We start from the raw sequence: 63,120 nt of genomic DNA on the forward strand, positions 1-63,120 counted from the left end.
TCCAACAAATCTGTTGCTCTCTCCATAGTACCGGAGAACGGTGTTTTGGTCATCTTGCCCATAAGGCACGGTTCGCAAGTACCAAGTGATTCAAAATCAAGTGATTCCAAAATTCCATCAGTATGGAGTTTCTTCATGCGCTTTACACCGATATGACCCAAACGGCAGTGCCACAAATAAGTTGCACTGTCATTATTAACTCTGCATCTTTTGGCTTCAACATTATGAATATGTGTATCACTACTATCGCGATTCATTAAAAATAGACCACTCTTCAAGGGTGCATGACCATAAAAGATATTATTCATATAAATAGAACAACCATTATTCTCTGATTTAAATGAATAACCGTCTCGCATTAAAAAAGATCCAGATATAATGTTCATGCTCAATGCTGTCACCAAATAACAATTATTTAGGTCTAATATTAATCCCGAAGGTAAATGTAGAGGTAGTGTGCCGACGGCGATCACATCGACTTTGGAACCATTTCCCACGCGCATCATCACCTCGTCCTTAGCCAATCTTCGCTCAATCCGTAGCCCCTGTTTCGAGTTGCAAATATTAGTAACAGAACCAGTATCAAATACCCAGGTGCTACTACGAGCATTGGTAAGGTACACATTAATAACATGTATATCAGATATACCTTTGTTAACCTTGCCATCCTTCTTTTCCGCCAAATACTTGGGGCAGTTCCGCTTCCAGTGACCAGGTTGCTTGCAGTAGAAGCACTCAGTTTCAGGCTTAGGTCCAGACTTGGGTTTCTTCTCCTGAACAACAACTTGCTTGCTATTCTTCTTGAAGTTCCCTTTCTTCTTCCCTTTGCCCTTTTTCTTGAAACTAGTGGTTTTACTGACCATCAACACTTGATGCTCCTTTTTGATTTCTACCTCCGCTGCCTTTAGCATTGCGAAGAGCTCGGGAATAGTCTTATTCATCCCTTGCATGTTATAGTTCATCACGAAGCTCTTGTAGCTTGGTGGCAGTGATTGAAGAATTCTGTCAATGACGCAATCATCCGGAAGTTGAACTCCCAGTTGAATCAAGTGATTATTATACCCAGACATTCTGAGTATATGCTCACTGACAGAACTATTCTCTTCCATCTTGCAGCTATAGAACTTATTGGAGACTTCATATCTCTCAATCCGGGCATTTGCTTGAAATATTAACTTCAACTCCTGGAACATCTCATATGCTCCATGACGTTCAAAACGTCATTGAAGTCCCGGTTCTAAGCCGTAAAGCATGGCACACTGAACTATTGAGTAGTCATCAGCTTTGCTTTGCCAGACGTTCATAACTTCTGGCGTAGCTCTTGCAGGAGGCCTGGCACCTAGCGGTGCTTCCAGGACGTAATTCTTCTGTGCAGCAATGAGGATAATCCTCAAGTTACGGACCCAGTCTGTGTAATTGCTACCATCATCTTTCAACTTAGCTTTCTCAAGGAACGCATTAAAATTCAACGGAACAACAGCACGGGCCATTTATCTACAATTAACATAGACAAGCAAGATACTACCAGGTACTAAGTTCATGATAAATTTAAGTTCAATTAATCATATTACTTAAGAACTCCCACTTAGATAGACATCTCTCTAATCATCTAAGTGATTACGTGATCCAAAGCAACTAAACCATGTCCGATCATCACGTGAGATGGAGTAGTTTCAATGGTGAACATCACTATGTTGATCATATCTACTATATGATTCACGCTCGACCTTTCGGTCTCTGTGTTCCGAGGCCATATCTGTACATATGCTAGGCTCGTCAAGTTTAACCTGAGTATTCCGTGTGTGCAACTGTTTTGCACCCGTTGTATTTGAACGTAGAGCTTATCACACCCGATCATCACGTGGTGTCTCAGCACGAAGAACTTTTGCAACGGTGCATACTCAGGGAGACCACTTTTATCTTGAAATTTTAGTGAGAGATCATCTTATAATGCTACCGTCAATCAAAGCAAGATAAGATGCATAAAGGATTAACATCACATGCAATCAATATAAGTGATATGATATGGCCATCATCATCTTGTGCTTATGATCTCCATCCCCGAAGCACCGTGCTCGTGATCTCCATCTCCGAAGCACCGTCATGATCACCATCGTCACCGGCGCGACACCTTGATCTCCATCGTAGTATCGTTGTCGTCTCGCCAAATAATTGCTTTTACGACTATCGCTACCGCTTAGTGATAAAGTAAAACTATTACATGGTGATAGCATCTCATACAATAAAGCGACAACCATATGGCTCCTGCCAGTTGCCGATAACTCGGTTACAAAACATGATCATCTCATACAACAAATTATATCACATCATGTCTTGACCATATCACATCACAACATGCCCTGCAAAAACAAGTTAGACGTCCTCTACTTTGTTGTTGCAAGTTTTACGTGGCTGCTACGGGCTTAGCAAGAACCATTCTTACCTACGCATCAAAACCACAACGATAGTTTGTCAAGTTGGTGCTGTTTTAACCTTCGCAAGGACCGGGCGTAGCCACACTCGGTTCAACTAAAGTGAGAGAGACAGACACCCGCCAGTCACCTTTAAGCAACGAGTGCTCCGAACGGTGAAACCAGTATCGCGTAAGCGTACGCGTAATGTCGGTCCGGGCCGCTTCATCTCACAATACCGCTGAACCAAAGTATGACATGCTGGTAAGCAGTATGACTTATATCGCCCACAACTCACTTGTGTTCTACTCGTGCATAGCATCAACGCATAAAACCAGGCTCTGATACCACTGTTGGGGAACGTAGTAATTTCAAAAAATTTCCTACGCACACGCAAGATCATGGTGATGCATAGCAACGAGTGGGGAGAGTGTTGTCCACGTACCCTCGTAGACCGACAGCGGAAGCATTATCACAACGCGGTTGATGTAGTCGTACGTCTTCACGATCCGACCGATCAAGTACCGAACGCACGGCACCTCCGAAGTTCTACACACGTTCAGCTCGATGACGTCCCTCGAACTCCGATCCAGCCGAGTGTTGAGGGAGAGTTTCGTCAGCACGACGGCGTGGTGACGACGATGATGTTCCACCGACGCAGGGCTTCGCCTAAGCTCCGTGACGGTATTATCGAGGTGTAATCTGGTGAAGGGGGGCACCGCACACGGCTAAAATATCGTATATCAAGTGTGTTCTTAGGTGCCCCCCTGCCCCCGTATATAAAGGAGCAAGGGGGAGGCCGGCTGCCCTAGGCGCGCCAACGAGAGAGGGGGAGTCCTCCTCCTAGTAGGAGTAGGACTCCCCTTTCCTAGTCCTACTAGGAAAGAAGGGGGGGAAGGAAAGAGAGGGAGAGGGAGAGGGAAAGGGGGCTGCGCCCCCCTCTCCTAGTCCAACTAGGATTCCCCTTGGGAGGGGGCGTGCCACCTCATGGCTACTGCCCTCTTTCTCCCCTCAAGGCCCACCAAGGCCCAATACTTCCCTGGGGGGTTCCGGTAACCCTCCGGCACTCCGGTTTAATCCGAAACTTCTCCGGAACACTTCCGGTGTCCGAATATAGTCGTCCAATATATCAATCTTTACGTCTCGACCATTTCGAGACTCTTCGTCATGTCCGTGATCACATCCGGGACTCCGAACAACCTTCAGTACATCAAATCACATAAACTCATAATATAACTGTCATCGTAACTTTAAGCGTGCGGACCCTTTGGGTTCGAGAACTATGTAGACATGACCGAGACACCTCTCCGGTCAATAACCAATACAGGGAACTGGATGCCCATATTGGCTCCCACATATTCTACGAAGATCTTTATCGGTCAGACCGCATAACAACATACGTTGTTCCCTTTGTCATCGGTATGTTACTTGCCCAAGATTCGATCGTCGGTATCTCGATACCTAGTTCAATCTCGTTACCGGCAAGTCTCTTTACTCGTTCCGTAATACATCATCTCGCAACTAACTCATTAGTCACAATGCTTGCAAGGCTTATAGTGATGTGCATTACTGAGTGGGCCCAGAGATACCTCTCCGACAATCGGAGTGACAAATCCTAATCTCGAAAAACGCCAACCCAACAAGTACCTTTGGAGACACCTGTAGAGCACCTTTATAATCACCCAGTTACGTTGTGACGGTTGGTAGCACACAAAGTGTTCCTCCGGTAAATGGGAGTTGCATAATCTCATAGTCATAGGAACATGTATAAGTCATGAAGAAAGCAATAGCAACATACTAAACGATCGGGTGCTAAGCTAACGTAATGGGTCATGTCAATCACGTCATTCTCCTAATGAGGTGATCCCGTTTAATCAAATGACAACTCATGTCTATGGCTAGGAAACATAAACATCTTTGATTAACGAGCTAGTCTAGTAGAGGCATACTAGTGACACTCTGTTTGTCTATGTATTCACACATGTATTATGTTTCCGGTTAATACAATTCTAGCATGAATAATAAACATTTATCATGATATAAGGAAATATATAATACTTTATTATTGCCTCTAGGGCATATTTCCTTCACAACCCTCGTCGACCCGTAAACCGAAAATCCCCGATAAGCGAAATTAACAGCGATTCCGACAATTGAGTTCAAATTCGAACAATAAAACATAGTTCGCGCGCTTGGTGTCCACTTCATCTTCACCACCGTGATCATCCATGCCACCCTCCATTTCATTGTAATCGAAATCAGCGAACGGGGCTTGATTGATGTCGACGGCGTTGGTGTTCAACAAGTTGACGAACTCGGCAATGCCATTGCTCGAACCACCGCTACAGTGAGTGACATCAAGTCACGAGCTACCACAATGGCGAAAAGCGAAGCAAGTAGAAGGGATCGAAGATGCATACCTTCCGGCCATTTCATCGAACACCTCACCTGCGGTGGAAGCAACGGCGTTGAACGACATCGTCGGGGAACCTCTTTGCCGGGGCGGAGGGAGTGAATGAAGGCGCCGGCCTTTTCGTAGGAACCTTCTTGCGCTTCACGCCCGAAACCTTGCCCACCTTCTCCGCCGGCGGCCGGGCAGATCGCGCAGTGGCGGCGGCCCCCGGCGCGCGTGCCTTCCCTGCGAGGCCATCCGAATTTCCGCCCTGCACGACCACGTTGCCCTGCCGCTTGCGGGCAGGCGCGGTGGTGCCTTGAGCGACGGCGGGGGCGACATGACGGGCGACGAGACCCGCCGGAGGGGATTGCGCGTGCGTGACCTCCACGGTGACGGGGACGGCTGGGAGGCTTCCATGGCGGCGAAGAATGGCCGGGGAAGATGGACCGGAGCGAGCGGTGGCGGGGCAATGGCAGCCGAGGTGGGGAGGGGGGGGGAGCGGGAACGGCCGCGCGGAAATTCCCCTCGCGCCAAATCTCGCTGCGGATAGGGGCGAGCTCGGATCGGCCTCCCACCCCGTGAATCTAAAGGTTGAGGGCGAACTTTTGCCGCGCCCCGCAAATTTTTTTACTGGTCGGACACGTTTGCGGGGTCTGATCGAGCAACATTTTCCGCGTGGACCCGTATTTTGGCGGTTATTTTGCGGGTCGCGGCATTATAAGGGATCTGCTAGAGATGCTCTTAGCTCCTCCGACAAGATAGAGCTCCGCCCTCAGCTAGGGTTCCATAGCCTTAGCCGCCACGAATTTCACCAGTTGCCCTCATCTACAGCCGTCATGTTGCGAGGTGAGGTGTACCTTACGACTGAAGTTATATGGATTAACTCCTTACTTAAGGGGTCGAGGGTTTCACAACTGCGGCCACCTATCCTTTGTTGCGATAATTTGGGGGCTACACATCTCACAACTAATCTATTTTTTCATGCTCGTACAAAAACATATTGAAGTTGATTTCCACTTTACACATGAGAAGGTTGCACTTGATGGCAGGTTTGTCTACTCCGTAGATCTAATGGCGGGTGCATTCACAAAGCCGTCGACTAAGGTGATGCAAGAACGCCTAAGGCACAATCTCAACCTAGTTTTACCCGATTAAGCTTGATGGGGAGTATTATTTATAAATACACTATTGATTGTAATTGATTTCATTAGATCACATTGATTGTAGTTGATTGTATACATGATGTACAAGATAAGAATGATACAAAGAGAGGAGAGACCGTAGGGGCTATTCATGGCAAATTACATCTTGAATGGTTGTTATCCTACATTTCCCTCATATTGCAATCCGAGAGAACATTTTGGCCCTTGTAGAGATTGTAAGTCCATCCCTGGTAGTCCACTCTTCATCGATCAACAGTAGTTCTGGACCTAAAATTGTTCAGATAGGTAGATATTTTCATCAAATCTACAGGTATGAACAACCTAGTGTGCTTACTATCCTTGTCATAGTTCCGGTTTCTTGGGTGTAGTTCTACACCTTAATTACTAGCAACTATTGTCGGTACCTGGCAACTATTGTAGGTACCTCCAGTGCGACCGCCTCACAGTCACGTCCGCCCTCGTTGCGAGGCCTCCCCAGCCGCGCCCCCTTCCTGCCACGTCCGCCCTCGTCGTCGGGCCTCCTCCACTGCCGCCCCCTAGTAGCCATGGCTTCCTCCGCCAACAGCGGGGCCATGACACCGCCGCCGCGAGCCGACTCCTCCTCCTCCGAGGCCGCTGCCGCTCCCTCCTCCACCTCGCGCTCAAGCAGTGTACAGGTAAGTAATGTTTATAAATTGTAGTTGAATATTAGTACTAGATTCACAGATGTATAGATTATAGTTGAATATTATTGTTAATATATTTGTAGATTCACATATTTATAAATTGTAGTTGATGCCTAATATATTTACAACAACAACGACAACAAAGCCTTTAGTCTCAAACAGGTTAGGGTCCCATCCAGAACCCATCATAGTTACATCATACTAGTAGAGCGAAGGAAGAATGACAGTTCAATAACCAGACCAAAAGTGGAACATGGAGACTAAATAAGCACATAATAACATCACTGGAACATGGAGTACTCATCCTTATGTACCGTTTTCACCAGTTGGTGTACTACATACAGGATGAGAAAATGTTTCTGTACCAGTGTAAGTCATAATAGCATCGTTGTCATCGAAAATCCTAAAGGTTCCACAACCAACATGCAGGTCTTGTACGACCAATAGCCCGAGGACAGACATCAAGCGATCTCACTTGTACTTTATTATTCTTGAGATCAACTTTCCTAAAGCCGGTAGATTGAGTGTATTTGGTTGATGTATAATATATTTACATATTGGTAGCCTTTTGTTCTATTCATGTCTTATCCGTATGAATATTCACATGCATATTTATTTGGAGTGCTCCAACAATACAGGGCTTCAAAAGAGTGTAGAAAATATCATGAAACGTTGATTAATTTCCATTTCACGAGATTTCATACACTCAATGTTTACTTTTTTAGCGCAAGTCATGCCCAATCTTTCTGCCCATTCATAGCCTTTACATAATTGACATCCTTCTAGTATATCTATGTCTTATCCGTATGAATATTCACCTAACTTGAACGTAGGTAATGAACGAAGGATGCCACTTCTGTGGCGACAGGAGGCTAGGTGCATGTTTCAAAGTTCACCTAACTTGCAATGAGATATGTGTCGATCTTCACGAGGACTTTATGGAGTGGGCGGTATGTTCCATTTAATTAGTGTTATAGCTTGTGGTTTGGTTAATTTCCATTTCGCCCACAGTTGTCTAATTTATGTTTTCTTTTTTATCATGCTTAGCGTATCCCTTGTTGGGGAAGGGAGGAGTTCATGCGTGTGGCCAACCTGGCCATCGATGAGGACTGGACAATTCAGTTCGACATGATGTTGTTCAAAAATGGCATTCCCTTGACCCTCACTCTCACACCAACAAGGGAGGAAGAACATATTTCCATGGTCAAAATTGGATTGACATTGCCACACAATTCGGGATGCAAGGTGGCAAGTCGTTCTTACTTTTTCTTCACGAATTTGAGGGTCATGCGGGCGGCAACAAAATCTATCTGTGGTACGATGTCCAACAATCACCGTAGTACGTACTTTCAGTGGTGATCAGGATGTCGTATATATATGTACTGCTTTCTGGGACTAGATATAGCACTTTATTGAACATATATGTTGTATGCACTTATTTTTATTGGACTGCGTAAGTACTAAATATTATTACTTTATGTTTTAATAATATTATTGCTTGATAACAATTAGCTAGTGGTTTAACCTATGCTACAATATGTATCGTAATTTTTTATCGCAACATATTGCAAATTATGATCTTACATTCATGCAAAACACAGACGTGGCTGAATATTTAATTTGCCTAGCAAAGCTTTCAGTGGCAGGCACTGGAACAGGCCCACCACTGCTTCAAAGTAAAGCACTGGCGGGCAAGTCTGTCCGCCCACCAATGCACACTATCTACCAGTAGCGGGCGGGCGCCAGCCACTGATGCAGTTATGGAAGTGGCGGGAGGTTGGTGGTGGGCGGCCCTGGGAGCCTGACCCGCCACTACTGGCATTTTTGCGCCCGCTACTGCTAGGCATTCCTGCAGTAGTGTTGAAGGAAATATGCCCTAGAGGCAATAATAAAGTTATTATTTATTTCCTTATATCATAATAAATGTTTATTATTCATGCTAGAATTGTATTAACCGGAAACATAATACATGTGTGAATACATAGACAAACAGAGTGTCACTAGTATGCCTCTACTTGACTAGCTCGTTAATTAAAGATGGTTATGTTTCCTAACCATAGACATGAGTTGTCATTTGATTAACGGGATCACATAATTAGGAGAATGATGTGACTGACTTGACCCATTCTGTTAGCTTAGCACTTGATCGTTTAGTATGTTGCTATTGCTTTCTTCATGACTTATACATGTTCCTATGACTATGAGATTATGCAACTCCCGTTTACCGGAGGAACACTTTGTGTGCTATCAAACGTCACAACGTAACTGGGTGATTATAAAGGTGCTCTACAGGTGTCTCTGAAGGTACTTGTTGGGTTGGCGTATTTCGAGATTAGGATTTGTCACTCCGATTGTCGGAGAGGTATCTCTGGGCCCACTCAGTAATGCACATCACTATAAGCCTTGCAAGCATTATAACTAATGAGTTAGTTGCGGGATGATGTATTACGGAACAAGTAAAGAGACTTGCCGGTAACGAGATTGAACTAGGTATTGAGATACCGACGATCGAATCTCGGGCAAGTAACATACCGATGACAAAGGGAACAACGTATGTTGTTATGCGGTCTGACCTATAAAGATCTTCGTAGAATATGTGGGAGCCAATATCAGCATCCAGGTTCCGCTATTGGTTATTGACCGGAGACGTGTCTCGGTCATGTCTACATAGTTCTCGAACCCGTAGGGTCCGCACGCTTAAAGTTTCGATGACAGTTATATTATGAGTTTATATGTTTTGATGTACCGAAGGTTGTTCGGAGTCCCGGATGTGATCACGGACATGACGAGGAGTCTCAAAATGGTCGAGACATGAAGATTGATATATTGGAAGCCTATATTTGGATATCGGAAGTGTTCCGGGTGAAATCGGGATTTTACCGGAGTACCTGAGGGGTTACCGGAACCCCCCGGGGGTTAATGGGCCATAGTGGGCCTTAGTGGAGATGAGGAGAGGCGGCCAGGGCAAGGGCCATGCGCCCCTCCCCCCTAGTCCGAATAGGACAAGGAGAGGGGGGCGGCGCCCCCCCTTTCCTTCCTCTCCTCCACCTCTTTCCCCCTTCTCCTATTCCAACAAGGAAGGGAGGGAGTCCTACTCCCGGTGGGAGTAGGACTCCTCCTGGCGCGCCTCCTCCTTGGCCGGCCGCACCTCCCCCCTTGCTCCTTTATATATGGGGGCAGGGGGGCACCCCAAGGACAGAACAATTGATCGTTTGATCTTTTAGCCGTGTGCGGTGCCCCCCTCCACCATAGTCCACCTCGATAATACTGTGGCGGTGCTTAGGCGAAGCCCTGCGTCGGTAGAACATCATCATCGTCACCACACCGTCGTGCTGACAAAACTCTCCCTCAACACTCGGCTGGATCGGAGTTCGAGGGACGTCATCGGACTGAACGTGTGCTGAACTCGTGAAGACGTACGAATACATCAACCGCGTTGTGCTAACGCTTCCGCTTTCGGTCTACGAGGGTACGTGGACAACACTCTCCCCTCTCGTTGCTATGCATCACCATGATCCTATGTGTGCGTAGGAATTTTTTTGAAATTACTACGTTCCCCAACAAGTGTGATCTCAAGGGCTCGCAGGCACCCGTTTACATCGTCCCCATCTGGGCTTGGCACGTCCGCGGAGATGGGTTCAGTGGCGACGCATAGAGCCCGCACCACTCTTTCCATCTAGTTTTGAATCATTTTTGCCCCTTGCTTAGCTTCTACATGTGCTCCATCTTGCGGTACGACGTCGAGTTCCAGAAGAAGCTGGCGGTACTGGCTTGAAACTTTTGAGTTTGAGGATGAAGCGGCGCGTGCCTACAACATCGCGATCGTCCTGTCACGCTTGAAGCTCAACTTCCCGAAGGTGCAGTCCCGGGTCAAGGTGGAGTTCGTTGGGCCGCCGGTGACAATTGTGTCCCAACCGGCCAAGCCGGAGACCCGTATTATTTCCGACGAGCGAGTGAACAACTAGGAGACTAATGAGCAGAGGATGGTGAGGTCGTGGGGGAGCACCTCTAGTATGTCAAGTACAAGGCAGAGTGGTACTGGAAGAGGGACCAGGAGCTCGAGAAACATAAGAATGATGATGAGACAGGGCCTTCCTGACCAAGGTCGGGTCTGACGAGGGTTCCGACATTGACTAGACGAACTTGACCGTGAGGGTTCCGACAAAGAATAAGACGAAGTAGTTTAGTTTGTTTGGATGTTTGTAGTAGTTTGAATGTTTGTACTAATTTTAGTTAGAATGTTTGGATGTTCGTATGTTTAAACTTTGCCATGTTTAAGTTTGAATCGAAGTTTGTAGTTGCAAAAACAAAAAAGAAGTTTCAATGTTTCGGTGCCCTATTTTAGGGCAGTTGTTGGAGACGTCACTTTTTCATGCCAAAAAATGCAATTTTTTGTACCCTAAAGTTGGCTCCGGCTGTTTTTTGCTTCCCTAAAATAGGTTAGCTGTTGGAGATGCTGTCACAAAGTAAAATATGTAACCTTGATTAGGTTAAGGAGTATGACATATAACGTAGGATTCGTTAGTAGAAAGACCCTTATAGGTGTAGTAAGTTAGTGGTGTGGCTCACAATTTGAAGCTGCTCGTATTTTCAGAAAGGGAAACGATTCAATACGGCTGTCCGGCCGAAGCTTCAACCGGCCGAGCACGTGTCGTCGGATGCAGGCAGATCCTGCGGTGCCTGCCTGTTCTAGCGATTGTATAGGGAGCCACGTGGCCCCACACACTTCCACCCTAATCTGCTCAGCGGTAGTTGCCATCCATTTGTTTTTTCTCTTTTCTTACCCAAAACGCCATCTCTTCTTCCCCAACACTCCCGCAACCCACACCGCACACCATGGATTTGAGAGCTGCAACAGTGTCCAAGGAGGGGAATACAGCCATAAACGGCGAGCTTGGTGGCCACAGGTGGCGAGGACGGGGCAGGGTTTTCTCTGAACGCCCCATGTCATGGTTTTTGCTACATGCTACAACTAGCATCACAAAATGCTACAACCGGTTCCCACGCTGCTACAACCGGCACTGCATTTTGCTTCATTGCGCAAAAACGGTGTCGCGGTGTTTTGCTACAATCGAGTCTCGTTTTGCTTCCATTGCGCAACAGCATCGTGATTTTTACTACAACTAGCATCACGCCCTGCTACATCCAATGTCGTGCTTTGCTACATCCAGCAGCACGGCGAGCTGCAGCCGGCAATGCAGCTACATGTGATGGCTTAGCGGCGAGGAATATTTCGCTGGAACTGGGGCTCAAATTTGTGGAACCAGCGAGCCGAATTGCTGCGGCGGTGAGTGGTGGCGACAATGACAAGTTTATTTTGTTGCAACCATAGTCGGCGTTTGCTACGACCGGCGGGAGGTTTTGCTGCAACTAGCAACCTAGGGAGGTACACCGCGAGCTTGTCTATGGGCGCTGCGGCTGGCGACCGCCGCAGCAGGAGTTGCGCCCGTCGTTAATCGGAGTTGCGACCGTCACCATTTTTTTGCCCGCAACCAACGGGTGCACAGTGTTGCATCCGCGGAGCTGACGAGAAACACATGGGAGGCGGCGACCACCGGCGAGGGCGGCGACCGGCGTTGCGGACGGTGAACCGGCGGCGTGGGAGGTGGTGCTTCGAGGTTAGTCGTTCTCCCGTTCATGGCGAGTGCCGGCGGCGCCGCTGCTCCTTTTCTGGCTTCGTCAGATTTGTTTTTTTTAAGAAAAAAACAACATGAGAAGCCCCGATCCAACGACAATATGTGCACGCATCGAACGCCTGTGTGGTGATCAGCCCAAATTTAGGCGGTTAGCACTGGCCTTTCAGAAAATACCAGCGGCGTCTGAAAAAAAGGCATATGCCACTGTTAGCAGGCATTGTCTGGCGTTCAAGCTATGGGACATGCCACTGGTATTTAGCAAAATATCACTGGCATTCCAACGTATATTTTATACTGAGTACTAGAGTAAAAAACGCCGCGAGCATATCAAGCGCGAGATGCGGATCGTACGGCACAGGTCGTTCATCTTTGACGCTAAAAATATACGTTTCCCCACCTAACTTTCTCCTACAACTATTCAAGTACTAATGTCCATATACAGTTTACTAGTTATATACTTTCTCTGCAAAGAAATATAAGATCGTTTAGACCACTATTTTAGTGATCTAAATGGAAAGTACTATTATAAATCTCACATTAATCTGTTTGTTATGCTTTTGTACGTTGTGAAGCCTGAAAAGAGCCCATGCACCAAATTGCTTAGCCAATTAGCGGTCACTGTAACTTTGCTCAATTGTTTGACGAAACCAAGCATGCGCGCAGACGCGGAGCCGCGCCTTGTACCCAGCGGCGGCGCCAGAAATTAGGCAAGCCTTCGTTCACTGTACCTTACTGTAGCATTATACGTACAATAATCGCTACAATCAACGAAGCAAACAACCATCACGCCCCAGGCAACCACCCGGGCTTCCTGGGGCCTGTCTCCGCCACTGCCAGCGGCGGCGCCAGGAATTAGGCAAGCCCCAGGCAGCCTTCGTTCACTGTAGCTTACTGTAGCATTATACGTACAATAATCGCTACAGTCAACAAAGCAAACAACCATCACGCCCCAGGCAGCCGCCCGGGCTGTGTGGGGCCTGTCTCCGCCACTGCTTGTACCAACGACCCTGACTTATATATATTTTATGGCCTGATCGGTGTAAAACATAAGATTTGGCAACTGCTCGACACCTCAAGGGGGTGCGGCTATCTCATTATATGTAAGTATCAAAGGGTACAATATACAAGTCTACGTATAAACAAGTCTACGTATACAGATACAGTCTAGCACCCTCCCTCAATCTTAACTGTGGCATGAAGTACAAACTAAGTTAAGATTGCGCCTGCAGCCTACAAACTGTGGTTGTGGAAGAGGCTTTGTGAAGATGTCAGCAAGTTGATCCTTTGATGAGATGAACTTGATGCTAAGTAGCTTCTGTGCAACACGTTCTCGAACGAAGTGATAGTCAACCTCAATGTGTTTTGTCCGAGCATGAAACACCGGATTAGATGACAAATATGTAGCACCAATGTTATCACACCAAAGTACCGGAGGATGAGCTGAAGAGACTCTCAACCCTCTCAACAAGGACTGAATCCAAATGATCTCAGCAGTCGCATCAACCACTGCTTTGTACTCAGCTTCCGTACTGCTGCGAGACACCGTAGCCTGCTTGCAAGCATTCCAAGCAATCAAGTTAGAACCAAGAAACACTGCATACCCCCCCCCCCCCCCCCGTGGATCGCCGGTCATCAGGACTACCAACCCAGTCTGCATCTGAAAAGGCTGAGATCTCATAAGACGACGCAGGTTGGAGGAGCAAACCATAAGAAGCAGTGAGACAGATATAACGCAGGATACGCTTCACAGCTGACCAATGAGATGTCCTCGGTGCATGGAGAAACTGACAGACACGGTTGACTGCGTAAGAGACATCTGGTCTAGTGATAGTAAGATACTGCAGAACTCCAACAAGACTGCGGTATTCAGTAGCATCATTAGGTGAAAGAGGGTCTCCATCAAGAGTAGACAACCGATCAGTGGCAGACATCGGAGTACTGGCAGGTTTACACTTCAGCATGCCGGCACGACGCAACAAGTCCAGAGAATACTTCTTCTGAGTAAGAGTTAACCCAGCAGAAGAGCGTGAAACCTCCAGTCCAAGGAAGAAGCGCAGAGCACCTAGATCCTTGACAGCAAAATCACCACTCAAAGCAGCCATTAGACGATCTGCAGCAGCATCTGAGGAGCTGATGACTATGATATCGTCAACATAGACCAGTAAATACATCGTAACCTCAGGTCGCTGAAGAAGAAACAGCGATGTGTCAGCAGTGGAGGGAATAAACCCAAGCACGCGCAGAACATAGCCGAGACGTGCATGCCATGCACGGGGAGCCTGCTTGAGCCCATAGAGCACCTTAACAAGACGACAGAGATGGTGAGGATGTGCAGAATCCACAAACCCTGGCGGCTGACGCATATAAACCTCCTCCTCCAGGACGCCATGCAAGAAAGCATTCTGCACATCAAGTTGACGAAGAAACCATCCTCAAGTAACAACAAGAGACAGCAGCAAACGAATGGTAGTGGGCTTGATAACTGGACTGAATGTGTCTTCATAATCAAGACCATACCTCTGTTTGAAACCCTTAGCAACTAGCCTTGCTTTGTAGTTTTCAATGGAGCCATCAGCATGTCTCTTGACTTTAAACACCCATTTAGAATCAATGATGTTGATCCCAGATACTGGAGGAACAAGCTGCCAAGTGTCATTCTTCAGCAACGCCTGAAACTCCTATTCCATCGCGGCACGCCAGTGAGGAATGCTCAGTGCAGCCTGAAAGTGGCGAGGCTCAGCAGTAGGATCCTCAGCAGCATGAGCCATGCAAGTGGCGAGCCACGCGACAGTCCCATCGGTACGGATCTTTGGCTGGAAAACCCCTGTCTGGCTGCGTGTGCGAGGTCGAGGAGCAGCAGCAGGTGGTTGCAACGCCGGGCTCGACGCAGGCGACGACAGAGGCGATGCCGAGCCACCCGGACTCGCACCAGAGCCTGCTGGCACCGGAGAGACAGGCGGTGTTGGGCCCTGCGAGGCCGGCCCATCAGGAGCCGGAGCCGGCTCAGGCGAGGCAGTCCCTGGGCGAGGCGAGGAAGCGGCCGGCCCAGGAGAGGCCACCACCGAGGCAGGCGCGGGGGACGCCCGCGAGGCAGGCGCGTGGGACGCCCGCGAGGTAGGCGAGGGCGATGCCCGCGAGGCGGCTGCGGGTGCAGCTCCCGCGGGTTGATGGGTGCCGCCCGGTATGCATGCCCCATGCATGAGATCGACGTCCAGATCCGGGGCATCCGTCGATTCCTGTTCCTCAAGGAGCTCAAGACGAGCACCACGTCCAACACCTGCAACATGGTTAGGAAGCAACACAGGAGCATTTGCAACATCCACAAATTGATCAGGCGAAGGTGTAGTAGAATAAACGTCTGGCAGAGGGGTGATAGGGTTGTTCGGAAGAGCATGAAAGGGGAACACATTCTCATCAAATACAACGTCACGAGAAATGTAGACGCGATTGGTGGGAACATGTAGGCATTTGTACCCTTTGTGAAGGGAACTATACCCAAGGAAAACACACTTTTTTGACCGAAACTCTAGCTTATGTTTGTTATACGGACGCAAATGAGGCCAACATGCACACCCGAAGACTTTGAGAAAGGTGTAGTCTGGGATTTCATTGAGCAAGAGTTCAAGTGGAGTTTTCATATTCAGTAGTCGTGAGGGCAGCCTATTAATCAAAAAACAGGCAGTGGAGAAAGCATCACTCTGCAACCTAAAAGGAACGGAGGCATGAGCTAATAAAGTAATGCCAGTTTCTACAAGATGACGATGCTTACGTTCAGCTGTCCCATTCTGCTGATGTGTATGAGGACAAGACACACGATGTGTGATCCAAGTTTGTTAAAAAACGAGTTGAGGTTGTAATATTCACCCCCACAGTCGGTTTGAACATGAATAATTTTCTGGCTAAGGAGACGCTCGACATGTGCTTGAAACTGTATAAAAACATCAAACACATCAGACGTTTTCTTAATAAGATAAAGCCAAGTAAACCGACTATAAGCATCAATGAAACTGACATAATAATTGTGGCCACTGACAGACGTTTGGGCATGACCCCATACATCAGAAAACACAAGCTCAAGAGGATGTTTCACAACACGACTAGACTCTGAAAACGGAAGTTGATGACTCTTGCCCTGCTGACAGGCATCACAAATAGTTTCAGCAGTTTTATTTGACACAACTGGTAGTTCATGGCGATGCAACACATGACGAACTATAGGAGCAGCAGGATGACCAAGGCGCACATGCCAATGCGTAGATGACACACGAACACCGCTGAACGCCTGAGGAGAAAACTACATAGGAGGTGCGGTTGGCGCATCAAGTGCGTACAAGCCACCGCGAAGACGACCGCTAAGCAGAATGGCCCTCGTGTCCCAATCCTTGATAAAGAAACGAAAAGGGTGAAACTCAGCAAGGACATTATTATCATGAGTAAGTTGTGGAACAGACAACAAACTACGCGAAGCAGTGGGAATACGAAGAACATTAGAAAGATGCAGTTTTCCGGAATTGTGTGCAAGAAGTGATGCCTGACCAACATGGGAGATGCGCATACCTGCTCCATTGGCGGTGTGCACCTGATCATGGCCACGATATGGCTCCTGAGTGGAGAGCTTGCCCATGTCGTTGGTGAGATGGTTCGTAGCTCCCGTGTCCATGTACCATGTAGGGTCAATAGAGTAAGACGGAGTGCGGCCATGATCATGACTCGTCACCACGGCGGCGGCCTGCTTGTCGTTCCCTTTGCCATTGTTGCCGAGGCCCAGAAAGTCTTGCTTGTAGCGACGATGACAGCGTGAGGCAATGTGGCGCTCAATGCCACACAGCTGGCAGGCCTGCGGAGCACCGCAAGAAGAACAACACGCCACCGGCCGGTTACCGCCCGTGATGGTCGGAGCATTGCCCCGCGAGGCCGGTTGTGAAGACGGCGCCGGTCTGCCACCTGAAGATGATGACCGCGGGGGTTTGCCACGAGTCGCGACATTGGCGGAGGCGAAACCGGGGGAGACGCGGCTTGCCTTAAAGTGCTGTTCACGACCAAGGAGTCGTGCATAGAGCTCACGAGGTGGGAGCGGATCATCACGGCCATGCACATTCTCAACGAGATTTTCATAATCATCATTAAGCCCGTTAAGCACGAAGGTGGTGAACTCCTCATCCTGCAGCGACTGGCCAACTGAGGCCAACGTGTCGGCGAGACCCTACATCTTGTTGAAGTAGTCCGTGATGCTGAGGTCACCAAGCTTAGTCTCACCCAGCTCGGTGCGTATAGAGTGAGCACGCGCCTGAGACTGAGAGGCGAAGCTGGTGTGAAGCGCCGCCCACGCCTCCCGGAACGTAGCGGCGAAGATGACCAGCGACGAGACGCTCGGGGTGAGCGAGGACTGGATGGCGGAGAGGATGGCCTGATCCTGAGCCACCCATGTGTGATACGCCGGGTGATGAGGGGGCGGACACGGGATGGATCCGTCAACGAAGCCCTCCAGATAACGGCTCCGCAGAAGAGGCAGCACCTGGGCACGCCAGGACAAGTAGTTGTCCGACGCGAGCTTCACCGGCAGCAGATGCGAGAAGTAAAACGGCAACGGCACCGTGGCCGGATCAGCGTGAGCGTGCGGCGGTGCATACAGACCCATCGACGGGACCGCCCCGGGATGCGCAGCAGGCACCGAGTAGGGCGGGTAGGATCCAGGGGAACCAGCCACCAAGGGGCTGTAGGATGTCGCGACCAAAGCCCCATACTGCGAGGCAGCCGCAGCCTCTTGTGGCTGCTAAGATGGCGCCGGGTAGGGTTGGAGCGGCGTCGAGTAGGGGTTCGGCGGGGGCGCCGGGTAGGGTTGGGGCGGCGCCGGGTAGGGGTTCGTTGGCGGCGCACCGTAGTGGTGCGGCGGAGGCGCACCGTAGGGTGGCGGCGGGGCGCCGTAGGGTTGCTGTGGGGGCGGCGCACCGTAGTGCGGCGCCAGCCAGGACGACGATGGCGGCGGCCCAATCAGCGCAGAGACGCCGCCGGCAGGAAGATCAGCACTAGAGGGCACCGCAACCCTCGGCGAGGCAGCGTGATCGCCTTGAACACCCGATCCGATCGGGGACCTGGGCGACGGAGGAGCACCGTAGGCCATCGCAAGAGGCCGCGAGGCGAGGAACGGTGACACAGGAGCAAGGGCCGGCACCGCGGCGGCGGGAGCGGCGACAGAGGTCGGCGCGACGGCGGCGGTGGCGGCGGCGGCAGCGGAAGACATCGTAACCTAATCTGATACCATGTAAAACATAAGATTTGGCAACTGCTCGACACCTCAAGGGGGTGCGGCTATCTCATTATATATAAATATCAAAGGATACAATATACAAGGTGTATATACAAATCTACCTATAAACAAGTCTACCTATACAGATACAGTCTAACAATCGGAACGCCGGTGCCCTGCCTCAGTGGTGTCGCCGGGTTGAAGAGTGAGGAAGAAAGGGTGATTACCTGGAAGTGCAGGCGGCGTCAACGAGGCGGGGATCGATGGCGACGGCGGGTTGAGAGAGACTAGGATTGGAGCACATCCCACGTCCGAATTAGTACTTGGCCCTTGCCGACGGCACTGCAAATGCGAGATGCAAATCTAGCCACACGGCGATAGAGTAGATCCTAAAAAGCCATGGGCAAGCGGAAGTCGGCGAGGTCCAAGGCGGCGCCGCGGAAGAAGGTGGAGAAGCTGGAGACGGCCTTCTGCAGCCACGCCGCCGCCGTCGAGTGCACCATCGAGCTCGACATCAAGATCGCCACCGCGTCGTGCTACGTCTGCCTGGAGAGCTACTCCACCGTGCCGGACGCCCTCACCGAGCCCATCGACGTCTACAGCGAGTGGATCGACGAGTGCGAGCGCGTCAACGAGGGCGTACGACGTCGCGCCAGGATGATGCGTGGTCGCCATCCTGCGCTTTGTAAGCTTTTCCGCTGTACTTGCGCGGCCAATGTGCGGCGGCGGTTCAGATAGCTACGTACGAAAATCCATGGGTGCAACAATTAATTAATGATGATCGATCCATGACTTTGGTTGCACAGCTGAAATTTCGTGGCAAATGTATGGTTCGTACATGCAGGAGGCAGCGACCAGTACTAAGAAATGTCCGAGAAAGGGTTTTTCCCCGCTTTGTATTACAAAGCAACCACCACGATACAGCGAACGATAAGTGCTGGGGCGGAAACAGCACGGTCACGCCCAAAAGAAAAGGAAGAGAAAACAAAAAAAAGAAACAAATGCCAAGAGCGGCGGATCAACGAAAAAACAAAGAAGCCCCGCGACCACTGCGCCCACCGGAGAACTCCCACCAAGCTCCACGACTCCGGAATGCCGGCACCAAGCAACACCTCCAAGAAGGGATGCGACGACGATGACGTTGCTGCGAAGGGTTTCCCCTGGTACGCGGCGAGGGGATAGGAAGGGTCGCCCCGACGCCCTCCAGGAAGTGTAACATCCCCAGATCTTAACCCTGTCATTAAGCTAATTAAGTTGCCCTGTCATCATGATCACTAAGCTAATCTGCCACTTGTCCAAAATCAAAGTCAGTTTCCAATTCAAATTTCATGTCAACTAAATATTTCTTCAAATTGCAGAACTAAAATGTTCATAATATTTAGAATAATCCAGAAGCAAGTGTCAAAATATAATTAATATTAATTGAATTACTTAAATGACTCAAACATCCTGAAACCACCTCAAAACAGTAATAAAAAGTGCCAAGTCTTTTATTAAAATTTCTTATGGAACTACAAGTTGCCCAAACCACTTTCTAGTGTTAGCTAATATTGCATGTTAATATTTGAACCCAGTCCCACATTTTAAAAATGTCTTTTAGTAGCTTAAATAAATGCAAACAGTGGCTAAAAGAAATAACAGAAAAGAAAAACAAAAAGTAATGAAAGGACCTACTGTGCACTTACCTGTATAGGCCCAGAGACGGCCCAGCCCACCCCACCTACCTTTCTCCCTCCGTGTCGATGCCCCTGTGGCCGCCGCGCGCGCTCCGGCCAGACGACGACACCGCGACGCCGCGGCCAGCGAGGGGATAAGGACTCCCCCTCGTTCTTCCCCCCTGGCCTCTCTCCTCACTCTCCCCCTCGTCTCCCTCGCTCGGCTCCCTCTCCTTCCCCATTTCCCTAGCCCACCGCCGACGCGTCGTCGTCACCACTGCGGCCACCGGCGGCCCCGAACGCCGTGGCCGTGTCCAGGAGGTTCGCTGAGCTCCGCCACCTCGTCTGCGACTCCGAATCAGAGCCGGGAGCCGCTTCACCCTCGCCTACGTCGTCTTCTTGTTCCTCGGGCCGGCGAGATCGCCGCGAACGCCCCGTCAACTCCGGCGCCTCCCCGAGCACGCTGAGCTACTGCGCGACCTCGCTGTGAGCTCCTCTCCTTCTCCCCTCACTCCCCTGCTTATTTCCGTGCTCGCAGCCGCCGGCCTCGACATGGCCGTGCCCATTACCGAAAACGAGCTCGCCGCCGTGACCACCGTAGTCCGAGCTCGCGTCCGAGCTCGTGGTGGAGCTCATGGAGCTCGTAGGCGCCTAACGCCGCTCCCCGCGTCGCTTGTTATACCCCATTTCGCCGTAGCCGCCAGCACCCGAATTCCGGCGTCCGCCACGGTCGACACCGCCGCCGATTTAGGTCACCTCCGGCGAAACCTTTGCCACCCCACGACGCGCGCGAGCGCCAGCTTCCGAACGCAAGTGGAATCGTGCGATTTGGTGTGCTGTGGCGAAAATTCGAGCCTCTCCGGCGAGCCAGCCGCCGCGGAGCGCTCGCCGGCGCGTTCCGGCGACCTCTCCGACGTGGCAAGTGGTGGCGTCCACCCGTAGACGCTGACAGCGGGCCCCGCAGCGCGTTTGACTTTGTTGACCGGGTCAATGCGCAGCACTGTTCATCCCCTGTTACTGACCAGTGCGCCCGTGCGTTAATTAAACTAATTAAGTTTTAAAATTAATCTATTAATTAACATAGACACTGACATGTGGGGCCCACATCCTTAATTAGCTGCTGATAGTTTAATTGATTCTCTATTAAGCCCTGAGTCACTGACCAGTTGGTCCCACTGGGCCCACAGGTCAGATTTGACCAGTGAACGCCTCCTGTTGACCGCTGATGCCATGCCCACGGTTGACGTCATTTCCCTTTTCGGGTCAACTCTGTTAATATAAAAAAATCGAGAAAATGCTTTAATTTTTGAAAAATTATATAAAATAAACCGTAACTCCGATGGAAAAACTTTATACATGAAAGTTGCTCAGAACGATGAGACGAATCCAAATGCGCTCTCCGTTTATCTGTCTCATGCCTCTAACTACCTGAACATGCAACCATACCCCTCCATTTCATCTGTCCGGAAAGGCCAGACTTCGGGAAAACATTCCCGGATGTTCTCCTCCTTCACCGGTGTCATGTAGCACTACGATAGGCCACCTCTAGCATCGCGTATCGTATTGTCATGCATTTGTTGCTATGTATTTATTTGTTTCTTCCCCCTCTTCTCTCTCGGTAGACAACGACGTCGACGTAGCTCCCGAGGTCGACGCTGCTCAGGAGCCAGACGACGCAGTTGACGACCTTGCCCTTGCCGTCGAGCAGACAGGCAAGCACCCCCATTTTGAGCATTCCGGTATCGCCCATTCTCTTCTCTCTCATGCTTGCACTAGAATCGCTGCTGCTACTGCTTTACCTATTCTGATGCATAGCATGTTTATTGTAACCTGCTGTTACCTACTGCTTATCCTAAACTGCTTAGTTTAGGTTGGGTAGAGCCTGATGAGAGATCCACTTGTCCCAACTGACCCGCTGGACTCTCTGAAGACCCGTGCAACGGGATCGAAGATCAGACCCGGGCACCGCACGTCACTTCCCCCTAAGTTGCTCGACACTAATGGGTTACCGTCACGTGCCGAGGGTGACTCCTCTTCAGCACGTTTGATGTTAACCTTGTAGGTTATCTAGTCGGTCGTGGTAAGCGAGGGTGAATCCTCCTACACCACCCCCCGATAGCGACGCCATCTTGCAACTTCTCAAGTGTGGACTTCGAGGGTGAATCCTCTTCCGTTCACCTTGACGACAACATCAGGTGGAATTCCGTCGAGGGTGACTCCTCAGGGTTCCCCTTGGTGTCAGACACACAGTTACATTGGTTACTGAGACTTGACATTAAACCATGATACTAAAGACGGGTCGGCCCTGAGGGGTACCCGCGCGAGCTGATATGCGAAGTGATGTGGAGACGGGTTGACCTGAGAGGTGCCCGCGAGATAATGACGAGGCGTGGCCGGGCATTCTTAGCCCTTGCCACAAGTCCTCGAGACGGGGCGACGGGGTCACATCGATCGTGAGTCTCTGCTCGTTACCGCGCGCTCCTAATCCACGAGCGGTTTCGATATTTGATCCGAGGGGCCTCTGGCCCGATAGCACTAACCATCACGTGGGCATAGTATGGGCGTTCTGCGTCGTATACTTCAACCGGAGCTTAATTGACGTCAGCGAGGAGCGGCCCGTTTTGGATTGGACTGGGAACGCAACTGCACTTGTATAAGGGGTTGCTAGGTTTGCTTCCAAAACATCCTCGCGGCATATTGTTTGGCCGAGGGCGGGCATGACCCAGTAAAGTGTGTCCGGCCGGAGTTAAGCAAGCGTGGTGGGTAAGTTGGTGCACCCCTGCAGGGAAGAATCTTCTATCGATAGCCTGTCCTACGGTAACGGACACTCGGAGTTGTATCCCGTTCGGTACAACTAGAACTTGATGATGTGATGAGAAATGGATACTAGGGCTCTGGGATTGCTTTCTCGCAGGGAGTCGAGAAAGGATCTCAGGCCGAGGTTGATGATACTACCACTACTTTACATTATGTTACTCTACTCTCTTCTATGCTGCAAGACTGAAGATGCTGAAGATGCCGGTCTTCGATAGGACTAGGTTTTCCCCCTCTATTCTGGCATTTCTGCAGCTCAGTCCACATATACAGCCCTTCCTTGAAAATGTTGCATTTATAGTGTAGATCCTTGCTTGTTGAGTACTTCGGATGAGTACTCACGTTTGCTTTACTTTCTTTTTCCCCCATATTCTTTCGATGCCGACAGACGACGGAGCCCCTGAGACTGCCGCCCCAGTCGACGACTACGGCTACTACTACTACCCTCCCGACGAGTACTTCTACGAGGAGCCGACGGACGACCAGGAGTAGGATCGGAGGGTCCAGGGCAGGAGGCCTTCGCCTTTCGATCGTAGCTTTTATTTTACCCCGCCTTCTAAAGGCTTATCTCTCTCTCTATGTAATAGTCTGTACTCAGATTCTGATGCTTCCGCTGACGCTTGTATGCCATCGAGCTTATGTATTCGAGCCCTCGAGGCCCTGGCTTGTAATATAAAGCTTGTATGACTTTATTTATGTTTTAGAGTTGTGTTGTGATATCTTCAAGTGAGTCCTAGGCTTGATCGTGTGCATTTGCGTGTATGGTTAGTGCACGATTAAGCCGGGGTCGTCACAGGAAGGACTGACGACACCCGCAAGCGCCGCCACGCCGGTGTGGGCCAAGCCGACAGGGATTTCTCCCGATCCCAACCCACCCCTCAGGCGCTCCGGAGCGCGCCATCAAACCGACCACCACCCTGCGCCAACACGGACTTGAAGCTTCGACGCCGTCTCACCACGGCACCACGAAGTAGGGTCTGCACAACAATGAGGAGGAGCCGGGACTAGGGCAGCAGCACCGTCGGTACGCGGGAGGGCGCAATCTCCACCGTCAACGACGGTAACCGACCGGACGCAATAGCAGGGGCAAACCAAACCCGTGGGCACACAGGTCCGGCCGGGCGCTCAAATGCTCGTAAAGCCCCCGCCTTCGCGCTGCAGAAGACGTGCCAACGGCGCATCTGTCCGCCGTCCGAGCCGATCCACCTCATCACCGCGCAGAGAGCAGCGAGGCAACACCAAGACCGGCCCGCTAGGACCCAGATGGGGCCCATAGGGCCCAGATCTAGGTTGGGATCGCGCCGTCGGCCGACCTGCGCCATCCCGCCGCCCCGCCGCCAAAGGGCGTCGCCACCACCGCGACAGGTCGCCGCCAGCCGCCACCAGGCCGCTGGGCCGCCGTAGGCCAAGGAACACCGCCGCCGGAAACGCCGCCCGAGCCGAGAATCCGCGCCGGGGAAGAGCAGGGGGCCGCCACCGCCAGCCAGGCCACGGCGTCGAGCGGGCAGCGCCCGACCGCACCGGCCGGCGGCAGCGGCAGGAAGAGGAGATACGGGGCGGACTAAGGCGGCGCGGTAGGGGAGCTGCCTCGGTCGCCCCGCTCGGGGGGCGACGCGGGGGGGGGGGGGGTTACGGGGAGGAGGAGGGGAGGGGGAGTGGGGCGGGGGAGGCGCTGGGGCGCCCGCGCCGGCGGCCGGCGGCGGCGAGGGGAAACCCTAGCGGGAGGACGAGAGGAGCGGGACCAGTAGTACTACCTTACCGATCCGCTGTAATCCAGTACTAAGAAAGGTCCCAGCAACCTCGCAAGCTCCGCAGGCGAAGGGACTAAACCCAACTCTAACCGATCCCCTAAAAAGCTACTAGTTAGAGAAGTAAAAATCTAGTTTTTACTCCTCTAACCAAGACCTATCCGATCTTCTAAACCCATAGATAGAAGAGTATAAAATTTACTCCACCGCTTATCCGGCGAGTAAATTTACTCCACCGTTCGGCCTTGGAGTAAAACTCCCCACGCCTCCTCTGCCTCTTCTTCTCCCCAATCCCCGCCGTCGGCGAATCCCCTGCCGTTCCTGCACCCCCACCGTTGCCGCCATGACCGGATCCCGTGGCCGCCGGTCCTTGCCGTCCATCCGCAGCGCGGATCCGCGCCACCATGAGCACAGTGCATGCGCGTCCTCAAGCCGCCGCCGCCGCCGCGACGCTGTGGCCCCATCAGACCGGCTTCCCCGATCTCCCCGCGCCGTCACGGTCACATAGGAAGTACCTCGCGTCCGGCAGCGGGTGTGGGGGACGTGGGTGGCCGAAATCATCAATTGGAAAACCCACAAAAAGCGTTGGCTTGGATCGGCTAGAGTTGCTCTAATAGGTCGAAGGCTCGGCTATGCTTCAGCTGGTCCACTACAACTGAAGGCCGGGGCCGGGGGCGTGAGGAAATTCCTTGCGCGATGCTATCCTTACATAACACCTCTACAATCTTAGGCACTACATCTCAAAAAAAAAAAAAATCTTACGCACTAGTACAATCCAATGAGGGTTATTCCCATGTCTAGCTCGAGGTGGTTACTGTCCCTCTCTAAGTTTTTGTAAAAGTAGGGTTTCTGAAATTTCTTTACCCTTACCTATACTAATTTTGTATGAGCAAAGCTATTCCTATGTAAATATTCTACAAAAAGTTTTACGTAACAGTTCAAGTGGATGACGGTTAATTATTGAAACCAATGATGCAGTTACCAACTTAAGAGAACTAGTAATCGTGCATTTGCCACGCACGTCTAATTCAATAGCATATTGGGGAGCTTTAAAATATCGTCTTCCACTCCGATTACTCTTCCCTTTCACTAAACATATGTTGCCTAAGGTTTGTCCTTTCCAGAATACGAGTGAAGTCATGTGCATGTATGATGGTGGTCACTTTGCATCAAATGCAGACCTGCACCGGTGGCCTCATTTCATTAAGGGGTGGTTTACATGCTGATCGAGAGTTATGTCTGTCGAACTAACCTTATTACTTTGGTTACCAATTTTCCAACTTCTATAGAAGATATTTGGAGGGCATTAGAAATTAATATTGATTTGAGGGTGCACATCGCCTCTTCCTTCAGTTGATGTACAATAGCATTGTTCGTGGCTCATTTGGATTGTTAGGGAGGCCATGGATACGCTTATCTTAAGACTGCGCTAAACGAAATAGTTGAGCAGCGCCATGCATATGATAACATAGGGCAAATCAGGATAGTCAAAGTTGAGTTATTAATGAGTAGCAGTGTCAGGGTGTATCATAGGCCAATTTAGAAATAGATTGGGCAGTTCTGCCCATATCCAAGCCCCACGCTATGCAGCAAGAAGTCAATTTCAGATATTCTGACTAGCCTTGTGTTGATAGGTGCATGATATCGATCAACTATTCGGTTAGATTATCCTCAGCCTCCCTAGCTAGAAAGTCAAAATTGGCCAAACAGTGCTGATGTACATCAACCTCAAGTGATGTGCACCCTCCAGATTAATATTAATTTCTGAGGCCCTCCAAATATCTACCATAAATATTGTAGAAAAATGGCAATGAAAGTATAAGAGGCCAATTCAACTGGCATTGCTCTCCAGTAGCACGCAAACCACCCCATAATGAATGAATGGGCAGAGATAACAAACATTTGCTAACTGTTTTGGCACTCCTCCACCCCCTGAATAGCATCCAAACTCTCATATATGTATGCCATACTGGCCACACCATTGGCTCTTTGCTTTATTTTAGCAATGGTTGCTGCCACCATAAAGTTTGTTAGCATATTAGGGTGCCCATACCATCAGGAACACAATAGGAACATAACCATATGACGCGAAGGTTTAAAAAGTACACACCATGACGCCTTGCATTGCCACTAACACCACTTATTTTCAAATTTAATCTTACAAAAAGTGGTTTGATCAACATCTCCATAGAAATTTAGAGGCAGAGGAATCTAGGGCGTGTTCTCTGTTGCTGCCTCATATAGTAAAAAATGATCAACCCATTGCAAGGCCATCTCCCCCACCGTCACTATCAATCTTCCTCCGGCATATAGAGGAATATGCAAAAAAGAGTGCAGTTGCCACTTGATCTTGTAAGCAAAAATCGAGGACATATTCATCATAAACACGTCGTGATATTGGGATACCCATATAATCCTATAGGGTTAAAGGTGTAAAACCATCTCTCTCTCTGGCTTGTCACCAAGGTGTGGCTTTCTGAATTCCAGAAGGAGTCACCAAGGTGTGACCTTCTGAATTTTAGATTGATAAAAATGCCTGGATTAATGGACATTTTCGTGTGACTTCATACAATTCCAGGATGTCTTGTGTAATCCTAGCACATCCTAAAATGCTTCTGTCACACTTGGAGAACAAATGAACGTGCATATATTAGTAGATTATCACAACGAGATATCTCGGCCTTAAGCGGAGCTACACTATTGTGTAACCAAGCATTTAGGATATTTTACTCTTGTTTAATAAAGTTATAAAGCAGTTGGTCAATAAATGGATGAATGCTATGTGGATTGTATTGAGTACTAACTTCTTTACAACTTGCTTTAAAAAAGACAACTTACACAAGTTGATCATGAAAGGAAATAGTATAAAACCAAGAAATGTTTAAAAGAAAATACTAGCTCAAAATTAGTTCTCTTCATCTATAGTTCATGTGACATGAAGCTCATCAAGAAAGAAAATAACAAAGAAAAAAAATTAATAGCTCAAATGTTGTTGTGTTCATCTTCTGTTCGGATGCTGGTTGTGACCCAAATTGCCACATGAGTGTTTCATCATCGGTAGATTCAGTGTGTTAGATCATCTACAGCCGGACTTGGCAAATCCGACCCCTCAAACGCCTGCGGACGCGCCCGGACGCGTCCGCGGACTGTGACCAGCCAACCCTCAAAAAACGCGTTCCACATCCGGGTACCTCAAATTAGAAACCTCAAATCCATATTATTACATGCAACGTGAAACCTAATCTACGCGGAGCTCGTCCGGTTCCGCTCCCCGCTCGCCCGGCTCCGCCCTGGCCATGTCCGGCGGCCGGCTGCGCTCCTCAGAGTGTTGGGCCGGTCGCCGGCAAGGTAGGGTAGGGCATGGGACACAAGCTGGCTCACGGGACTCAAGGCCCCACCGTCTCCCATGCCCTACTCTTCCTCGTCGGAGACCGGAACCCGAACGGTGCCTATGGACGTCAGATCGATGATGGATCCATCCGGGGACGAGCCGCCGACGTCCACCACGATGCGGTTACGGCGCCCGGACTAATGCGTCATACGGGGGCGCCGGAGAATGCGACTCCGCCTCGCCGACGTCCGCCGCCACCTCCCGCGCCCAGTGCCTTGCACGGCGTGCACGCCGTACCATGGCCTCGTGGGACGATGGTGAGTCCCCAATATCGGCGTGCCACCGGAGGGGTTGCGTGTCCGCCAGCGCGTTCGGACGCCAGACGGACCGCATGGCCTCCGGCAAGGCAGCTACGGCCGGCCTAGCGCCGGATCCATGCCCCATTTGGGCAGATGCAATGGATTCCCGACGGATGGAGTCCGAGCACAGCCGTCCACGGGCCTCCTCCCGGGCGCGGCGGAGCGCAAGCCAGACGGCCATCTCCTCCTCAGGGCCGCGCGGGATGAGCTCGAGGTCGACTGATCTAGAGGTGAAGGACTCGGATCCGCTGCCCACCATGCCGGGGACGAGCTTGGACGGCGGAGGGGAGTGGAGGGGAGGGGAGTGGAGGGGAGGGGAGTGGAGGGGAGGGGAGGGGAGTGGCTAGGGTTTGGTCCGGCGAGCGGATGGGGGGGATTTTATGCGGGGTCGGGTGGGCCAGCGTGGGCCGGGTCTGACGTGGCGGGCGTGCCCGGGCGCGCCCACGCCGGTCAGCCCGGGCGTTTGAGGGCTGTTTGAGGGGCCCGTCTGGGTCAAAAAATCGTAACCGGACAATGACCGGGTGGCCTGCCCGAGCGTATGAAGCGGCTTTAAGGGGTCCGGCTGTAGATGCTCTTAGATTGGCTCGAACTCTTGAACTCCTAATAACTAGTAGAATGCCCGTGCGTTGCTACGGGCTACAATGCATATATATGAATCAGACAAATGATTAAGGTCGTCCGTAAGATCGAAACTCATTTCTCCCTCCTACGTCCAGGCGTGTTCGTCCAAACTCATTTCTCCCTCCTACGTCCAGGCGTGTTCGTCCAAACTCATTTCGCCCTCCTACGTCCAGGCATGCTCGGACATCAAACAGGCCTAACGGGTTCCCCACAATCCAACCGTCTGGGCAGGTCGGGCTCCTCCAAATCCATCCGATATGTTGGGGAGAAATGTGGTTGTCCGGACTATCCGCTATATTATCTCCAACACATGGCCCCATCTCAAAAACTCCACCCTACTATGTACCCTTCCCTTTTTCTGTCAGACCCTCCCCTTCCCGCTTGGTTTCCTGCCGTAGTGGGGCATTTCTCGCTGGAACACTCTTCTTTAAAACCGGATAACGCCCATCTCACCTTCGCTATAGCGCTTCTCTCCTCCTCGGACCATTGCTACTCTTCCTCCCCCTCTTCCTTAGACTTCAAGAATCCGTCGGGAAATAAGTAGAAGCAACCAAAGACGTCATTTGCCGATAAGCCACCGCCTGTTTACTTAGATCATCATATATAATTATGCATGCATTCCATTATCATGGGGCCAAGATATTTAGAAACCATCAAGTATCGAGTAGCTTAGCATGCGATTGCACGTCCATCATTTGTATAATATTGCCCTTTGCCGAAATGCTTTTTTGTCTCTTCCTCACTAAACGCCCGCTTCCTGGCTGATAATAAATGAAACAAAAGCTATGACTGAAACTGCCACCCCACATAAATGGAAGTGGGGGAACATGGGGGGCTTCACTGTTTCAAAAAGACGCCTTGGGAATCATGTTTTTTTTTTGCAAGTATTACATGCATTTCTCTGGCCTATTAAAAGACCAAGTTCTGGAGCAATTGGTATATAATTGTATACATACATCATGGTGATGACAAGTATTTTGAAATTTGGTATAATGGACAAAATTGAATATGAGCATGATAGACCGGAAATGCAATTCGCCTCCGGGGAGCACGTGCTCCTGCATGTGGAAAATGAATTTTGAAATGTCAAAAAAATCCCAACAAAATTTGTATGTGTTCTTTGTTAAATCCAAATGCTACCTGAAAATATAGGCAAAAATGTGAATCATTTTGGCCTGTGCAAAAAAAAAACAAATTGAACATCAATTGTTACCCCACAATGTCACACCCAAGTTTGTTCTTTTCACGGACGAAACGCTGCTGCTCTGTTTTGCATGAAAATTGTCAAGCATGTTTGCGACACTAACACGAACATCTATGAAAAATTTCAGATTTGTTTTTTAAATTCTACTGTTTTTTGAGCCAAAACGCCTCCCCGCATAGTAGACCGTGTTAGGTAGAATCATGAGCGGGTAAATCTCTGTTGTAAATTTCATTATAGACCATGCATACATATTATTTGCCCGTACAATTAGGGTGAATCATGTGATAGTTTTCACTATTGGAATCGCCGAGTAGAGTTTCTTGGGAACTCAGTAAAGCCAAATAAACTCAGCCATGCGTTTGCCGAGTTCCATCCTCGGTAGAGGGACCGTTGGCCAAATAAGCCGCGGCCATGGGTTGGACGCGTCGGGCGCATGTGTGGGTGCGCGCTGGGCGTGTCGGGTCCTTGGTGTAGGTCTGCGTGTGTGCGTGTGTGTGGCCCGGGGTGCCCGTGTGGGTGGACACCATACGTGTGTGTGCGTAGGCCATGCTGTTGGCGATCTGGGCGGGGTGATCTCGCAGGTCTGTTGCGGGCTTAGCGTGGCGAGCGCGAGCGGGAGGGCGTCGTGGGCGCGCGGAGCGGGTCGGACCAGGCGGGGTCGTGGCCCAGCGCTGGCCCGAGTATAAGATCGCCACGGTGATCGTTGTAACATGTGTGGGACGAGTTTGTTGCTTGGGAAAAATACCGTTCGTGCGGTTGCGTTCGTGCGCCGGAAACTCTCATCGTGTCCACCGTGTTCTTGTTCTTCCTCCCCCTTCTTCTCGGTTCATGCCAGAGCGGGAGAGTGAGGTGCACAGAGAGAGAGAGAGAGAGAGAGAGAGAGAGAGGTGAGCTAGGGCAAGGCTAGGGTTCCAACAATTGGCATCAGAGCCCGGTTTTGGAGGTGAACGCCGGCGGCCATGGCGCTCGTACCGCACGGTGGCGGTGGTGGCTCGCTCTCGCTGCCGCTCCCACCACTGACCACGACGAACTACACCTCCTGGGCGATCAAGGTGGAAGCTTTTCTTGATGCCCAGGGGCTGTGGGGGGTGGTCGCTCCGCCGGATGGCACGACGATCGACGCCGGCAAGAGCAAGACGGCGCGGGTGATGCTCCTCGGGGCGCTGTCGGAGGAAGTGCTGCTGCCGGTGTCGACGAAGCCCACCGCAAAGGAGGTATGGGACTCCCTCAAGGTGCGCTTCGTCGTCGCCGATCGGGTGCGGGCGCCCCGGCTCGCGTCGCTCCGCGGCGAGTTCGAGCGGCTGCGGATGGCGGACGACGACGACCTGGACAGCCTACGCCGGGAAGCTCGGCACCATGACGACGCGCTATGTAGGTCTGGGGGCGGTGCTCGACTACGCTGCGCTCGTGAAGAAGATGTTGGACACGGCCCCGGACCGCCTCTACCCCGCCGTCGCCGGAATTGAACAATTTTGCAATGTAGAAGAGATGGTGTACGAGGAGGCTTTGGGGCGGCTCAAAGCATTCGACGAACGGACCCGGCGTCGCGGGCAGGACGGGGGTAGGCGCGACGGTGAGGAGCTGATGCTGACTGTGGCGCAGTGGGCAGCTCGGCAACGTCGGCATGGCGGAGGCGGCCTCGACCACGACGACGACGACGCGGGAAGTACGACATTGGGCGGCGGAGGCAAGCGGTGCAGACGCTGCTACAGCTGCGACGAGCGCGGCCATTTCATGCGCGAGTGCTCCCAGCGGAAGGCGCCGTCGGCGGAGCGCGCGCTCCTGGTGGAGATCGGCGACGACCTCGAGCCTGGACTCCTCTGAGCCGCGGCTTAGGGGGTGAGTGTTGGCCAAATAAGCCGCGACCACGGGTCAGACGCGTCGGGCGTGTGTGTGGGTGCGCGCTGGGCGTGTCGGGCGCGTCGGGTCCGCGACATAGGGGTGTGTGTGTGTGTGTGCGCGTGCGTGTGGTGCACGGGGTGCCCGTGTGGGTGGACACCATACGTGTGTGTGCGTAGGCCATGCTGTTGGCGATCTGGGCGGGGTGATCACGCAGGTCAGTTGCGGGCTCAGCGTGGCGAGCGCGAGCGGGAGCGCGTCGTGGGCGCGCGTAGCAGGCCGGACCAGACGGAGTAGTGGTAGACGTGCGGGTCGTGGCCCAGCGCTGGCCCGGGTATAAAATCGCCACGGTGATCGTTGTAACATGTGTGGGGCGAGTTTGTTGCTTGGGAAAAATACCGTTCGTGCGGTGGCATTCGTGCGCCGGAAACTCTCGCCGTGTCCACCGTATTCTTCTTCTTCCTCCTCCTTCTTCTCGGTTCTTGCCAGAGCGGGAAAGTGAGGTGCACAGAGAGAGAGAGAGGTGAGCTAGGGGAAGGCTAGGGTTCCAACAGGGACTAACTAAATTTCTACTACTTAACTGGCAACATTTTAAGGACGTATAGTTAGCTTCAGATTCAGATTATAAACAGAATAATGTTGAAAGAAACATCAAATCACCATAATTTTGGAAGGCAGCCTTTTACATGGAAATATCACATATATTTGTTGAAACGAATGATCATTAAACTCCATAAGATTTCTGTCCTAAGAATATCTAAGACATGAATCTAAAGAGCAACAGTAACTGAAGAACAACAAGCACCTGAACATCCTCGATGGTGAGACTTCAGTTGAGGTTGGGATGTGCAGCCTGGAACTTCCAGAAGTCAAACATCCAAAACTGATCCGTAGAAGGACATGCATAAGCAAATAAGAGTAATCTAAAAATATAAGGCAGACATATATCCCCAAGCCATCTGCACACGATCCCGCCCGCAGTTCTTCCACTGCCCCTAATCTAATTCCCAACTCCAATAATCAGAGGAATATGAATAATACCATGGACAAAGATTGATTTAATGAAAATGAAACACGAGCACAAACATTGATCTATTATAAAAAAAAAATATGTACTCCCTCTGTAAAGAAATATAAGAGTGTTTAGATCACTGTGATCTAAACGCTCTTATATTCTTTACATAGGGAATTACGAATGGGTTAGGTTCACCCATAGGATAGTCAACCATCAACTACCAACTCTGTCACCAAAGTTGTGTGTGCATCAACCATCAACTATGAAAATGCATGATTGATCCTAAATTCCACGCCGCATGAGCTCTGACCTGCTTCTGTAGTTGGTTCATACATGCCTTTATATGATTTTTCCATGCATTATCACATAACTTATGTCACCTTGACACTCCCAAAAAAGAAGAAATATTCAAAAAAGGAAGAGGTGGGCACCTGTTCGTGTGCGTCGTGCCATTAGGGCATCTCCATTGCAAGACGCTTCGGTAGACGCTTAAGAAGGAAAAATTAATTTCCTAAAATAAAAATTATGCTAAGCGTCTATGTGACCCAACGCTTGGCGCTAGTCATAGGCGCTAACTAATCGTGAAACCGGCCAGAAATCGATCGCTGGACGCCTGGTCTCATCGTTCCTACTCGTGCGGGAAGGAAAAAAATAGCTAAGCGGCCGCCTCCAACTTTTGCGTCGATGCCGAGGTGAACGCCAGGATTTGTTGGCTCAACTGCCGATCGGGAAGGATATTAATCCTAGCGCCTACTCTTAGCGCCCGACATTGTAGATGCCCTTAGAGGCAACAATTCTTCTTCTCTTCCTCCATTAGTGGCAATATATATAGTAGGTGGCTCAGATCCGATTGACGTGCTTCTGTTTGTTCCCTCCTTTTTGAAAAGCACACTCGCTTGTTTCAGTTTACTTAATCTGAAGAAGAAGAAAAAATAATAATGTCATGGGGTATATATATTTTTAGGAGAAAAAACAAAAGATAGATTACATCAAATAAATAGGCAACCATATTTAAGTGGCCAAAATATGCAAGTTTTGAAAGAATTGGCAGTAAAAAAGCCTCTCCCGCTGCTCTATTCTATGACAGCAAGGAAAGAGCAAGCAAGTGAATATGCACACACACATGCATGATGCATCCATTTCCTTGCCCTACATACGCATGTGGACATGGATCTGAGCGGTGTCCGCATTGCCACGGCTGCTCGCCCATGCAGTGGAGGGCGTAGAACAACGGCAAGGAAATCAATCCAACCGCTCTACTCACCTCACAAGACCACATAAACCTCGATGATTGGAACTCGGTGTGTGACAGATGCGACCAGATGCTCCTGCTTAGTTCCAATCATCTAGTCCATATATCTCTAGATGTGTGACAGGCCGCGGGAGGCATGGAAGGAGGCTGACGATGGCGGCATCAATGACGTGGAGAAAGAGTCAGGTAGGGTTTCGCCGCGGCGGGCGGGGTAGAATAGCGAGGCGGTGGTGGATGTTGGTACTGGGAGGAGTCCGGCTGGCGTTGTGGTGGCGACAACGTCGTAAGAGAGAGGAGAGGAGGGAGACGTGAGCGAGCGAGGAGGTTGAAGGTGTGTGCGTGCATATTCTAGGCGTTGGACCAAAAAAACTGGACAACCAAAAAGAACGATGGAGATGGAACGTGCGGGAGAGAGAGGTTGAGGAAAGTTTGACCTGCCGCTGCCGGAGCCGACAGGCAGCATGTAGTTCGCCGCCATAAGGCCTTGATCTGCAGCCCCAAGGCTTCAAATCGCTGCCTCACTGAAGCCCGAAGATCGGCGACATGGAGCGCGCCATGGCGGAAGCCTTGAGAGAAGATAGGATGAAGCGATGGGCGAGGAGATTGATGCTACCGTGGTAGGGGAGAAGGCGAGTGGCGGTGGGTCGAACCCTAGCCGGGTTGAGGAGTATATTTGGTAAGTGCGATTGATTGTTTTGGTAAGTGTGGGGAGGCCACAACGTACCATTATGGAGGAGTTGAATGATGAATCATCATTCACCAATTTCCTTTTAATAATAGAAGATTTGGTTGTTAGGAAAGGTAAGGATCGATGCCTTAGGAAAGTTAAAATTTTAGCATTGATTGTCATGAAACTGGATTTCATTGTTTGGTAAGTGCTATCGGTTCCTACCCATTTAAAAAGTTGCTAGTTAGGAAAGTTTTTATTAGACGATGAAAAAACCAATGTGAAGGGGTGGCGGTGGGAGGTGAGACGAAAAAACCGACGAAGAAAAGCCAGACGAAAATAAACTGTGGATACTATTCAACCAACTCGTCCATTAAGAGTAGAGATTAAAGACTAGCGGCACTAGATTCACTATGTTAGATGGGCTCGAACTCTTGAAACCATAATAATTAGAGTAGTTGTGCGACGCTAGCCAACTGCTCCAACATCTCTTTGTGTCGACTTCACTTGCTTTCCTTCATTAATTATTTTTTATTAACTTTTATTGGATAAATATAGTCTCTACTTCTAATGTCTGAGTTGGTGAATAGTCTCTACTGTTTATTTTTGTTGGGTTTTTTTCGTCTCTCCTCCCACCACCCCCTCCCACCCTGGTCCATCGGTTTATTTTTCTCTACACTCTTTATTACAACCAGAACTTTCCTAACGTATAACAAATCATGGATCTAACTTCCTTAAGTTATGCAAATCAAGCAATCCCTTTTATTGGTGCAATTTGTTTTAGGAAATAAATAACAGATTTTCAGGAAACAAATAATAGATTTTAATTTAACTTTCCTTACTTATCCAAATCAATCGATTTCTCTCATTAGTGAAATTTGTTTTAGAAAACAAATATCGAACACATCACAAACTTTCCTCCCAATAAATAGTTTCTTAATATTTGCAAACTTTCCTAATCAGACACGTCACAAACGAGCAGGTACTGATATCACCTTACCAAACAATAAAACTCCATTTGCACGTAAATCAGTTCAAAATCCTAACTTTCCTAAATTCTTACCTTTCCTTGATAACAACCAATTCCTATGTTTTCCATCTATTGAAGGAAATCACCCCTCCATCGATATTAACATTTTTTCGGAATGAGATCTCCGGATTATGATTTTTTTGCGATTCTTTCCAATTGTCACCTCTCCTTCCGCTTCGGCTCCTTCTCGCATAAACACCTCCACCACAGCCAGCTGACGCCACCCCAGACCTCCTGCCTCTCCACACCATCTCCGCCACCTCCTCCTCGTACTCCATTGACTATCCATTCGCCATGTTTGTCCACGGCGGTGTCGAGTGCATGGCGCAGCAGCGTACCAGCGGTAGAGCAGCGCACAGCAGCAGGAAGCAGCACACAGCAGGCGAGGCGAGCGGCCGACGGTGGAGGGCAGAGATGCGGCCGGCGTGGCTGAGGGGGAGGCCGGCGGCAGATGGCCGCGGCGCGAGGCAGGGGGCGCGACAGCGGGGCGAGCGAAGGGATAGGCGGCAGCAGGCGGGGGCGAGCGCAGCCAGCGAGGGTGTGGCGCGCGGCCAGGGTGTGCGTCCCGCGGGGCACAGTGGTGCGGTGGCTGCGGCGAGCGCGACGGCAACGGCGGGCGCGACCGACGCGGTGTGGCACGGGCGTGGGCATAGAGAGGGAGTGGCCCGGCAGGTGCGGAAGAAGAACGGCAGGCTCGAGGGGCGCGCACAGGAGCGGGCATGTGCCACGGGATCAATCCGAGGAGCTCGGTGGCTACCCCTGCAACGGCCATGGCGGACGGCAGTTCTCGGCCACGGCGAAATACCTAACGAGAGCAAACGAGAGGGAAAACAGGGGAAAGGCAAGAGGAGATCATGGCGGTGTCAATGGCACCCTAGGGGAAGAGAGGGGAGCTCGGGGTGGCGCGGATCGAACGGCAATGTTGCGGTGGCCGAAGGTTGAGGAAGACAGCAGCGACGTCGATGCAGTGGTGTTGGACTTGATCTCGTTGGCGCAGACGAAGTAGCGGAGGCGTTCGGTCATGGCGGCAATGTTTCTCCTTTTTAACACTATTTTCTATTTATTCTTATCAACTAAATATTTTTTGTTAATTTTGAAACTATGCACACAATTCGAGCACTAGGTGGCACAAAAAGTTTGGGGCCAAAAGGAAATACATAAAATTAGGTTTATATTTAATTGGTTATTTTAACTGATGTTGGACCTCTTATTAATTTGATAAGATTTAATTGTTGGGTCAAATAATATTGGGCTGAACATGAAAAATATCAGTGAAATTTATAGAATATGGTGAACATTTTAGTTTTACTGTTTGACAAAATAATTTATTTGACTTTATTTTAAATTTGAAATGGGCTTTGATTTTTATCAAGTGGCAGTTTGGCTTAGCAAGCCTGATGACATGGCATCATTAGGGGGAGGTCACTGTAGCTAACGACCGGAGGTGTTACATAATCTTCTCATTTCTGATATTTCAATGTTAAATGATTGGGGAATATATCACACACTATCCATTAGTTCAGTCAAGCTCACCACAAGTCCACACATTATTGCCAATTGAGTAAGTCTTATTGGCGGGAAGAATAGGCTGGGGTAGTGAGATGTGAGTGTGAGCATTGTGCCGGGCAGTGATTGAGTGAATTGCTTATCTTTTAATATAAGAAGAAAAGGAGCCGCTATTTGTTTTTTTAGAGAAAAGTGGTTGTTTGATATGAGAGAGGTCACATACTTTTTTATAGTTACTGGGCAATTGCCTGCGCGTTGCAATGGGGGCACATATATTCTATATGGCGTATGCACTCATGGATGTAACCGCGATAATGGGAGTTGAAAGAACACTTTGTGAAATCAAAGTGAAATTGAAAAAAATCCAGACTGCAGTACAAATGAGTGATAAATCAATAAAAAAGTATGTATTAGCATGAGAGAAAATTAGAAGCGCATCTAAGCATAGCATGCACGTACAGGTCACATACCAAGAATAGGCATGGTTAGCACGTACATGCGTTGGGAGAATCCACCAGATCTTCAGCTAACAGAAAGAAAGCTATCACCATCATCTACCCGGCTGTCGTCCTAGAACCAACAGTCTGCCATGAACAGTATCTACAGCCACCTCCAGAATGTGGTGAACCAACAGTATCTCTATCACCTCCTCTACCCGGCACGGGTCAGGACGTGGTGTACGCCATGGCCGCAACTAAGACGGCAGGGAGGTGTCGAGCTGCTGACCTGATCCAGACCGTGAGCTCCTGGGATGGGGCGTATCTATGACTGCGAGGGCACACTATCGCTTCTAAGAATTTCTCTAGCTTGATGAGCAGAGCACACTAATCTGAATCTGCTGTCTTGTTCTAAATATCTACTCCACGTTGCAAAATTCTCCGTTCCACTATTCAGTTTAAGACCTGTAGACATCAAGGGGTACTTTTTTTTACAATGCATTAGGTTCATACATTCATCGGCAACTCTGATTGGAAAACACTTGATCTGCATTAATTATTCACAACAAATAACCTATATTTTTTTCTAAAATGTCCTCATGTTAAGAAGTGTTTCACACTTGCACCGATGGATTGAATGGAAAAGCCTTAATATGCTTGGTTGTTAATTCTTCAGAGTACAATCGTCAGTAGGTTTTTTTTTCAACAAATGTGGAGATATTAATCATCCGTCATCGAGACTCCGCCAGGACACTCTCTCTCTTCTTCCCACGTTGGTGCGTTATCCCTGCAGATGGATCAAGAAGGATGCACCACGTTATTAGCAAATTATTTTTAAGACTACAATGTGTGTTTCCAAATGCCTTTTTATATTAGCTTATTCTCACCGGAATGATTCATAATAGTAGTTGCACATCATGTCATCGACAACTTGAACCAGGACAAGTATTTTGGAACGGAGGAAGTAATCTTTTACCTATTCCTGCTATTTATGTAGCATCAATGCATGATTGCTTAATACTTCCATAGCAACATTGATTATATGTTTGCGTCCATATATACTTTAAGGGTGTTGAGGTCATTATAGGAGTATTTAGATTGATCAAGTTTCTATCTGTTCTTACTTCCTGTAAGGATTTCCCAAAATTGTCGATGATTATTTAGATGATGAAGTTTCTATCTGGTATCACTTCGTGTGAGGATATCCCAAAATTACCAGATCTAATATTATTTTAGCATGGCCTTTGGTAGTTCATGTGCACGTATTTTAGTGTATGACTCAATCTCATATTTTCTTTAAATTTATAGTGAAATGATGTTTCAAGTCAAGGTTGTTCCATATTGAGCTACCTTGCGAAAAATATGCATAATGATTGTGTTTCTGACGAGCTGGAGCAGATGCACGATTGTACATGTACCAAATAAATCATGATGCAGGACTGCTTGTGGTTGTTTTTAGGGCACATAGTCTTGGCGTGGGGACCTTTTCGTATGTTCTATACTAAGAATTTTTTATCTTATGTTCTGTACTAAGTTGCTTTTATAACTTGTGTGCTTATTTCACTAATGCATGCAGGAGTATCAAACAGTGATGGTGTGTTCTGTATACGATTTTCTTCAAATTTTATAGTTTTTGAAGATTTAGCATGTTCCACCCGATGCACCCGGCTAGCTAGACGCCCACCATTTTTGAACGTGTGAAGACTTTTGGATCAAGCAACTTCATATGTGTATCAGTTCTAAAATGTTATGTTTGTATTTTGGTACTGCAAAAATTAACATACAACTTTAGCAAGTACACACTTATATCTTGATTCAAAAATAGACGGGTACCTACTTCATATATTTACGTAAATTCCTTATATTGGGTTTATGTACATGTGCCATCATGGTCTATAAGCATTTGTACTAATATATAATGTTTCATGTGAGAAAGTTGTGGACGTGCATGTTTGATGGAATTTGAGCATTGAAGAATGTATTGGCATCCCTTTATAACTACACTTGCATCACATAGTGAAATATGGGAGAACGTACATCATTCACATGCAACGGAGTGGATTAAGGAAATTAGTGTGAATAAGTAGAATTTATTGATTGATGTGTACATTTGGATAACACATGTAGCATGGCAATGTCATACTCCAACTTGAATGAAATTTGTGATAACATCGATCTCAGTATATAGTGCCTTGGAATCAATTGATGATCCCAATATTATGTATTGTGGATATAGTAGGTAGATGAAGGTTTACAATGCCGCACAATGTGGCAATGGATCAGGAGACAACAGATCTACCTTACTGGCTAGGGGGGCGTCATGTGCGGCGCATGTCTCCTCCCCCTTTATGGGGGTGGCGGATCGACATAGACACGGGGGGAGGGGATCAGGGCGGTTGGTGGGGGACTCCTCCTTGGCGAACCGTTGGGAAGTACGGTGTGAAAGAGAGGGCGCCATGGCAAAGATGAGGTGGCGTCATCCAGTTTTAAAGGGAGGGCTCGGTGAGAAATGTCCCTCTATGGCGAGAAACCGAGTGGAAAAGGGAGGATCTGGCAGGAAAAGGGAAGGTTGCGTCGTGGGTAAGGTTTTTGTGTTGAGCCCGTGTGTTGGAGATCACATGACATATAGTTCGGACAAGCACATTTCCCGCCAACACATGGTGTGGATTTGAGGGAGCTCGGACTGTGTAGATGGTTGAATTTTGAAGAGCCTGCTGGACGCCCGTTTGATGTCCAAACACACGTGGACTTATGAGGAAGAAACGAGCTTCGATCTTGAAGAGACCTTAATAATTTGTTTGACTCATTTACATGCACTATAGCCCGTGGCAACGCACGGACATTTTACTAGTAATATATTGGGATGGAATAGCACAATATACCTTTCTCTCAAATAACACAGTATAGTTGAAAGGAAAGATCTTTACGGATCATGATAGGACGAAGTCATCGTAGACGTCGATGACAAGCAAGCTCTAGCTTGCCGCAGTCCCAGATAGAAAAGTAATGGCGCCTTGCCTTGTTATTTCTCCTAGTCAAACCTTGGAAAAGAAAGTTCAATATTTTCTTGATAAAGAAATTAAGTTCGATCTCATCAAGTAACCAAGACCGATCGCTGTCAGGAAAGATGACACACTGTACCGTTGTCATGTAAAAGCAAACGTGTGTGTTTAAGAGGAGCCGAGTGGCCTCTGTTGAACATGTGTACATGTACGTAAGTCTGAGTTTTGTATGCAGTACCTGTAGTATCTGTCTTCCTCTGTATGTACGTGTATCTTAGGAGACAAGATACCGGTCGCACCCCTTGTACCTATATATATGTGCCTAGTGCACGATCAATCAATTATCGATGCACCAAATCATTCTCTACATGGTATCTATCGCAAGTCGATCTTCCAGCTTCTGCTAACCCTAGCCGCCGCCTCGGGCCGCCACCGCCGCCGTGACATCCCGCCGCCACCGCCGCCGCCCCAAGCCGCCGCCACCACCCCTCCTCCCCGCGCGCCACCTCCCCACCGCGCGCCTCCACGCCGCGCCGCCCCTTCCCGCCGCCGCGCCGCCTCTCCTTAGCCACGCCGCCGCCTCCCTCCCCACGATCTCATCGCCATGTCTTCCAACGCCTCCACCTACTCCAACCCCTTCGCCGTCGACCCTGCCGAGATCCGCGACATCAACGTCCATGCACGCGTCCCCGTGACCCTCGACGCCTCCAACTCCACGTACTTCGCGTGGAAGACGTACTTCACGCTGCTCTTCCGCGAGAACAATCTCGTGGATCACGTGGATGGCACCGTGGACTCCCGCACCATGGTGGACGACGCCGAGTGGACCGCGATCGACGCCACGATCATCCGGTGGTTCTTCACCACCATCCCCAAGGACTTGTTCCACACGGTCGTGAGCGCCGGCGACGACGCCCGCGCCATGTGGGTCAAGCTGAACGGCCTCTTCACCGACAACAAGCTTCAGCGCCGCGTTTTTTTGCAGCAGGAATTTTTTGACTGTCACCAGGATGAACAGTCCATTGATGACTACTGCCGCCGCCTAAAGACGTTGGCGGATGAGCTCCGTGACATTGGAGCCAAGGTGGACGACGACCTCCTCCTCAGCACGCTCACCGCCGGGCTCAACGAGGACTTCGGCAACGCCGCCTCTAACCTCACCTTGATGCCGGAGCCCTCCTTCCCCAAGTTTGTGGCGTACTTGAGGTTGAAGGAGCGCCGGATGAAGGGGGTCAAGAAGCGTGTGCAGCACCACGCCCTCGTCGCAGGCACCTCCCGCGGCGCCCCTCCACCGACCGCCCCACCCGCGCCGCGCCACCAGCCGCCGCCACCAGCGCCTCCGGGGTACTTCCCCCTCCCGCCCGCGCCTCCCGCCCCTCCCGCTGCCCCCCAGCAGCCGGGTGCTGGGCGCCGCGGCAACCGCCGTGGGGGCGGCCGCAAGCAGCAACAGGCGCCGGGGGGGCGTCAGCAGCAGCAGGTGACTCCCCCATGGACGTACGGCACCAACCCGTGGACCGGCGTCGTCCACGCCTACTCCATGCCGGTCCCTCGGGCTCCGGCTCCGGGCCTCCTTGGGCCCCGCCCGGCGGGTCACCAGGCCCTCTTCGCCGGGCAGAACGGCGCTCCCTACAGCGGCTATGGTGCCCCCCCCTGTGACGCCCCCGATTTGACCGTACACTAATCATGCACGCAAATGTGTACGATCAAGATCAGGGACTCACGGGAAGATATCACAACACAACTCTAAAACATAAATAAGTCATACAAGCATCATAATACAAGCCAGGGGCCTCGAGGGCTCGAATACAAGTGCTCGATCACAGACGAGTCAGCGGAAGCAACAATATCTGAGTACAGACATAAGTTAAACAAGTTTGCCTTAAGAAGGCTAGCACAAACTGGGATACAGATCGAACGAGGCGCCGGCCTCCTGCCTGGGATCCTCCTAACTACTCCTAGTCGTCGTCAGCGGCCTGCACGTAGTAGTAGGCACCTCCAGTGTCGTAGGAGTCGTCGTCGACGGTGGCGTCTGGCTCCTGGGTTCCAACATCTGGTTGCGACAACCAGGTAGAAAGGAAGGGGGAAAAAGAGGGAGAAAGGCAACCGTGAGTACTCATCCAAAGTACTCGCAAGCAAGGAGCTACACTACATATGCAAGGGTATATGTGTAAAGGACCATATCGGTTGACTGAACTGCAGAATGCCAGAATAAGGGGGGGATAACTAGTACTGTCGAAGACTACGCTTCTGGCCACCTCCATCTTGCAGCATGTAGAAGAGAGTAGATGGTAAGTTCACCAAGTAGCATCGTATAGCATAATCCTACCCGGCGATCCCCTCCTCGTCGCCCTGTTAGAGAGCGATCACCGGGTTGTATCTGGCACTTGGAAGGGTGTGTTTTATTAAGTATCCAGTTCTAGTTGTCATAAGGTCAAGGTACAACTCCGGGTCGTCCTTTTATCGAGGGACACGGCTATTCGAATAGATAAACTTCCCTGCAGGGGTGCACCACATAACCCAACACGCTCGATCCCATTTGGCCGGACACACTTTTCTGGGTCATGCCCGGCCTCGTAAGATCAACACGTCGCAGCCCCACCTAAGCACAACAGAGAGGTCAGCACGCCGGTCTAACTCCTATGCGCGCAGGGGTCTGGGCCCATCGCCCATTGCACACCTGCACGTTGCGTACGCGGCCGGAAGCAGACCTAGCCTAGTGGCGTTCCAGTCCAATCCGGCGCGCGCCACTCAGTCGCTGACGTCACGAAGGCTTCGGCTGATACCACGACGCCGGGATACCCATAACTACTCCCGCGTAGATGGTTAGTGCGTATAGACCAAATGGCCAGACTCAGATCAAATACCAAGAACTCGTTAAGCGTGTTATTTTGAAGTAACCGCGGATGCCGTCCAGGGCCAGGCCCACCTCTCACCTAGGCGGTCTCAACCTGCCCTGTCGCTCCGCCACAAAGTAACAGTCGGGGGCCGTCAGGAACCCAGGCCCACCTCTACCGGGGTGGAGCCACCTGTCCTTTCAGCCCCCTCATCAGAATCACTTGCGGGTACTCAAAGAGCCGACCCGACTTTAGTCACCACATGTGTCATGTATATAAAGTATATAGTATATACCCGTGATCACCTCCCGAAGTGATCACGGCCCAGTAGTATAGCATGGCAGACGGACAAGAGTGTAGGGCCACTGATGGAACACTAGCATCCTATACTAAGCAGTAGGATAGCAGGTAAGGGTAACAACTGTAGCAACAATGATAGGCTATGCATCAGAATAGGATTAACCGAAAGCAGTAACATGCTACACTACTCTAATGCAAGCAGTATAGAGAAGAATAGGCGATATCTGGTGATCAAGGGGGGGGGCTTGCCTGGTTGCTCTGGCAAGTAGGAGGGGTCGTCAACTCCGTAGTCGAACTGGGGGTCGTCAGTAGTCTCGGGGTCTACCGGAAAGAAGTAACGGAGGGGGAACACAATAAATAACAGAGCAATCAAAGCAACACAAAGCGTAACATGACAATACACGGTGCTAGGTGTGCCCTAACGCGGTAATAGGTGATACCGACGAAGGGGGGGAAACATCCGGGAAGGTATTCCCGGTGTTTCGCGTTTTCGGACAGAGGTACCGGAGGTGGGGAAGTTGCGAGTTTGATAGGTTAGGGAGGTGTGACGGATGAACGGGCTGCGTATCCGGATTCGTCTCGTCGTTCTGAGCAACTTTCATGTAGAAAACATTTTCATCCGAGTTACGGTTTAAAAGATATGAATTTTCAAAGATTATTTGAATTTCTGGAATTATTTGAATTTAGCAAAAATGAATTATGACGTCAGCATGACGTAACGCTGACATCAGCAGGTCAACAGGTCGGCTGACCAGTCAAACCAGACAGGTGGGTCTAGTGGGACCCACATGTCATTGACAGGGCACTAACAGAGTTTTATAACTAACTTAAACAAGGTTATTAGCAGGTAGGCCCCACCTGTTAGTGCCTATTTAGATTAATTAATTAGTTTTATTTATAAAAACATTTTATTTAGTTTACTTACGCGGCGGGGCCCGCATGACAGTGACACTGGGCTGCCCAGTCAGCAGTTGACTGGGGTCAACCCAGTCAACTGGGCCACCAGGACCCACTGGCAGCGACCCAGGGGGGGCCCACTTAGCCACGTCGGCGGACGGCGCCGGAACAGCTCCGGCGAGCCAAAACGCGGCGGCGCGCGGCGGGCTCGGCTCGGGTTTAGCGCACAGGGGGTCCCAGGGGCCGCGGTTGCTTGCGTTCGACGCGGCTCGACGCCGCGCGTCGAACGGTGGCGGTGCGGGGTGCTGGGGAGGTCGGAGCGGAGCGCCAGGAGCTCGCCGGCGGCGGGGTGGTTCGGGCGTGCGGCAGAGGCGGGGCTACGGTGCGAACTGGGGCAAACCGAAGAGCGGGGCGAGGCCTACACGATGCGGCCAAGGCAACGGAGGCACGAACGGGACCAAAAGGTCGCCGTGGCCACGCCGGCGACGAGGCCAGGCGGCGGAGGGTGCGGCCTAATGCGGCGCGGTGGCTAAGGCAAGCTAGCAAGCTAATGGAGAGGGGGAGGAGGAGCAAGAGCTCACAGCGGGGCGTAGCCGTTTAGAGTGGGCGCGGGGAAGGCGTGGTGCAGTCGGAATCGACGGCGAACGGCGGCGGGGATCCGACGAGGAAGAAGATGGCGCGGGGTCGATGCAGGGTTCCCGGGGCTCGGGCCCGTGGTCGAGGAGGACGGGCTCGACGCGGCGGAGCTCGTGGACACGTCGGGGAGGAGAACGGGGCTCGGTGGCCGCGGCTATGGCGCAGCCATGGCGACGGCGGCGCTCGGTTGCGGTGGGGAACGAGGTGGAGCTGAGGGGGGAAAGGCGCAGGGGCCGAGAGGGAGAGCGGGTGAGTGGAGGGGAGGGCTCGAGGCGTCGAGGGGATGTCGCCCTTATCCCCTCTCCGACGGGGACGGCGACAGGGTTCGGTGGCGACCGGCGAGCGCGGACGCTGGGTCGGGGGAACAGGGAGGAGGTAGGCGACCGGGGGAAAGGTGGGCTGCTGGGTTGGGCCGCCCAGATGAGCCGGCCAGCTGGGCCATCTGGCCCAGTGAGAGGGGGGTTAGGTCCAGGAAGGGGTTTGCTCTTTTTTTGTTTGTTTGTTTCTTTTTATTTTATTTCTTTTATCTCTTTTCTATTTTATTTCATTTTAATGCATTTAGGCATTTTCTAAAAATATGTTTTCTCCACAATAATTATCAGTGCAATATTTGGCACCCATCGAACATTTTTGTTTAAATTTTTGAAAACTTTTATTATTGACATTAATTTGAATTTAAATTTTGAAACGGTTTCGAATCATCGCGAGGTTAACAACAGTAACGGTGGTGACGTGGCATCATTAGCGTGGGATTACTGTAGCTTAATTATCCGGGCGTCACAAATCTCCTCCACTACAAGAAATCTCGTCCCAAGATTTAGGAGCGGTTATAAGGGGGAAGGGATCTGGTTACGAAATTCTAACGATTCTTCTCGGTCATAGTTGCTCTTCTCGAAGAGGTCGATCCATTACGTTGATGTCTTCAGTCCTCTGCTTCAGGTCATCATGATGAAGTTTGTTGTCCTTCCTACAGGATCTTCACCGTACTTACGAAAGGGTGAGCAGGGAAAACTTTTCATTGGAATAGCTTATTCCCTATAAGGACGGACTCTAACAAGATCGAGCATCAAGCGGTTAACCCAGGGGAAGAAGCATAAGTATCTCTCGAATTGAAACCTAAGAAGATGTCGAGAGCAAAGTAAGAAGGTACCATGAGCAATTTCAAACCGATAGGCAAGCGTTCGATGCCTATCAGAAGGTGAAAGGGGTTCAGAGCAACGAGAATAAGTATTGCGTCTGATACCCGAATAGATCACTTGGCAGGTGGCCCGTGAGTTACATAAGAATTCAAGCGCGAGGAATAACTTTGGAAACCGGGGGTGTACAGGAGAGTCAGGTTTCGATCCTGTGGAACTATGGGTTATGGGCCCACCATGTGGTTTTTTTTATAGGAGCAGTGACATCTTGCACGGTCATGATAGCAAGGCATGTCAGAGAACACCCTGTCAGTTATGTCGGCAACACGTTGGTACCAAGGGCGAGGGACGAAGAGAACCATTTTCCTGCTCGTTCAAACGAGGCGGACCATTAGGCAAAGTTCTCGTCCATCGGTGGTTACCGAAATGTCACCAACAATAGTAACAGGGTCTTACTGACAGAGTTGTACACCGAGGTGTTTACATAAGCAGGAGAATATTACTGCTTAGATCATATAGATCACCAGAAAGGTTAAACCAAACAATGGAAAGGAAAATATGATTATCAGATTAAACAGAAGAATGGAAAGGAAAATGTGTTTAAACACATATTTCAAGGGTATATCCTTCCCAAGGACAAGCAGCGTATCATATCCATGACAGGATAGAAAGTAGAAAACCATTTAGGTAAGGGGAGAGGAATTTCATGACATAACCCATACAGCGGTGTTTGGATAATTGAGCAAGAAACATTTAGTATTGTGCTTCAAATGTTCTTGTTGAAAATCGGAGTACCATAGACATGCTTTGAGATAGCATTGACATGGTCAACAGGTGAAGATCAGAATTTGGAAACAAAAAGGATCCATCAGGAACAACTTATAGAATAAGTCTTACAATTTCCTCATGGAAGAGTAGATAACCTTGCTGAAAGGAAAGCTTATAACAATAGGTCCTCCGGCCAGGTTTGTTCGGCATGTCATCACCTCACCGGGTCATAAATAGGCCAATGTTATAACTCTTGGAAATATGTTCCAACCATCATATCTGACCGAGATTCAGATTTGACTGGTGTCAGGATAACTCAGACTCAGGATGCCTGAGAAGAAAGGTGCAACACAAATTGTCGAAACGACATCGAAGATTCTCGGGAGATGAACTATGGAAGCGAGTTCCGAACAAGGGTTCATCATTACATCAAGGAGAGGTGAGGAGGTGACTGATTGACTCAGCGACAATCCATTGAGATTTCCAAAAGATGGATTTCCCCCACTATGTGAACAAGGAGATAACATTAGCTAGATCGAATGACTTAATGATGTATGCTCGAGGAAAACATACACAGTTAAACATTGGTTGAAATGTGCACCCGAAATATGGGCTAGGTAGCACAATCAATGTTCGAAAGATGATTCATTAAGCCATAGACGTAGAATGAAACTATAGAGTAATAACTTCAAAGCAATAGGGTTGCTAGAAGTTTAGAATTTACACATCACAGACCATTTGTCGGTATTCCTTTTAGAAACAACACGGGGACCAAGAAAGAATGGTGATCGGGAGAAGTATCACTGTACCAAGATGTCATACGAGGTGGTGAAATTCTTACGACATTCTTGACATAAAAGAGGGTAATACTCCAAGGTAGAACATATCATAAACTAGATAGCAAGGAAATCAAGGTACAACACAAAACACGAACAAGTTTGTGTTGAATGGAAGGCAATAAAATGGTCGATGATAAAACAAATCATCGAGGGCAAGGATGGTATTTCTCATCCAGAATTCGATAGATATCTTGGAAGAGCTCAGAATGTTGATGATGTTCACGACACATTTGTAGCGAGAATTTATGAAGAGGTAATCGATCGGCGATGACATCAAGTCAAAGGAACGATGAAGCGAAAAGTTATTGGAACCAGGGGTACGACACAAACTCGAAATCAAGCTTGCTGTTCAAGGCGAAATGATATGACGAGGAAAATCGACGTAAGCTTAGCTCATCGTCAAAAGTGGTGCTCCGGGAATAAAGACCAGGTAGCACAGTTAAAATCGGCACGATAATGATGTAGCCAATCAGGCTAGGAATGACGTGATCGGGTACAAACTCATAAGTAAAGAAGATTACTAAGAGTTGTTTAATCGCAGTGCGGACTCGATTCAGTTATCGGTGGTTTTGAGTGTTTTAAAACTCGAAGCCCGTGAAAAATTGGAATCAGTGAGAATGTAGCACTTGATGCAGAACTCATAAGAAGTTATGCAGTTCCGTGATAATCTTGAGATACCAGGGGGGTAATACTCGACGACAAATCAAAGTAGAGGTTGGACTGGGGTATTACTCTGCAGAAGACAAGTGCTTAAACTTGCACGAGAAATGGTATTTAAAGGAGAACATGGTCAGAAACCACGATCATAAATGATCGAACCACGGATACAAGATGAACTTATAACAAGGGGGGTCATTATTTTTACAAGCAGCTTCCATGATAAGTTATACATCGTATCCATGGGCATGAACGCAAGGTTCAAGGTCGACTCCCACTTCTTCAATGTATAACCTTCCATTCACTCCTCGCTTTGGTAAAGGCATTAGTGTTGAAAGTTTTACCTGGTGAAATACCAGATGAGTATGACTCGTGAAAACTTCTGAGTTCACACATATTAAGGAAGGCATAGGTTCAACCCGTCAGGGTATCGTGGAAACATATACCACCAGCTCGAAAACAGAGCATGGTTGAGAAAACAGAGGATACAATTTACCAAAGGCATTATATACCCATGGAAAGGCTCACAAGGTTATTCAATAGGAAGGACACTGTCGGATAAAATCCAACAAAGGAACCGATGGTCCACAAGGGATCTGATGTGAGCATCGGTACTCAACCAGAGGAAGAAGAATGCAAGGAGATCTGATTATAGAAACAACTGACTAACTCAAAGTTCAAATGCAAAAGAATTATGATTTCCAAATCAGGGGGTCAGAAGCAACGCTCTGATCAAGGATGGATAAGTTGAGTAGGCTTAGGGGTACAATCGATGGCAATTTGATAGGTCGAGATCCAGCTCACGTTTAAAATGACGTCTGAGCCGGAAGGATGAATTCTAGGATATGATTGAGGATTGCGAGCATTCGCAACAAATTGAATCAACAGACTCAAAATGATAATGACAAAAGATGCCAATAAGATTATAGACTTATGGGATTAACCATAATGCTAGTAAGCAAGAATTTCAAGAGCAACAGGCTCCTGAAGATTTTCGGAAGATCGAATGATATTTTGAACACTTTTGTGAAATACTTGAATCAACTGGGGATGAGCGGATACTCGCTAAGTGCGAGGATTATCCGTAGGGGTATTCAGGTGACAATGAACAGCAAGGTAGTAAGCTCAAAGGATTCTCGGAACAACAGAGAGAATTTCGGGGTATCTTGTAATAACAAGATCATCTGGGAAACATTGTATGAATGGTGAGTATACGTGGTTATCCATAGGAGTTTATCGACGAAAGGGAATTGCAAAAGCGATGAACACAAGTTCTCGGGTTATCAGCGGAGAGTATCTTTAGGGTCTTCACGTGCAACAGACGATCATCAGTAATAAGGGGCTCTCCGGGTGAAAGTGATAACGAGATCCTAATGTTAGATTTAGTAAAATCATTTAACCCGAATAGAAGAGAGATCAGAGTCCGAGAGTATAGGCAAGGAGTAAAAGATCCTAATACCACCCAATGGCGACGTGGGCCCGTAAGACACACAGCCATGTTAGTAAAAGTTTTTGAAATGTCTACACTCGACTTCGGCCAAGGAGTGTGGAAGGGGGATTCCTACAGGCAGTCGGCTCTGATACCAACTTGTGACGCCCCCGATTTGACCGTACACTAATCATGCATGCAAATGTGTACGATCAAGATCAGGGACTCACGGGAAGATATCACAACACAACTCTAAAACATAAATAAGTCATACAAGCATCATAATACAAGCCAGGGGCCTCGAGGGCTCGAATACAAGTGCTCGATCACAGACGAGTCAGCGGAAGCAACAATATCTGAGTACAGACATAAGTTAAACAAGTTTGCCTTAAGAAGGCTAGCACAAACTGGGATACAGATCGAACGAGGCGCCGGCCTCCTGCCTGGGATCCTCCTAACTACTCCTAGTCGTCGTCAGCGGCCTGCACGTAGTAGTAGGCACCTCCAGTGTCGTAGGAGTCGTCGTCGACGGTGGCGTCTGGCTCCTGGGTTCTAGCATCTGGTTGCGACAACCAGGTAGAAAGGAAGGGGGGGAAAAGAGGGAGAAAGGCAACCGTGAGTACTCATCCAAAGTACTCGCAAGCAAGGAGCTACACTACATATGCAAGGGTATATGTGTAAAGGACCATATCGGTGGACTGAACTGCAGAATGCCAGAATAAGGGGGGGATAACTAGTACTGTCGAAGACTACGCTTCTGGCCACCTCCATCTTGCAGCATGTAGAAGAGAGTAGATGGTAAGTTCACCAAGTAGCATCGTATAGCATAATCCTACCCGGCGATCCCCTCCTCGTCGCCCTGTTAGAGAGCGATCACCGGGTTGTATCTGGCACTTGGAAGGGTGTGTTTTATTAAGTATCCAGTTCTAGTTGTCATAAGGTCAAGGTACAACTCCGGGTCGTCCTTTTACCGAGGGACACGGCTATTCGAATAGATAAACTTCCCTGCAGGGGTGCACCACATAACCCAACACGCTCGATCCCATTTGGCCGGACACACTTTTCTGGGTCATGCCCGGCCTCGTAAGATCAACACGTCGCAGCCCCACCTAAGCACAACAGAGAGGTCAGGACGCCGGTCTAACTCCTATGCGCGCAGGGGTCTGGGCCCATCGCCCATTGCACACCTGCACGTTGCGTACGCGGCCGGAAGCAGACCTAGCCTAGTGGCGTTCCAGTCCAATCTGGCGCGCGCCACTCAGTCGCTGACGTCACGAAGGCTTCGGCTGATACCACGACGCCGGGATACCCATAACTACTCCCGCGTAGATGGTTAGTGCGTATAGACCAAATGGCCAGACTCAGATCAAATACCAAGAACTCGTTAAGCGTGTTATTTTGAAGTAACCGCGGATGCCGTCCAGGGCCAGGCCCACCTCTCACCTAGGCGGTCTCAACCTGCCCTGTCGCTTCGCCACAAAGTAACAGTCGGGGGCCGTCAGGAACCCAGGCCCACCTCTACCGGGGTGGAGCCACCTGTCCTTTCAGCCCCCTCATCAGAATCACTTGCGGGTACTCAAAGAGCCGACCCGACTTTAGTCACCACATGTGTCATGTATATAAAGTATATAGTATATACCCGTGATCACCTCCCGAAGTGATCACGGCCCAGTAGTATAGCATGGCAGACGGACAAGAGTGTAGGGCCACTGATGGAACACTAGCATCCTATACTAAGCAGTAGGATAGCAGGTAAGGGTAACAACTGTAGCAACAATGATAGGCTATGCATCAGAATAGGATTAACCGAAAGCAGTAACATGCTACACTACTCTAATGCAAGCAGTATAGAGAAGAATAGGCGATATCTGGTGATCAAGGGGGGGGGGCTTGCCTGGTTGCTCTGGCAAGTAGGAGGGGTCGTCAACTCCGTAGTCGAACTGGGGGTCGTCAGTAGTCTCGGGGTCTACCGGAAAGAAGTAACGGAGGGGGAACACAATAAATAACAGAGCAATCAAAGCAACACAAAGCGTAACATGACAATACACGGTGCTAGGTGTGCCCTAACGCGGTAATAGGTGATACCGACGAAGGGGGAAACATCCGGGAAGGTATTCCCGGTGTTTCGCGTTTTCGGACAGAGGTACCGGAGGTGGGGAAGTTGCGAGTTCGATAGGTTAGGGAGGTGTGGCGGACGAACGGGCTGCGTATCCGGATTCGTCTCGTCGTTCTGAGCAACTTTCATGTAGAAAACATTTTCATCCGAGTTACGGTTTAAAAGATATGAATTTTCAAAGATTATTTGAATTTCTGGAATTATTTGAATTTAGCAAAAATGAATTATGACGTCAGCATGACGTAACGCTGACGTCAGCAGGTCAACAGGTCGGCTGACCAGTCAAACCAGACAGGTGGGTCCAGTGGGACCCACATGTCATTGACAGGGCACTAACAGAGTTTTATAACTAACTTAAACAAGGTTATTAGCAGGTAGGCCCCACCTGTCAGTGCCTATTTAGATTAATTAATTAGTTTTATTTATAAAAACATTTTATTTAGTTTACTTACGCGGCGGGGCCCGCATGACAGTGACACTGGGCTGCCCAGTCAGCAGTTGACTGGGGTCAACCCAGTCAACTAGGCCACCAGGACCCACTGGCAGCGACCCAGGGGGGCCCACTTAGCCACGTCGGCGGACGGCGCCGGAACAGCTCCGGCGAGCCAAAACGCGGCGGCGCGCGGCGGGCTCGGCTCGGGTTTAGCGCACAGGGGGTCCCAGGGGCCGCGGTTGCTTGCGTTCGACGCGGCTCGACGCCGCGCGTCGAACGGTGGCGGTGCGGGGTGCTGGGGAGGTCGGAGCGGAGCGCCAGGAGCTCGCCGGCGGCGGGGTGGTTCGGGCGTGCGGCAGAGGCGGGGCTATGGTGCGAACTGGGGCAAACCGAAGAGCGGGGCGAGGCCTACACGATGCGGCCAAGGCAACGGAGGCACGAACGGGACCAAAAGGTCGCCGTGGCCACGCCGGCGACGAGGCCAGGCGGCGGAGGGTGCGGCCTAATGCGGCGCGGTGGCTACGGCAAGCTAGCGAGCTAATGGAGAGGGGGAGGAGGAGCAAGAGCTCACAGCAGGGCGTAGCCGTTTAGAGCGGGCGCGGGGAAGGCGTGGTGCAGTCGGAACCGACGGCGAACGGCGGCGGGGATCCGACGAGGAAGAAGATGGCGCGGGGTCGATGCAGGGTTCCCGGGGCTCGGGCCCGTGGTCGAGGAGGACGGGCTCGACGCGGCGGAGCTCGTGGACACGTCGGGGAGGAGAACGGGGCTCGGTGGCCGCGGCTATGGCGCAGCCATGGCGACGGCGGCGCTCGGTTGCGGTGGGGAACGAGGTGGAGCTGAGGGGGGAAAGGCGCAGGGGCCGAGAGGGAGAGCGGGTGAGTGGAGGGAAGGGCTCGAGGCGTCGAGGGGATGTCGCCCTTATCCCCTCTCCGACGGGGACGGCGACAGGGTTCGGTGGCGACCGGCGAGCGCGGTCGCTGGGTCGGGGGAACAGGGAGGAGGGAGGCGACCGGGGGAAAGGTGGGCTGCTGGGTTGGGCCGCCCAGATGAGCCGGCCAGCTGGGCCATCTGGCCCAGTGAGAGAGGGGGTTAGGTCCAGGAAGGGGTTTGCTCTTTTTTTGTTTGTTTGTTTCTTTTTGTTTTATTTTCTTTTATCTCTTTTCTGTTTTATTTCATGTTAATGCATTTAGGCATTTTCTAAAAATATGTTTTCTCCACAATAATTATCAGTGCAATATTTGGCACCCACCGAACATTTTTGTTTAAATTTTTGAAAACTTTTATTATTGACATTAATTTAAATTTAAATTTTGAAACGGTTTCGAATCATCGCGAGGTTAACAACAGTAACCGTGGTGACGTGGCATCATTAGCGTGGGATTACTGTAGCTTAATTATCCGGGCGTCACACCCCCCCCCGCCGCGCCCGCCTACGGGTCCGCGCCGGCCTATGGGACCGCGCCCTCCTACGGCGTCGCCGCCGCTCCGGCCTTCGCGGCTGCTCCCGCGCCGGCCTACGGAGGGTTCTACCCTCCTCAGGCACCGCCGTCGTGGGACCCGGCCTTGCTCGCTGCACTGCACTCCGCCCCGTCACCGAGCTCCTATGGTGGCGGTGGTGACTGGTACATGGACTCGGGCGCCACTGCTCACATGACTGCTCATCCCGGTAACCTCACATCTGCCACTCCCGTTCATACTCACACCCGTATCACCGTTGGTAACGGTTCCTCCCTACCCATTACTCACGTCGGTCATATGTTTTTTCCTTCTACTTCCACTCCTGTGCATATGTCTAATGTTCTTGTGTCTCCTGACTTAGTCACTAATCTTGTTTCCGTTCGTCGCCTTGCTCGTGAGAATCCTATAACTGTTGAATTTGACGATATCGGTTTTTCTGTGAAGGACGCCCGTACACGGATGGTGCTCCACCGATGTGATAGCCCGGACGAGCTTTATCCAGTGCATCCCTCCGGCGCCACCACCACCCGTCGCCCCGCCGCCTTCACCGCCAGTGTCGATCTTTGGCATGCCCGTCTCGGTCATCCCAACTCCACCGTTATGCGTCAGATTCTTCAAAGTTTTTCTTTCTCATGTAATAAAGTCGACGATCACTCTTGTGAGGCTTGCCGTCTTGGCAAGCACGTTCGTCTTCCCTTTAGCGCATCTACAAACATTTCCACCTTTCCGTTTCAGTTATTGCATAGTGATGTTTGGACGTCCCCGGTTGCTAGCAACACGGGCTATTTATACTATCTGGTGATATTGGATGATTTTACTCATTATGTGTGGACCTTCCCTCTCCGTCGCAAGTCCGACGCTCTTGCCACACTCACAGCCTTTTATTCATATGTCACCACACAGTTCGGTCGTCCTATTCTCGCTTTGCAAACTGACAACGGCAAGGAGTTTGACAACGTCGCCGTCCGCAATTTACTTGTGTCCCACGGCACCATCTTTCGCCTCACCTGCCCCTACACGTCTCAGCAGAATGGTCGCGCCGAGCGCGTCCTTCGCACGCTTAATGACTGTGTCCGCACGTTGCTCTTCCACTCCTACGTGCCTACTCGGTTCTGGCCGGACGCGCTCGCGACCGCCAGCCTCCTCATTAACATTCGCCCCTGTCGTTCCCGCTGGAACTACACCCCTCACCAGCTCCTCTTCGGTGCGGTTCCATCTTATGATGGTCTTCGCATTTCGGGTGTCTCTGTTATCCTAGCACCGCATCCACTGCTCCTCACAAACTCGCGCCCCGGTCCCTTCCTTGCATCTTCCTTGGCTATCCTCCCAACACCAAAGGTTACCGTTGCTATGATCCAGTCTCCCACCGCGTTTTCACTTTGCGGCATGTGTACTTTGATGAGCTCGTGTTCCCATTTCAGCATGTACCGTCACCTTCGGAGTCTCCTGCGGCGCGGTTCGTCCCTGCCTCCACCTCTGGCGGACCGCCCAGCCGCGCCCCGGGTCCGGCTCTGCCCGCGCTCCCCGCGTCGGCGGCCCCCGTCGCCGTGGTCCCCTCGGCCGGCCCCGCTGCGGCCCCCGTCGCCGCGGCCCCCGCCGTGGCCCCCGTCGCCGTGGCTCCCTTGGCGGCCCCCGTCGCCACGGCCGCACCCCTCACCGGTGTGGTCACTCGGGCTCGGACTGGGACCCTGCGTCCCAGCACGCGCTACTCGTCGGACGAGTACGCATGCGCGGCTTCTACCTCGACGCCGTCACCGCTCCCCACCTCCGCTCGCGCAGCCCTTCGGGATCCGAACTGGCTAGCTGCGATGCGTGAGGAGTTTGACGCCCTGCAGCGCAACCGTACGTGGCAGCTTGTCCCGCGGCCACCCCGTGCCAATGTCATCACTGGCAAGTGGGCCTTCCGCCACAAGACTCGCCCCGACGGTTCTCTCGAGCGCTACAAGGCGCGTTGGGTGGTGCGCGGCTTTCGCCAGCGCGCCGGCGTGGACTTCACCGACACCTTCGCCCCGGTTGTTAAACCGGGCATGATTCGCGTTGTTCTCCAGCTTGCTGTTTCTCGCGCTTGGCCTGTCCACCAGCTCGATGTGTCTAATGCTTTCTTGCATGGCCATCTCGACGAGCATGTGTTCTGTCAGCAGCCGACTGGTTTCGTCGACACCGACTATCCGGACCACGTGTGCTTGCTCTCCCGTTCTCTCTACGGGTTTAAGCAGGCACCTCGGGCCTGGTACCAGCGGATCGCGGCCTTCCTCCAGCAACATGGGTTCCGGTCCACACGGTCCGATGCTTCCCTGTTTGTCTACCACCAGGGCCACGCCACCGCGTACCTCCTCCTGTACGTCGACGACATCATCCTGACTGCGTCCTCGCCAGCGCTTCTTCAGCAGATCACAGCTCGCCTCGGCACCGTGTTCGCCCTCAAGGACTTGGGGGCTCTCCACTACTTCCTCGGCATCGAGATAGTGCGCCGGGCTACTGGCTTCTTTCTGCACCAGCAGAAGTATGCCTACGAGCTTCTGGAGCGAGCGAGCATGCTTAATTGCAAGCCTACTTCCACGCCTGTCGATACGAAGGCTAAGGTGTCCGCCGTCGAGGGCTCTCCGGCGTCTAACGCTCCCTTCTACCGCTCCATCGTCGGTGCGCTTCAGTACCTCACACTGACGCGTCCGGACATTCAGTATGCTGTCCAGCAGGTGTGCCTTCACATGCATGCTCCTCGTGACACCCATTGGGCTCTCGTGAAACGTATACTTCGGTACATACGTGGCACCACAGCCATGGGTCTCACCCTGACGGCCTCGCCAGACACCAGCCTTGTCGCCTACTCCGACGCCGACTGGGCTGGGTGTCCTGACACTCGACGCTCCACTTCCGGCTACTGCGTCTACCTCGGGCCCTCTCTGATTTCGTGGTCGTCTAAACGACAACCCACGGTCTCACGATCGAGCGCCGAGGCCGAGTATCGGGCCGTGGCCAACGCCGTCGCAGAGTGTTCCTGGCTACGACAGCTACTCCAGGAGTTGCTATGTGAGGTCACCAAGGCGACGCTCGTCTACTGTGATAACGTCTCCGCGGTGTACCTCGCTGCCAACCCTGTCCATCACCGACGGACGAAGCACATCGAGCTCGACATCCACTTCGTCCGGGAGCACGTCGCACTTGGTCGTGTTCGTGTTCTACATGTGCCCACCGATCAGCAGTTCGCCGATGTGATGACGAAGGGACTACCCACCTTGACTTTCGAGGGCTTTCGGTCCAGTCTTTGCGTCACCGGCGACGCTTCGACTGCGCGGGGGGGGGGGGGGGGTGTTGAACATGTGTACATGTACGTAGGTCTGGGTTCTGTATGCAGTACCTGTAGTATCTGTCTCCCTCTGTTTAGGAGACAAGATACCGGTCGCACCCCTTGTATCTACATATATGTGCCTAGTGCACGATCAATCAATTATCGATGCATCAAATCATTCTCTACAGCCTCGAATAACTACTCTCCGTAACACTTCCTAAACAAGCACACGTGTCCCTTCAAAAAAAAAAAACAAGCACACGTGTTTAGCCTTTTACTAACACACGGGTATTGATTCTTCAACTTGCACTGGAATAAAATTAGCCCTGGATATGTATGCAGTAACCTAACCAACTTTGCCACTTGGCGTTCCGGTCGTACTCAATAACAGTAGTACTCTGACGCACAAATAAGACTTTCTGAAGTATGTGATCCCGAGCTCCAGTGATCCTGGCTGAACAGTAAAATCCAAAAAAATAGTAAAAAAATTCAAAAAATCCTGAAATTTGTTGTCAAGAAACTTTGATGTTTTTTCTACATGCGTGCCAATTTTGTGATGAAATGACATTTGTGGAGGTCTCGGCAAAAAAAAAAGAAAATCATGCTCCAAAAAAACTGTTTTTGAAAGCATTTTGGAGCATCGATTTTTTTTTTGCCGAGACCTGCATGAATGTCATTTCGTCATGAAAATTTGCACGCATGTAGAAAAAACATCAAAGTTTCTTGCCAAAAAATTTCAGATTTTTTTGAATTTTTTTACTATTTTTTCGGATTTTACTGTTCATCCAGGATCACTGGAGCTCGGGATCACATTAGAGTTTTCGTTTCTGAAGGTTTTACTCGAAAAAAAAGGGACTTTGAAGCTAATCAAAACGTCCCTCTTTCTCTCTATCTTTGAGCACCCAAATGCCGTTTGTGTTTGAAAATGCAAATTGGTCGGCTGAAGATCTCTCACCTCTCTCTATACATATAACGCCATACTAACTGGACAAATCAATCAAATCTTCTGTTCTGCCCTTGTTGTATGCATACAAGTACGGAGATGGTGAGGTCCTGGTCGCTTCTTCTGCCGCTTGCTCTAGCATTGGTTGCTTCGGCTGCCCACGCTGCTATTGTGGAGCACACCTTCAATGTAATTGAGCACTTCTTTCCGTAGTACTATATGCATACAGTTCTGTTCTTCACTTCCCATGCTTAGTTTCCAAGCGCATAGTTTTGTCTCATCGAGCTTAGTTACATGTTGGCTCATATGTAGTGGGTAGTATCATAAGTGCATGCATTTTTGTTTATTAGGACATCTCTTTTCTTTTTTGTTCTTGGCACCTGGTATGCATGCATGTCATAAGGGTGTACCAACTTTTAGCTATCCGGGTGCAAGATTTTTTCTGCGTAAGCTTCATGCATAGTATAGGATGTGACACTCCATCATTACATTAAAAAAGTGTGATTACATGCTAGGACACCGCGCTATTTTCTCTCTTGGTCCGCCCCAGCATGTCATCGCTAATTAACTTAATATGCTTACTGATAGCTTTTGTCTAGTTTTGCACCTAGCCACTATGCAACAAGGTATCATTTTAGTTGGATGGTCAGGATGATTAGTTTAGAAAGAAAAAAAATCGTGTTTTACCATCTAGTCATGACGTGTGCTGATGGATTTTAACCCCTTCAAAATTAATGTCAAATTATCTCGTACTTCATCGAATTCAATCGAGGCCTATGGATTTTGTGTCAAATTGTTTCAAACTGCTCATGCGCCACCTTGAATACGTCAAGAATAAACACGTCGGGTTCAGGTTGTCCATCTAGTCAGTTGTCACATCATCCTAACATGTGGTACACGATTGGCAGTTTTTTGAGAAAATAATAAAATAGGGCAAATTGATGCCAGACTATCTCATATTTCATCAGATTCAATCCAATCCTATGACTTTTGTGTCAAATTATGGCAAACTGCTCCTGCACCACGTTGAATACGTCCAGCGAACACGGGTTCAAGCTGTCCATCTAGTCAGCTTGCCAAATCATCTTCCCCGCAAAAAAAAAGCTTGTCACATCATCTTGACATATGGTTCAAGATTGTTAGCTTTGGAAAAAACAATAAAATAGGATAAATATTTGTCGCATTGTCACAATAGTGCATTATCTCCTAAACAGGACAAAATTTTGTCATAAGTCATAACTATGGTGTAAACAATGAAATATCTTCCTCCGTTTCTAAATATAAGTCTTTTTAGAGACTCTAATATGGACTGCATACAGAGCAGAATGAGTGAATGTATACTCTAAAATAGTCTATATACATCCTTATATAGTCTTTATTGGAATCTTTAAAAAGACTTGTATTTAGAAACGGAGGGAGTACTTAAAAATATGTTGAGTGTCTTTTACCCCCTGCGTACTTGAAAATTTCCATCTATTGATGGTAATTTTCCATGTAATAAATATTGCCAAATGATAAGTGCCCGAAGCACTCCGCCCCTGACGTCTTTTGTAATTAAAGTTGTCATCCAAAAAAATTCTAAATAAAAGCTAAAATTTACCATTTAAAAAGAAAGTTGTCATGCTTGACAACTAAAGTTGCCATCCTCGCGTCACTAAACTTGCCATAAAAACGTTCGGAGTTGCCATGTGTTCGTGTCACATGTAGGGCACTTATCAAGGTCCTAAATATTTGATCTCACTCACCAGGTCGGGAACCTCTCCATTAGCCAGCTCTGCCAGCCGAACAGGATCATCACAGCGGTGAATGGCCAGCTACCAGGCCCGACGATTCGGGCCCGCGAGGGTGACACGGTGGTTGTACACCTCGTCAATGAATCGCCATACAGCATGACCATCCACTGGTAATCTTATTACTTAATATATGTCCTAAAAAAACTTAGTATATTGGTTTTGTCTTAGATCAAAACTTTGTGAAGTTTAACCACGTCTATTGAAGAAATAACAACATTCATTCATCGTGAAAATATATTTTCATATTATATTTATTTGGTATTATATGAAAACTTATTTTTATATTTTATTTATTTGGTATTATAATTGTTAATATTTTTTATGTAAACTCTGTCAAACTTCACAAATTATACTTAAAATAAAACAATGCTAAATAATACGAAACAAAGGGGTACTATTTAATTTTCGGGTACCAAAATATCGACCCATGCAGGCATGGCATATTCCAGCGTGGCAGCCAGTGGGCAGATGGACCGGCAATGGTTACACAGTGCCCCTTCCAACCAGGAGGCAACTACACGTATAGCTTCAACGTCACCGGGCAGGAGGGCACGTTGTGGTGGCATGCCCACTTCTCCTTCCTTCGTGCCACCGTCTATGGGGCGCTCATCATCCTGCCCCGTGGCGGCGCCAAGGCCTACCCCTTTGCCAAGCCAGACAAGGAAGAGGTCATCATGTTCGGGGAGTGGTGGAACGCCAACGTCTTTGACCTGCAGCAGATGGCGCTCCTCACCGGAATCCCTGCGGGGCCAGCCGATGCCTACACCATCAACGGCAAGCCGGGAGACTTCTACCACTGCTCTGCCCCAAATCGTACGTGCCAGTTAACTCTCATGATCTTTTCTGCTTAAGATTGTTGTTCATTTCTATGGATGGTGTGGTTAATAGAAGTTCTAACCTTTTTCCCATGTCAGATTATTACGTAAGTTTGATCATATATATAGAAATATAGTAATTTTTATGTTTGCGTGTAGAGACGCACATGTTTGAGGTGAGGAAGAACGAGACGTTTTTTTCGAAAAGGGGGGACTCCCGGGCCTCTGCATCAGAACGATGCATACGTCCACATTTATAGATAAAAAAGGTTCAACAAGGTTTTAATGTCTTGCAAAAAAGTAAAAATGGCAAGCTCACACAGAGCCACAACGCCAAGAACTGAAGGCCCAAAAGCCACAACCGGCTGGCACAACAAAAGATAGGTAAACTAATCGCCTATCCTGTTACATGACCGCCATCCAAACCGATTGAAAATATCCCGCGCTACCATCTCCCACCGGACAGATCCAGTAACCAAACGCTCCCTGGCCTCCGTCGGAGTGAGTAAGGACCACGTACGGATCATCACGGTAGCCCAGAATAAAACCTGCAAAAAATGAATAGTTGTTGTTCTGTTAAAAACCAAATCATTTCGGCAGTTCCAAATTGCCCATAACAACGCACATACTCCTACTCGAATGTGTCTAGTTGTTTCTGACTCTATCCCAGCAAGCCACGTTCCAAATAACGTACTGACCGAATTCGGAGGAGTAATGTTAAAGGCAATTTGCACGGTGCGCCACAAAACTCTCGCCAACGGGCAATCAAAGAAGAGGTGCTTGATAGTCTCATCCCGATCACAAAAACTACACCTAGTAGATCATGTCCAGTTGCGCTTAACCAAATTGTCCTTTGTTAAAATTACTTATTTATGTACAAACCACATAAACACTTTAATCTTAAAAGGAACTTTGACTTTCCAAACATGTTTGGAACTAGGAATACTTCTAGAGTTAATGACATCGATATACATCGATTTGACTGTAAACTCTCCAGACCTGGTAAGCTTCCAACACAATTGATCGGGCTGATGAGTTAGCTGAACCTCCATCAGTCTACTCACCAAATGAAGCCAAGCTTCCCACCGGTCGCCAACAAGCACCCTCCGAAACTGAATATTGAGGGGAATGGACTGCATAATCGTTGCAACAAGAGAATCACGACGCTGAACAATACGATACAGGGACGGATACTGGAGCGCCAACGGTGTTACACCAAGCCAAGTATCCTCCCAGAAGCGAGTGGTGTTGCCATTACCGACAATAAACTTTGTTCTATTAAAACGGCGTGTCAGTTGGTCTGACTGTCACCTGGGACAAAGTCTTGGACTACAAATACTTACTACGGAGAATATGCGCCCAAGTTGCCTCAGTCTCAACTGACAACTTGTACAGCCACTTACTGAGAAGGCATCTGTTTTTGACTTCAAGATTCTCGATACCAAGGCCCCCCTGGTCCTTTGGTCGACAGATGATATCCCATTTGGCGAGTCGGTATTTTCTCTTAAGTTCGTCACTCTGCCAGAAGAATCGGGATCGATAGAAGTCCAGCCTCTTCCTAACCCCAACTGGGACTTCAAAGAAAGAAAAGAGAAACATAGGCATACTCGTGAGCACCGAATTAATGAGAACCAATCGGCCTCCATATGACATGAGTTTTCCTTTCCAGCAACTCAGTTTCTTCTCAAACCGATCCTCGATGCACTTCCACTCTCTGTTTGTTAGCTTTCGATGGTGAATGGGTATACCTAGGTACGTAAAAGGTAAAGCCCCCAATTCA

The 63,120-nt window shown here is 49.8% G+C and overlaps 1 protein-coding gene, 1 long non-coding RNA gene and 1 pseudogene across 2 annotated transcripts; all 3 read left to right on the forward strand.

Moving 5' to 3' along the window:
- Positions 1 to 18,916: 18,916 nt before the first annotated feature.
- LOC123157283 (transcription elongation factor 1 homolog) lies at positions 18,917 to 19,255 on the forward strand. Its single transcript, XM_044575546.1, has one exon. The coding sequence runs from the start codon at positions 18,917 to 18,919 to the stop codon at positions 19,253 to 19,255; it is 339 nt and encodes a 112-aa protein (XP_044431481.1).
- A 1,110-nt stretch (positions 19,256 to 20,365) lies between these two features.
- On the forward strand, positions 20,366 to 23,705 carry LOC123163923 (uncharacterized). The gene is made up of 3 exons (XR_006482084.1): positions 20,366 to 20,658; positions 21,795 to 21,911; positions 23,375 to 23,705. It is a non-coding gene; the product is annotated as an uncharacterized lncRNA (long non-coding RNA).
- A 35,126-nt stretch (positions 23,706 to 58,831) lies between these two features.
- LOC123163924 (laccase-25-like) overlaps positions 58,832 to 63,120 on the forward strand; it is a 6,246-nt pseudogene continuing 1,957 nt past the window's right edge.

Source organism: Triticum aestivum, chromosome 1D (genome assembly GCF_018294505.1).
Source record: "Triticum aestivum cultivar Chinese Spring chromosome 1D, IWGSC CS RefSeq v2.1, whole genome shotgun sequence".
NCBI classification, from domain to species: domain Eukaryota; kingdom Viridiplantae; phylum Streptophyta; class Magnoliopsida; order Poales; family Poaceae; genus Triticum; species Triticum aestivum.

Coding starts and splice junctions, on each gene's coding strand:
- LOC123157283 (XM_044575546.1), top strand. CDS start 18,917: ATGGGCAAGCGGAAGTCGGCGAGGTCCAAGGCGGCGCCGCGGAAGAAG.